The sequence below is a fragment of the Siphateles boraxobius genome, unplaced genomic scaffold (genome assembly GCF_051911475.1).
Source record: "Siphateles boraxobius isolate OS27281-9 unplaced genomic scaffold, OSU_SipBor_1 5, whole genome shotgun sequence".
In the NCBI taxonomy this organism is placed as follows: Eukaryota; Metazoa; Chordata; class Actinopteri; order Cypriniformes; family Leuciscidae; genus Siphateles; species Siphateles boraxobius.
Genome location: NW_027509141.1, coordinates 2,706 through 74,794, shown reverse-complemented (window position 1 = coordinate 74,794; position 72,089 = coordinate 2,706). Strand labels below are relative to the sequence as shown.

At 46.5% G+C, this 72,089-nt stretch overlaps 3 protein-coding genes across 4 annotated transcripts in view; all 3 read right to left on the bottom strand.

Annotated features, from left to right (window-relative positions):
• alas1 (aminolevulinate, delta-, synthase 1) overlaps nt 1-6,000 on the bottom strand; it is a 12,946-nt gene extending 6,946 nt beyond the window's left edge. Inside the window, exons 1-5 of one of the 2 annotated variants that reach the window (XR_013195014.1) lie at nt 5,809-5,978; nt 4,967-5,164; nt 4,208-4,369; nt 3,388-3,498; nt 1-3 (exon numbers count right to left, since the gene is read on the bottom strand). The exon at nt 1-3 is cut by the window's left edge and continues 220 nt beyond it. Coding sequence is in view for 1 of the 2 variants with exons in the window: in XM_077204352.1 (XP_077060467.1) it covers nt 1-3; nt 3,388-3,498; nt 4,208-4,369; nt 4,967-5,147 (457 nt within the window). In the remaining variant the exon portion in view is untranslated. Of the gene's footprint in view, nt 4-3,387; nt 3,499-4,207; nt 4,370-4,966; nt 5,165-5,808 lie in introns of both variants that reach the window. The other variant, XM_077204352.1, reaches the window with a different exon arrangement.
• A 14,312-nt stretch (nt 6,001-20,312) lies between these two features.
• On the bottom strand, nt 20,313-22,465 carry npffl (neuropeptide FF-amide peptide precursor like). The gene is made up of 3 exons (XM_077204225.1): nt 22,018-22,465; nt 21,116-21,237; nt 20,313-20,553 (listed from the first exon to the last, which is right to left on the bottom strand). Exons 1-3 carry the CDS (start codon nt 22,165-22,167, stop codon nt 20,433-20,435), a joined length of 393 nt encoding a protein of 130 aa, XP_077060340.1. The 5' UTR covers nt 22,168-22,465; the 3' UTR covers nt 20,313-20,432.
• An 8,505-nt stretch (nt 22,466-30,970) lies between these two features.
• Nucleotides 30,971-65,713, bottom strand: slc11a2 (solute carrier family 11 member 2). The gene is made up of 15 exons (XM_077204351.1): nt 65,581-65,713; nt 62,808-62,920; nt 58,073-58,192; nt 57,329-57,448; nt 56,685-56,791; nt 52,916-52,986; nt 52,765-52,832; nt 52,525-52,680; nt 51,479-51,637; nt 51,299-51,385; nt 50,101-50,220; nt 49,842-49,991; nt 43,665-43,738; nt 38,912-39,065; nt 30,971-32,205 (listed from the first exon to the last, which is right to left on the bottom strand). The coding sequence occupies exons 1-15, from the start codon at nt 65,612-65,614 to the stop codon at nt 32,098-32,100; spliced, it is 1,641 nt and encodes a 546-aa protein (XP_077060466.1). The 5' UTR covers nt 65,615-65,713; the 3' UTR covers nt 30,971-32,097.
• Between the last annotated feature and the right edge of the window lie 6,376 nt (nt 65,714-72,089).

The window sequence follows — 72,089 nt, the reverse complement described above, 5'->3', positions numbered from 1 at the left end:
CGGCTGAAAGAGAAGAGGACTGCGTTTCAGAACAGGTTTACAGCGCAGCGGTCGTCACTGCGGTTTACAGCGCAGCGGTCGTCACTGTGGTTTACAGTGCAGTGGTCGTCACTGTGGTTTACAGTGCAGTGGTCGTCACTGCGGTTTACAGTGCAGTGGTCGTCACTGCGGTTTACAGTGCAGTGGTCGTCACTGTGGTTTACAGTGCAGTGGTCGTCACTGGTTTACAGTGCAGTGGTCGTCACTGTGGTTTACAGTGCAGTGGTCGTCACTGTGGTTTACAGTGCAGTGGTCGTCACTGGTTTACAGCGCAGCGGTCGTCACTGGTTTACAGCGCAGCGGTCGTCACTGCGGTTTACAGCGCAGTGGTCGTCACTGCGGTTTACAGTGCAGCGGTCGTCACTGCGGTTTACAGCGCAGCGGTCGTCACTGTGGTTTACAGCGCAGCGGTCGTCACTGTGGTTTACAGTGCAGTGGTCGTCACTGTGGTTTACAGTGCAGTGGTCGTCACTGTGGTTTACAGTGCAGTGGTCGTCACTGGTTTACAGTGCAGTGGTCGTCACTGCGGTTTACAGCGCAGCGGTCGTCACTGCGGTTTACAGCGCAGCGGTCGTCACTGTGGTTTACAGCGCAGCGGTCGTCACTGTGGTTTACAGCGCAGCGGTCGTCACTGCGGTTTACAGCGCAGCGGTCGTCACTGTGGTTTACAGCGCAGCAGTCGTCACTGTGGTTTACAGCGCAGCGGTCGTCACTGTGGTTTACAGCGCAGCGGTCGTCACTGTGGTTTACAGTGCAGTGGTCGGTCGTCACTGTGGTTTACAGCGCAGTGGTCGTCACTGGTTTACAGCGCAGCGGTCGTCACTGTGGTTTACAGCGCAGCGGTCGTCACTGTGGTTTACAGCGCAGCGGTCGTCACTGTGGTTTACAGCGCAGCGGTCGTCACTGTGGTTTACAGCGCAGTGGTCGTCACTGCGGTTTACAGTGCAGTGGTCGTCACTGTGGTTTACAGTGCAGTGGTCGTCACTGGTTTACAGTGCAGTGGTCGTCACTGTGGTTTACAGTGCAGTGGTCGTCACTGCGGTTTACAGTGCAGTGGTCGTCACTGTGGTTTACAGTGCAGTGGTCGTCACTGGTTTACAGTGCAGTGGTCGTCACTGTGGTTTACAGCGCAGTGGTCGTCACTGTGGTTTACAGCGCAGGGGTCGTCACTGTGGTTTACAGCGCAGCGGTCGTCACTGTGGTTTACAGCGCAGCGGTTGTCACTGTGGTTTACAGCGCAGTGGTCGTCACTGTGGTTTACAGCGCAGTGGTCGTCACTGTGGTTTACAGTGCAGTGGTCGTCACTGGTTTACAGCGCAGTGGTCGTCACTGCGGTTTACAGCGCAGCGGTCGTCACTGCGGTTTACAGCGCAGCGGTCGTCACTGTGGTTTACAGCGCAGCGGTCGTCACTGGTTTACAGCGCAGCGGTCGTCACTGTGGTTTACAGCGCAGGGGTCGTCACTGTGGTTTACAGCGCAGCGGTCGTCACTGTGGTTTACAGCGCAGCGGTCGTCACTGTGGTTTACAGCGCAGCGGTCGTCACTGTGGTTTACAGCGCAGCGGTCGTCACTGTGGTTTACAGCGCAGCGGTCGTCACTGTGGTTTACAGCGCAGCGGTCGTCACTGTGGTTTACAGCGCAGCGGTCGTCACTGTGGTTTACAGCGCAGCGGTCGTCACTGTGGTTTACAGCGCAGCGGTCGTCACTGTGGTTTACAGCGCAGCGGTCGTCACTGTGGTTTACAGCGCAGCGGTCGTCACTGTGGTTTACAGCGCAGCGGTCGTCACTGTGGTTTACAGTGCAGTGGTCGGTCGTCACTGTGGTTTACAGCGCAGTGGTCGTCACTGGTTTACAGCGCAGCGGTCGTCACTGTGGTTTACAGCGCAGCGGTCGTCACTGTGGTTTACAGCGCAGCGGTCGTCACTGTGGTTTACAGCGCAGCGGTCGTCACTGTGGTTTACAGCGCAGTGGTCGGTCGTCACTGTGGTTTACAGTGCAGTGGTCGGTCGTCACTGTGGTTTACAGCGCAGCGGTCGTCACTGTGGTTTACAGTGCAGTGGTCGGTCGTCACTGTGGTTTACAGCGCAGCGGTCGTCACTGTGGTTTACAGCGCAGCGGTCGTCACTGTGGTTTACAGCGCAGCGGTCGTCACTGTGGTTTACAGCGCAGCGGTCGTCACTGTGGTTTACAGCGCAGCGGTCGTCACTGTGGTTTACAGCGCAGCGGTCGTCACTGTGGTTTACAGCGCAGCGGTCGTCACTGTGGTTTACAGTGCAGTGGTCGTCACTGTGGTTTACAGTGCAGTGGTCGGTCGTCACTGTGGTTTACAGCGCAGCGGTCGTCACTGTGGTTTACAGCGCAGCGGTCGTCACTGTGGTTTACAGCGCAGCGGTCGTCACTGTGGTTTACAGTGCAGCGGTCGTCACTGTGGTTTACAGCGCAGCGGTCGTCACTGGTTTACAGCGCAGCGGTCGTCACTGTGGTTTACAGTGCAGTGGTCGTCACTGTGGTTTACAGTGCAGCGGTCGTCACTGGTTTACAGCGCAGCGGTCGTCACTGTGGTTTACAGTGCAGTGGTCGTCACTGTGGTTTACAGTGCAGTGGTCGTCACTGTGGTTTACAGTGCAGTGGTCGTCACTGTGGTTTACAGTGCAGTGGTCGTCACTGTGGTTTACAGTGCAGTGGTCGTCACTGTGGTTTACAGTGCAGTGGTCGTCACTGTGGTTTACAGTGCAGCGGTCGTCACTGTGATTTACAGTGCAGCGGTCGTCACTGTGGTTTACAGCGCAGCGGTCGTCACTGTGGTTTACAGCGCAGCGGTCGTTGCTGTGGTTTACAGTGCAGTGGTCGTCACTGTGGTTTACAGCGCAGCGGTCGTTGCTGTGGTTTACAGTGCAGTGGTCGTCACTGGTTTACAGCGCAGCGGTCGTCACTGTGGTTTACAGTGCAGTGGTCGTCACTGTGGTTTACAGCGCAGCGGTCGTTGCTGTGGTTTACAGTGCAGTGGTCGTCACTGTGGTTTACAGCGCAGCGGTCGTTGCTGTGGTTTACAGTGCAGTGGTCGTCACTGGTTTACAGCGCAGCGGTCGTCACTGTGGTTTACAGCGCAGCGGTCGTTGCTGTGGTTTACAGTGCAGTGGTCGTCACTGGTTTACAGCGCAGCGGTCGTCACTGTGGTTTACAGTGCAGTGGTCGTCACTGTGGTTTACAGTGCAGTGGTCGTCACTGTGGTTTACAGTGCAGTAGTCAGTCCAGTGGTTTAGAGCGGGACAGAAGCCTCATACAGGAAGTGGTTTACAGGAAGTGTTTACAGTACAGTGGTGGTCAGTATGGGACAGAAGCACGTACTCTTGGGCATGTTCTCCTGCAGCAGATGCGAGACTCGAGCTGGACGCTGCTTCATCAGCTTCTTCATGAGGTTTCCTCCCATCTCAGTGTTCAGCTCAGATGCAGAGACGTCTGTAAAAGAGTAACAGTCAGACCGGGAAACTGCTCGAACACAACGCATGGGACTCAGTCAGAGAGTTTAGAGTTTCAAAGGGTTAAAGGACTGTAAAAACCACGACTTATAGTATAACCGATACGATATATGGTATAATTATAAAAGTATAACCCTCACAATTCAAAATACTTGATCCATTAATACTAACACTCTTCTTATTCTATATCTATAATAAAAAATATGGCGTGACACTTCACATTTGATGAAATAACTGTTTCTCCATAGTTTTGTTCTAATCAGTTATGTACATTAGGCTTTTATGTTACATTTAATGTTGTTAAATTTATGTTGATTGCTTTTTATGAGTGGACTCATCTCCACTGTGATTGGTGGTTGTCAGTGTATTAAATTGGTACAAAACAGGTATTAGTACTTCAATAGGCAAGTAATTTAACCTTATATAAGATAATGAAAAAAATGTTTTACTATAAATTTAAGTCAAGTCTGTAAAACCTATAATGTTTCTACAGTATTTTCTAAATTTCTGACAACCACAGCCACCGTTTTGTTACCGTAAATTTAACGAATTTTTTTTTACAGTATATTACATTTGATCTTTGCATGGTCTGAACTAAAACGACAGACGAGCTGAATGAAAATGCACGTTCCCTCTCTGCCAGTAGGTGGCGCTTAAGGAAGAGCATGAAAACACACGTGCTCACGGACCTTTGCACACGGTGCGAACCTCAGACACGTCCTCCTGTAGAGCCAGGCTGGCCTGCCGCACCACTCCACTGCTGCCCTGCCCCATCTCTGCCGCCAGGAACGGGCACTTGGAGGAGGAGCCGGCGGGGGGGGCGGAGGGGCCCTCAGGGGCCGCGGTCACATCTAAAGCAGAGACAACACTCTTTAGCAAAACCACACACACAAACACACACACACACACTCTCACTCTCTCTCTCACACACAAACACACACACACACAGCTGGAGGTCGTGGACCCGAGTGAGCGCACCAGTGTCCTCGAGGCGAGGTCCATCATGATGGGACACTTCACTCACTCACACACTCTCACACACACACACACACACACTCTCACTCTCTGTCACACACACACACACACACACACACTCTCACTCACTCACACACACACTCTCACTCTCTCTCTCTCTCACACACACACACACACACACAGCTGGAGGTCGTGGACCCGAGTGAGCGCACCGGTGTCCTCGAGGCGAGGTCCATCATGATGGGACACTTCACTCACACACCCACACACCCACACACTCTCACACTCTCACACACACGCACACGCACACACACACACACACACACACACACACACTGACTGCTGGAGGTCGTGGACCCGAGTGAGCGCACCAGTGTCCTCGAGGCGAGGTCCATCATGACGGGACACTTCACTCACTCACACACACACTCTCACACACACACATCACACACACACCTCACACACACACACACCTGGGGTCGTGACCTTCTGGCCGCTGGAGGCCGTGGATCCGAGTGAGCGCACCGGTGTCCTCGAGGCGAGCTCCATCATGACGGGACACTTGACGGCGTACGCCACCAGGCTCTTGCGGGTCTGCTGCAGGAAGGCCTGGGGAACGCGGGACAGGAACGGGCAGCGCATGAGGGCGTCCATGGATGATCCTCCAGAGTCTGCAACACAAGAGGCTCGTTAGACCGGCACAGTCTCCGAGGTCCAGTGTGTGAGCGTGTTTCTGTAACATAATTGGCTCAGAGCCACGGTCTGAATCACATGATCACGGCTCACAGAGATCAAACCTCTGTAATGCTGAACTCCTACAGTAATCTGACCCCAAACACCAGTCTGTACAGGTGCTCAACACACACACACACACACACACACACACACACACACACACACACACAGTTGACCATTAAATCTGATGATGTCCTCATTCAGATCACTGTGATTCAGAGAAAAACCTGTCAGGTGACCCATGATGATCTCTGATCTGTGTGTGTCTGTCTCACCTCTCCAGTGTGAAAAGAGCTGTGTGTATATACATGTTTATAAATGTATAACAACCTAAAAATGCATGAATTCGAACTATGAATAGTATTTATTGAATGAACATGTCTTGTTCCCTATTGAACTCTCACTTCACGCGGGTTTCACACACATCATGAAATAACGTCTAGATTTGAAGATAATCTACCGCTAACGTTAAAGTAAAGACTTTGACAAGTATTTGGAGATTTAAAGCTCGTGTAGAAGCGCGACGCGACGCGTCCGTCAATGAAGCCGCGACTCTTTAATAAACAAGCCACTCACTCACCTCTCTGATGTCCGAGATTATTACTCCTTTCTATCGCTGAGAGTGTCGCGCTGTCGATGAACAGTGTTTTATCGCTTGTTTGTGTGTTTCTGTGTGCGATGAGCGCGTTGTGTCGTTATCCTGCACTGAGGACGAACGAGAGGGCGAGCGGCGCACAGGGATTATATCAAACCAACAAATATCGCGAGACTTGCGTAATACTGCGAGACGAATCACATAAAACCATCAAATATCGCGAGACTTGCGTCATACCACACGCCTATTTCCTTCCGCGTATTCACCATCTCATAAACTATTTACAGTATAACACTTTAGTATTTCCTTGTATAAAGATTACTCCTTTATTTGTGTCTCTAATGGTTTTTTTATGCTGTTAAATGGGAGTGTACAGGCAGAAAGTTGAGCAATACCAGATTTTTGACGATAGGCTACGCCCTTACAGGAATATTTCACATCGAAAATGAAAATTCAGACTTTAAAAGGCACGTAGCTATGACTCTTTCCTTCGCGGAACACAAGACAGAAATTCACGGTCATTGTGCCATTTGTTTTGTTGTATTCTTGTAAAGTGCTTTGAGAGGGAGTTTTGTAAACGTGCCGTAAAAAAAATAAGTTTATCATTATAGTTTATTATTACCGCGTTTCGAAATGCACATCGTTTCAAAGCAGCTTTACAAGAATTCATGATGTTACTATTTATGAAACTTAATTGTTCACATTATAGTTTATATATGATGACAACATTGTGATTTGCAATATTTATTACCATAAGGACGTGTAATAAATAAGCTATAGAAGTGAATAATGACACCCAAATTTGTGTTTAATATCTTGTGTTCCACGGAAGAAAAAAGTCATTGGAATGACATGAAGGCGAGGAATGGACAATTTTCATTATTGGATTAAAAATACATTTATTGAAGTGTTAATGAATGTAAGACATGTAGCCTATAACAAACATAGGCCTATAGGAAATATAGTTATTCAATCATGATAAATGAGTTGTTGAACATGTGCTGGAGGAGGATATATAAAATATCTGTAGACATTAAAGTCACCATGAAATCAAAATTGATAGTTCTTATTTTTTAAGGAAATATTGCACAATGATGCATACTGATGTTTTTTTGGATAAAGGACATTAAATGTATTACAAAATTAGCAAAATAGAGCGAGCTTTAGTGATTACAAACATTTAATTACTACATTACAAATTTCTCACTAGAAATGAAGTTGGACAAAAACGTACATTTACACACAAACTGACCATCGGCTGAGTGAATTGTTATTATAAGTTTTGATTTGAATTATGAATTGTAAGTATATGAATTGTTTATTATCTTAAGTCTGAGTGGATCAGTCTCATTTTCCTATTATATTCCTATTACAATTAAGTGTGCAAACTATAGGAGCAACACATTCATAGCAACTGCTGCATTTCCGTCTCCAGGCGAGCCGGTGTTCGATACACACAGGCACGGGTTCGAGGAACGCATGGACTGGTGAAATTATTACCTTGAATGCAAAGTCACTCTAGACCAAAGCATCTGCGTAAATGTAATGAAGTGTAAATCGTAGCAGTCAATATGTATATTTTGCTAATGATACTTTAGTTTGACTGAGTAACTGTGGGAAGTGTTTTCTTCATGTTGCAGGAATAAGACACAGAATTTCTTACACATTGTTTGAAGTCTGTTAAATTATTACCCAACAGCCAATCCAGCGCTGTGTGTGTGAGTGTGTGTGTGTGTGTGTGTGTGTGTGTGAGTGAGTGTGTGTGTGTGTGTGTGTGTGTGTGTGAGCGCCCTCTGCTGACAGCAGCAGGTCCAGCAGTGTGTGTGTGTGTGAGTGTGTGTGTGTGTGAGCGCCCTCTGCCGACAGCAGCAGGTCCAGCAGTGTGTGTGTGTGTGTGTGTGTGTGTGTGTGTGTGTGAGAGCGCAGGTCCAGCAGTGTGGCAGTGTGTGTGTGTGTCTGTGTGTGTGTGTGTGTGTGAGCGCAGGTCCAGCAGTGTGTGTGTGTGTGTGTGTGAGCGCAGGTCCAGCAGTGTGTGTGTGTGTGTGTGTGTGTGTGTAAGTGCCCTCAGCAGATGATCCTTTATTTTATAGTCATGAATCAAAATAAGTTCCTCTTGCAGCATCTCTTCTCTTCTGTGATGATGTGGGCGGGGCTATAACCTGTCACTCACATGAGATCTAGAGGCTTGTTCGACTTGAACCGGCGCTGCGCAGACCGATCGGTTGATGACATCAAAGTACCGCGAGAGCGATTAGAGAGCAGACGGCTCCTTATGCTTTTGAATCGCTCTCGCGGTACTTTGTAGTCATCAACCGATCGGTCTGCGCAGCGCCGGTTCAAGTCGAACAAGCCTAACAATTAGGCTTGTTTGAGATGAGCAAAATCTGCGCAGAACCGATCACCGGTGATCAGCGCGCAATGCATGCCGGTTAGAAATGTGTCCGGCGGTCCGCCTTGCGCTGATGTCATGCTGACGTGTGTCAAAAAACTCTCGCGAGCGCAAGGCGCACGTGTCGGATTCTGCAGTCGCGCGCAGTTGCTCTCCACCGACTGCGCTGATCAAAAGCATGATGGGAAACGACTTGCTGACGACACAGCTTAATGCTCATTGGTTTAAACAACCGTGATGTATTGTTCTCTTTTAAAATGTTTGATTTTAAAACTCGAATATCATGTTTTATGTGTATGTTATGTGTGAATATTCCCAAACTCTCGGACAGTGCGATCTATATGGGTTATGCAATGTCATTTTATTATAAAAAGAAAAACACACACACAAAAATATATATTAAAGAAAAATTATTGATAAACACTTATTTGGAATGGAGTTTAACAGCAAGTACTTTGGGTGTCTTGTTCATTATATTTATTTTCATATAAAAGCAACAGAACTTAAATTACATCCCGAGCGTGAATCCCGCGATATCCATCATTGATCTCGCATGATTCAGATCCACTGCGAGAAGCGAGAACTGTCCTAACCCTAACCCTTTCTTCACTCCTCCTCTCACTGCAGCCGCTACTCTCGACTACACTACAGGCGAGGCAAGGCAAATCTCAAACAAGCCTAATATCACGTTCCCACGAGTTTACTGTATATGTTGTGGCCATGAAGCCCCGCCCTCATGTTCTTGTTCCTGAAGCGTTTCACTCGATATACGACATTATAGAGTGGATCAGGTATGACATCACTATGGCATATCAGGTATGACATCATTATGATGGATCAGATGTGGCATCATTCTGACGGATCAGGTGTGACATCATTATGATGGATCAGGTATGACATCACTATGACGGATCAGGTGTGACATCATTATGACGGATCAGGTATGACATCATTATGACGGATCAGGTATGACATCATTATGACGGATCAGGTATGACATCACTATGGCGGATCAGGTGTGACATCATTATGGCGGATCAGGTATGACATCACTATGGCGGATCAGGTATGACATCATTATGACGGATCAGGTATGACATCACTATGGCGGATCAGGTGTGACATCATTATGGCGGATCAGGTATGACATCATTATGGCGGATCAGGTATGACATCACTATGGCGGATCAGGTGTGACATCATTATGGCGGATCAGGTAGGACATCACTATGGCGGATCAGGTGTGCCATCATTATGACGGATCAGGTATGACATCACTATGGCGGATCAGGTATGACATCACTATGGCGGATCAGGTGTGACATCATTATGGCGGATCAGGTATGACATCATTCTGACGGATCATGTATGACATCATTATGACGGATCAGGTATGACATCACTATGGCGGATCAGGTGTGCCATCATTATGACGGATCAGGTATGACATCACTATGGCGGATCAGGTGTGACATCATTATGACGGATCAGGTATGACATCATTATGACGGATCAGGTATGACATCACTATGGCGGATCAGGTGTGACATCATTATGACGGATCAGGTATGACATCACTATGGCGGATCAGGTATGACATCATTATGACGGATCAGGTATGACATCACTATGGCGGATCAGGTGTGACATCATTATGACGGATCAGGTATGACATCACTATGGCGGATCAGGTATGACATCATTATGACGGATCAGGTATGACATCACTATGGCGGATCAGGTGTGACATCATTATGGCGGATCAGGTATGACATCATTATGGCGGATCAGGTATGACATCATTATGACGGATCAGGTATGACATCACTATGGCGGATCAGGTGTGACATCATTATGGCGGATCAGGTATGACATCATTCTGACGGATCATGTATGACATCATTATGAAGGATCAGGTATGACATCACTATGGCGGATTAGGTATGACATCATTATGACGGATCAGGTATGACATCACTATGGCGGATCAGGTATGACATCACTATGGCGGATCAGGTGTGACATCATTATGGCGGATCAGGTATGACATCATTCTGACGGATCATGTATGACATCATTATGACGGATCAGGTATGACATCACTATGGCGGATCAGGTGTGCCATCATTATGACGGATCAGGTATGACATCATTATGACGGATCAGGTATGACATCATTATGACGGATCAGGTGTGACATCATTATGATGGATCAGGTGTGACATCACTATGGCGGATCAGGTGTGACATCACTATGACGGATCAGGTATGACATCACTATGACGGATCAGGTATGACATCACTATGGCGGATCAGGTGTGACATCATTATGGCGGATCAGGTATGACATCACTATGGCGGATCAGGTATGACATCACTATGGCGGATCAGGTGTGACATCACTATGACGGATCAGGTATGACATCATTATGACGGATCAGGTGTGACATCACTATGACGGATCAGGTATGACATCATTATGGCGGATCAGGTGTGACATCATTATGGCGGATCAGGTATGACATCACTATGGCGGATCAGGTGTGACATCATTATGGCGGATCAGGTAGGACATCACTATGGCGGATCAGGTATGACATCACTATGGCGGATCAGGTGTGACATCACTATGACGGATCAGGTATGACATCATTATGACGGATCAGGTATGACATCACTATGGCAGATCAGGTGTGACATCATTATGACAGATCAGGTGTGACATCACTATGACGGATCAGGTATGACATCACTATGACGGATCAGGTATGACATCACTATGGCGGATCAGGTGTGACATCATTATGGCGGATCAGGTATGACATCACTATGGCGGATCAGGTATGACATCACTATGGCGGATCAGGTGTGACATCACTATGACGGATCAGGTATGACATCATTATGACGGATCAGGTATGACATCACTATGGCGGATCAGGTGTGACATCACTATGGCGGATCAGGTGTGACATCACTATGACGGATCAGGTATGACATCATTATGACGGATCAGGTGTGACATCACTATGACGGATCAGGTATGACATCATTATGGCGGATCAGGTGTGACATCATTATGGCGGATCAGGTATGACATCACTATGGCGGATCAGGTGTGACATCATTATGGCGGATCAGGTAGGACATCACTATGGCGGATCAGGTATGACATCACTATGGCGGATCAGGTGTGACATCACTATGACGGATCAGGTATGACATCATTATGACGGATCAGGTATGACATCACTATGGCAGATCAGGTGTGACATCATTATGGCGGATCAGGTATGACATCACTATGGCGGATCAGGTGTGACATCATTATGGCGGATCAGGTATGACATCATTCTGACGGATCATGTATGACATCATTATGACGGATCAGGTATGACATCATTATGACGGATCAGGTATGACATCATTATGACGGATCAGGTATGACATCATTATGACGGATCAGGTATGACATCACTATGGCGGATCAGGTATGACATCATTCTGACGGATCCTGTATGACATCATTATGACGGATCAGGTGTGACATCACTATGACGGATCAGGTATGACATCATTATGACTGATCAGGTATGACATCATTATGACGGATCAGGTATGACATCACTCTTAGGCCGAGTTGTATTTTAGCTCTTCCGGTCCCATCGTCCTGAAGTCAGTGGGTTTTCTGAATGGGGTTTTGGGTAAATGGCTGAAATAAGGTCTGTGATGAACACAAGCTCAAGACACTTTCACCTTTTATTCTACGACATAAAACACATCAGTATTACCCACTCGGGATTATTTGAAGCTGTTACATGTCTTGTAAAAGACAAGTATCATAAACCCTTGTTGATCACACAGCTTGTTTTTTAGCAACTATCCAAAAGCCTCTGGGAAAATCCTGTTGAGTGTTTGTCGAGGGAACCGGAGCGATGGGAACTGATGATTGGCCTATCGTGACTCTACAGGGAAGAAAAGACCAGCTGTAACGTCCGGGTAGTAGTTGAAATCACAAGACGAAGATGCGTGTTAAACACAAACGTGAAGCTCAAGCAGGACAGACACAACCACAACAACATCAACGAGAACCGACAAGGGACTGAACGAACAGGGAGTATAAATACACAGGATGAAATGAGTACACTAACCAGACACAGGTGGAGGAAGATAAACTAGTCAGGGACTAACCAGAACAGATGCAGACTGGACAGAACGTAATTGTGACACCAACGCAACTTGCATTTCATAACAAATTTAAATGGTTAACATGGATGAATTGATCATTTAATTTACAGCCTTTCATTAGTGCTTTAATCAGTGGTTTATTTAGCTTTCACTCCATAATTCGTTTTAGCTAATCAGCATTCACTCTTAAAAATAATGGTTTCCAAAATAAAGGGTTTTCGCAGTGATGCCATTTTCCCCCCAACGAACCTTAAGCAGCAGACACACCGGTGACTCACACACCTGTAAGATGAGAACAGCAAACTGAGACTACAGTTCACACACACACACACACACACACACACACACACACACACACACACACACACACACACACACACACACACACACACACACGCACGCACGCACGCACGCACACACACACACGCGCGCACGCACGCACGCACGCACACACACACACACACGCGCGCACACACACACACGCACGCACGCACGCACGCACGCAAACACACACACACACACGCGCGCACGCACGCACACACACGCGCGCACGCACGCACACACACGCACGCACACACACACGCGCGCGCACGCACGCACGCAAGCACACACACACACACACACACCAGAGCCACTCCTGTCACCTGAGCACAGGGAACTAAGGCTATAATTCACACGGCTCACAGAAACTGGACAACAGAAGATTGGAAGAACTGGTCGGATGAGTCTGGATTTCTGCTGCAACATTCAGATGAAGGGTCAGAATCTGGAGTGAACATCACGAAGCGTGGATCATCTTTCCTTGTGTCAGTGGTTCAGGCTTCTGCTGGTGTAATGGTGTTTTCTTGGCTAACTTTAGGCCTCTTTACCAGACCATCACCTGACCATCACCTTCCCTTTATGACCACAGTGCACCATCAAGCTCAAATCATCTCAAACTGGTTTCTTGAACATGGGCGGCGCTGGAGGGGCTAGCAGTGCTTCAGCAGCCCCAAGAAAGACCAAAGCACCCATATAGCACACCCAAAAATCATTTCTGGCAGCAATTATATTCAAGCCGTATTCTATGGAAGCCCTGAACTACATGGGGAAGAAAAAAAAACTTGTTATTTTAAGATATTAAGTCATTATTTCGACATAATATCTAGTTATTTCGACATCATATCTCGTTATTTCGCCATAATAACGGCTGGGACATTCCAATCTGCATTAAGCCAAGCGTTCTTATAATGGTTTTCTATGGGAAAATGCTTAATGTGTGTAATTAAAGCATTGCGTATTCTGGGCTCATCTGATTTTTTGTACATAGTATAGCCTACTTTATTATGATTTTAGTATCATGATTAATGAATGCACGCAGAATAAACAAACTTGATAAATGTTGCAGATATGTTTTACTATGCACAAAAAATGCCTTTCAACTTATGTGTGCAAAATTCAGAATTAAATGAATGTGCAGAAATTTGTACAAATAAAGAGTCTGTAGGCCTACTATATGTGTTGTAGCCATTCAATAAGAGCATTTAGTTTCATATTTTTAAAAATATTGTAAAAAAAAATCCATCTATGTTAATTATGAAAAGTGACCAGCATGAGTAAGATAGGATGTGCAATATATCGGGAGACATGAAGTGGGTCAAACATGATTTTGACCACTTCAATAAGTGTTGTTTTGTAGAAAGCTTTTCTTAAAAATGAATTTCATTTTGTATAAATTGTATCTTAATTTTAATAAATTTTTCATCAACCAATTGCTTGGATTTAATAAATAAGAAGCAAATATATCAGACAATATAATCATGACATGGAGGCGCGGGCGCGGTAACTTGCATTGCACGTGAACTGGAGCGCGTCTCATCATAAATTGACCGAAATCTCTTTAAACAAAACAATTCAAAACAAAAAGAAATAGGTTCTCTGATTATGTAATCCATTATGTGCTTTTCTCTCCCTAGGCGCGTTCACTATGGAGATGGCATCGTCAACTTCATCTTTGCAGTCGACACTGACACAGAAAACACTTGATTATTAATAAAAATCAATGCACGTTTGTCACCGTACGTGCTCGTACACATGTCGAAATAACAAGATATTTTGTTGAAATAACATCAATGATAATAAATCTTTAAGAATATTTGATAGAATGCTGAATGTTGTGCTTGTTCAATTGAGTGAAATTAAAACTTTAATTGTGATAATTAAAATAATTGAATATTAAATATTGAGTGGCCAAGTTTTGCTCATTTATTAATAATATTTATACATAATATATAGGCTATATAATTGCTCAGCTCCCCCTTTCAATGATCTAGCACCCCCTCAGCACCTGCGTTAAAAATTCTCTGGCGCCGCCCCTGTTCTTGAACATGACAGTGAGTTCACTAAACTCAAACGTCTCCACGCTCTGCAGATCTCTTGGGATGTGGAGGAATGGGAGATTCGCATCATCGATGTGCAGCTGATAAATCTGCAGCAAATGATGATATCATGACAATATGGACCAGAATCTCAGAGGAATGTTTCCAGTAGCTTGTTGAATCTCTGCCAGGAAGAATTAAGGCAGTCTGACCCGCTACTAGCAGTGTGTACCTAATAAAAGTGGCCAGTGAGTGTAAACACTTTTGGTTTCCAAAGTAACATGGACTGAGATCATTGCCACCCCTGAATCTCTATGGCCTTCAGCGAAGTTTGATGACGAGATATGCAGCTTTCCGTTAGAGAAACGCCCAGAGCGTTACTGACAGACTGGGAAGAGAGGGGCTGCAACAATGATATAATGAATAATCAACATTCAAGCAGAAAAACCTGTTCTAGTAGAGCCTGAAACAACATCACGACTTTGTAAAAAGGCAAAATATGATATGGTGGTATAAATATGGGTGGTGATGGCGCAGTGGATAAGACACATGCCTTTGGTGTGAGAGACCCGGGTTCGAATCAACTGTGAGACACCAATGTGTCCCTGAGCAAGACACTTAACCCTTAGTTGCTCCAGAGGCGTGCGACCTCTGAAATATAGCAATTGTAAGTCGCTTTGGATAAAAGCGTCAGCTAAATTTAAAATATGAAAATATATGGCCTCTTTAAAATAATACAGAAACAGCAAGATTGAGATGTAATAGAGTAACTAATTGTTATTGTCCACAATCACTGTAAAATATTACAGTATATTATTAGAGTAAGAATCTAATCTCATCAGATTCATCTAATAATGATTTTAATTTACAAGTGTGAGAAGAATAAATGTGGAGCATTCATTCACATTAACAACAAAATATACCAGTTAATAATATGTTGCATGAGTCTTTGATGCAGGAGTGTATTAATATATGTTTTGATGTGAATTTGCTTGTGGGTGTGTAAATTATATTCATTTATTTAAAAGTTTTAATATAGGTCTTACACTCGTTTCAGAAGTAACTTTAAGATAAAACTTAATTTGCATGTATAGTTCATGAAAAATTATTTGAAGATTGAAGATATCATTTGAAGTATTGAAGATTAAATGTAAAAAAAAACTTGAATAACCTATTATATTTCTCTTGCATAACATTCCTTGTTACATTCAACCATGCACACGACCACAACACATGATGTAGTCAGCCGTATCCGGGCCGTATCCAGATCAGATGGTGGACCTGCGCCTAGACACGCCCACAACACGTGATGTAGTCAGCCGGATCCGGGCCGTATCCAGATCAGATGGTGGACCTGCGCCTAGACACGAACACAACGTATGATGTAGTCAGCCGGATCCGGGCCGTATCCAGATCAGATGGTGGACCTGTGCCTAGACACGCCCACAACACATGATGTAGTCAGCCGTATCCGGGCCGTATCCAGATCAGATGGTGGACCTGTGCCTAGACACGCCCACAACACATGATGTAGTCAGCCGGATCCGGGCCGTATCCAGATCAGATGGTGGACCTGCGCCTAAACACGCCCACAACACATGATGTAGTCAGCTGTATCCGGGCCGTATCCAGATCAGATGGTGGACCTGTGCCTAGACACGCCCACAACACATGATGTAGTCAGCTGTATCCGGGCCGTATCCAGATCAGATGGTGGACCTGCACCTAGACACGAACACAACACATGATGTAGTCAGCCGGATCCGGGCCGTATCCAGATCAGATGGTGGACCTGCGCCTAGACACGAACACAACGTATGATGTAGTCAGCCGGATCCGGGCCGTATCCAGATCAGATGGTGGACCTGTGCCTAGACACGCCCACAACACATGATGTAGTCAGCCGTATCCGGGCCGTATCCAGATCAGATGGTGGACCTGTGCCTAGACACGCCCACAACACATGATGTAGTCAGCCGGATCCGGGCCGTATCCAGATCAGATGGTGGACCTGCGCCTAGACACGCCCACAACACATGATGTAGTCAGCCGTATCCGGGCGGTATCCAGATCAGATGGTGGACCTGTGCCTAGACACGCCCACAACACATGATGTAGTCAGCCGGATCCGGGCCGTATCTAGATCAGATGGTGGACCTGCGCCTAGACACGCCCACAACACATGATGTAGTCAGCTGTATCCGGGCCGTATCCAGATCAGATGGTGGACCTGTGCCTAGACACGCCCACAACACATGATGTAGTCAGCTGTATCCGGGCCGTATCCAGATCAGATGGTGGACCTGCACCTAGACACGAACACAACACATGATGTAGTCAGCCGGATCCGGGCCGTATCCAGATCAGATGGTGGACCTGCGCCTAGACACGAACACAAAATATGATGTAGTCTGCCGGATCCGGGCCGTATCCAATTCAGATGGTGGACCTGTGCCTAGACACGCCCACAACACATGATGTAGTCAGCCGGATCCGGGCCGTATCCAGATCAGATGGTGGACCTGTGCCTAGACACGCCCACAACACATGATGTAGTCAGCCGGATCCGGGCCGTATCCAATTCAGATGGTGGACCTGTGCCTAGACACGCCCACAACACATGATGTAGTCAGCCGGATCCGGGCCGTATCCAGATCAGATGGTGGACCTGTGCCTAGACACGCCCACAACACATGATGTAGTCAGCCGGATCCGGGCCGTATCCAGATCAGATGGTGGACCTGCGCCTAGACACGAACACAACGTATGATGTAGTCAGCCGTATCCGGGCCGTATCCAGATCAGATGGTTGACCTGCTCTAGACAAGACCACAACGCATGATGTAGTCAGCAGGATTTGGGCCGTATCCAGATTGTAGCATCCAGTCAATATTGAGAAGGCCAGAACTAATGGTTAAATGACCTTTATTGCTTTCCTTGTCATCAACCAACGTAAGAGCTGTGTGAAACACAAATAAACCATCCATTACCATCACATTTCGAACATTACACAGCTCATTACATTAGTTTCAATACGATAGCATCACCAAATTATACATTTTACGATAAACATTTCAAGTAGGCTAGCTCAAATATATTTCTCATTAACTCTACAAACCTTGTTCCCCAATTGACCGAAGCTAAACCTTGTAGTTTTAACAGTTTTTAACCGTGAACCTTTTGAGACTTTCCTTTCGTCCTTTCCGCCGTTTGCCAGATTCATTTACGTCACTACACTTCCGGTTCCTTTGGTTATCAAAATAAAAGCCCGATACCGTAATAATAAACCCTTATAGCGTAGCTGTAATCAAAATAGTGCGTAACTACTCTGTTGGCTTTTACACAGATCATGTATGACGTGACGTGTGATACTCGGAATTTTTCCTCTGCGTTTAAACCATCCAAGTTAGTGCACACACATTAGGAGAAGAGTAGTGAATGGTGAAAACACACACACACACACTGCAAACCGTTACACACACACCCGGAGCAGTGGGCAGCCTTTATGCTGTGGTGCCCAAGGAGCGATTGGGGGTTAGGTGCCTTGCTCAAGAGCACTTCAGTCATTTCCTACCGTTACTGCAATCAAACGAGCAACCTTTGGGTTACCAGTCTGACTCGTTAATACACGACTGCCCGAAGATCAGATGGTGGACCTGCGCCTAGACACGACCACAATGTATAATGTAGTCAGCCGGACCCGGGCCGTATCCAGATGAGATGGAGGACCTGTGCCTAGACACGACCACAATGCATGATGTAGTCAGCCGGATCCATGCCGTATCCAGATCAGATGATGGACCTGCGCCTGGACACGACCACAATGCATGATGTAATCAGCCGGATCCGGGCCGTGTCCAGATCAGATGGAGGACCTGTTCTCAGACACGACCACAACGCATGATCTAATCAGCCGGATCCGGGCCGTATCCAGATCAGATGTAAGACCTGTTCTCAGACACGACCACAACGCATGATATAATCAGCCGGATCCGGGCCGTATCCAGATCAGATGGAGGACCTGTTCTCAGACACGACCACAACGCATGATATAATCAGCCGGATCCGGGCCGTATCCAGATCAGATGGAGGACCTGTTCTCAGACACGACCACAACGCATGATATAATCAGCCGGATCCGGGCCGTATCCAGATCAGATGGAAGACCTGTTCTCAGACACGACCACAACGCATGATATAATCAGCCGGATCCGGGCCGTATCCAGATCAGATGGAGGACCTTTTCTCAGACACTACCACAACGTATGATGTAATCAGCCGGATCTGGTCCGTATCCAGATCGGATGGTGGACCTGCCCCTAGACACGACCACAACGCATGATGTAATCAGCCGGATCTGGGCCGTATCCAGATCAGATGGTGGACCTGCGCCTAGACACGACCACAATGTATGATGTAATCAGCCGGATCTGGGCCGTATCCAGATCAGATGGAGGACCTGTTCTCAGACACGACCACATCCCTGAAGTGTCAGCAGAGATTGTGCCAACTAGACTCTCCCCTGTGAAGGCCTCATCGACACGACAGCCATCGGCACTGATCCTCAACAAACCATCTTCCATCCCGGCATGACTCTGATCTTCAACCAGATGAACTGGATAATATTCTGAATGTGTCGATCCAATCTGACTTATGACTTGTAATGCTGCCTGAATCATAATCATACGCTGTTGGTTCGTTGGCCAGAGGAGAACTGAGAGACTGAGTCTGGTTTCTCACTAGGTTTTTTTCTCCATTCTGTCACTGATGGAGTTTTAGTTCTTGCCACTGTCGCCTTTGGCTTTTGGCTTGTTTAGTTGGGGACATTTAATATTCAACAATATTATTGATCTGCCTGCAATGACACCATTATATGAGAACTGAACTGAGCTGGACGATGACATCACTGTTTTCTCCATAGCAGCTATATACATAAATTAAATAAATTAATAACTTTTTTTACAACAAAAAATAACCATAACTGATCTAACTTAAGCTGGACCATGACGGCATTTTCTTCGAGAGCTGCTGTACAGCAGAAACAAACTGTTGCATTGTTTTCCTTTTATCTCTGTAAAGCTGCTTTGAAACAATCTGTATTATAAAAAGCGCTATATAAATAAAGGTGACTTGACTTACGTTTCAGAAAGATCATGTGGATTCTACATGTGCACCAGACTAAATGGTTATCTTGTCTCGAATCACAGATGAAATAGAGCTTGATCTATTCCTTCTCCTTTGTGATTACAATTACCTGCATTGCCTAAAAATAAAATAAAATAAATAAAAAGCTCAACCAATACTGTTGACAATGTCAAGAACAACAACCACCGGAAATGTCTCTCAACAAGACGAGCTGATCATTTATTTATACACAGAAAATACACTACACAACACATTCAAAGATTATAAAGTACAATGGATTAAAAATCAGAACATGCGCTCACACTCATACAGAACTTATTAAACTACACTTAAATATTATTGTTTTGATGTGTTATAATCACTATCACATATTTCATGAAATGCAAAGAAGAGCTGACTGTTTATTTTGGAGTGTAGTGGAGACAGAAATGAATGAAATGCTTTCAGATGTTTCTGATCAAATAATTCACCTCTCTATTTATGTATGCAATACTCTGAAGACATCACTCAATTTTTATAATGGCTTGATGTTATTTTTTGCCAAATCTTTGTGGCACAGCCATGTTCCATAGCTGTCCGGGAACCGTCTCCCAGTCCCGAGACTGTATCCTTTCCTCTGTGGACAAGCCACTCTGAGCCCCCCGACCAAACCTGGAGAGCAGAAGAATAATGCCAGCGTTGACTCAAAGTGAATTTTTTTGTCTCTTTAATGCCAGAGAATATTATGTACCACAATCTTCGACAATCACTGATATGTTAAAACTGGTGTACAATATTAAACAGCTGAATAAGCGATGCACTTATGCTGTCTCTGCGGTGAGAGGTGCCTACGCCGCGTTATCTAACCGCTGGGGTTTCTTCAGGGTTCGGTTTTGGGCCCCTTCCTCTTCTACCACCGCAACATCAATACAGCGGTTGCATCAGTGTTGCATTGATGCATTTGTCATGTTATTGCTTCTTTTTGAATCACTAATACTGTGGCACTATTACTGTGGTCTAGCCTAGAAAAACAATCTAAATATTTGTAGTAATAATACATATATGATGACTGTTTGTGTAAAAACATATAGTATTATTCAAGACTTGACCAGTATGACAAGAATAGAATGTTTCACAAACTCATGACTTTTTACCTGGTTGACATTCATCATTATAATTTAAGATGGTTACTTTAAAGATTATAATGTGCTGTGGCTGGTTGTAATATACGCACCGCTGGGGCTCGTGCAGCACTAAAGGGTTGCGTTCATATCTCTGAGAGTCGTGGAGTAAAGACCGCAACATCTCTACCAGAAGACGATCCTCCAGTAGATGCTCCATCTGCTCCTCAGTGGCCTGATGCACATCAATAACACAGTCATCATCACCATCTCTGTTTCTTCACAAACACTGATGTTACACAGTATTTCAGGTTGAGCAGGTGCTCTTTTACTTGAATGTCGGTTAAATATGCTACAACTGTGTACAGAAACGAGCTGTGGTGAACGCCCTTTTAATTTTGAAAACGTTCCAAGCCACATTTCATAGCCATAAGAATCTATCGGCTGCTTCTGATGATTCAAACAGTATTAGATTAGGATTGTTAAGAGTTCATGAAATGAATTTTACCACCCAACAAGAAACAAGATGTCTTGGTAATTTTATTGGTTTAATAGGTACTATATATTGTGGCAAAAGGGAATGATATTTCTTTAATTCACAGAAACACATTGAACCGTTCATGAGTAGGATACATTACTGATTACAAGTTATTTTGTCTTTTTAAAATAATAAAGTCAATATAATACTAATGATTTACAATAATATAACATTAAAATGTAAAAAAGTGCGCTTTGTAATAGTCAAAATTAAATTTTACTTTCAAGTCCATTTTTAATCATTGTTTTATTTTTGTGTTGACTAACATACTAAAGCATATGTAAAGTACTTGATTATGATTTTGACTGTAGTGTATTTAATATTATATATAAATTTATTATATTACTAAACTTCATCATTACAAATGTCCATTCAAGACTTCTTTGTTTGAGTTACTGCCCTAAAAATACCAGTTCTAAACTTTTACAGCAGGATTAGATGAACAGATCATTACTGAATGTTATGCGTGTCTTTTACCCCTCGAATCTCCAGCATGTTCTCGTCGGAGTCCTCGCGTGAATCCAGCGGGTGTTTGCTCTGCTCCAGCACGTCGTCATTTGGGATGGACTGGCTCATATCAGTCATCACCAGCAGTACGCCTATCACCAACAACACTCCTGCATCCATCACTGCAGTTTGACTAGTTCAGGCTCTGCTCACGTGGATCTGAACTAGTTTTATGGTGTACGTGGAGCCGATCTGGCCAAGCTTTCAAACGGCCATGGCAACTGTCCTTATATACAGTGAGCGTGCGACTCCAGAGACCAATGAGTGACTGACGGTCCATCTGTTATGTTGGGGATTTGGTGATGGTCTGTATTATGGATCCCACAGGAACTCAGGGATGAACATACTTATTAAATCTAGACCAGCAAACACACCCCCAATACATTGGCCAGCTTTTTCTTTGCTCATATCAATCAATGCACTCTGATGACATGGAAAAATCAGTTAGTCATTAAAGACATTAGAGAGTAATAATATACCGTAGTAATTACTATTCTACTACTATCGTAATAAGATACTCATGTGAAGATATATCTGATATGATTGAGGTCCTGTCATCAACATTTATTCTCAATGACAGCTGAATGACTGATGCTGGAGAATATAATTTTAATATAATATTTTTGTTTTAAATGCATACAAAAATGTTACTTTAGTGGAATACACACCTTTGTAACCCACCCACACCCTAACCCACCCTTTTGAATGGCTATTAATGGGAAAAAAACTAAGGACTTAAATACTCAAGGAAAGATCATTAACAGAATAGGGAACAGTAGGGATTGGGAATTGTAACTCAATTAGAAACCATAGCAACTAACAATGAACGAGAACTCAGGCAAACAGGAACATCCCATGCCGTAATGAGGAGGTTTCGTAGGAGGACACGGATCTGGAGAGATCATGGCAGAGGAGAGGCTAGCAGAGGAAAACCCCGCGGAGGAGACAAAGGAGGGAGGAGATGTTGGAACATGACGACCCAGAGCACAGCCAGGACGAAAGGCCCATGACGGAACCAATGGAGGGAGAAGCCTAGGTGGAGCCAGGAATCAGACCAACAGCGGTGGAGCTAGGGGGAGACGAAGAGATAGGCCACTCGTGCCTATCTCGAGCCAGGGTGACGAGTGGCCGAGGTGGAGCCAGGGTGACGTGTGGCCGAGGTGGAGCCAGGGAGACGAGTGGTTGAGGTGGAGCCAGGGTGACGTGTGGCCGAGGTGGAGCCAGGGAGACTAGTGGCCGAGGTGGAGCCAGGGTGACGTGTGGCCGAGGTGGAGCCAGGGTGACGTGTGGCCGAGGTGGAGCCAGGGAGACGAGTGGTTGAGGTGGAGCCAGGGTGACGTGTGGCCGAGGTTGAGCCAGGGAGACTAGTGGCCGAGGTGGAGCCAGGGTGACGTGTGGCCGAGGTGGAGCCAGGGAGACGAGTGGTTGAGGTGGAGCCAGGGTGACGTGTGGACGAGGTGGAGCCAGGGAGACGAGTGGCCAAAGTGGAGCCAGGGTGACGAGTGGCCGAGGTGGAGCCAGGGGACGAGTGGTTGAGGTGGAGCCAGGGTGACGTGTGGCCGAGGTGGAGCCAGGGTGACATGTGGGCGAGGTGGAGCCAGGGTGACGTGTGGCTGAGGTGGAGCCAGGGAGACGAGTGGCCGAGGTGGAGCCAGGGAAACGAGTGGTTGAGGAGGAGCCAGGGTGACGAGTGGTTGAGGTGGAGCCAGGGTGACGAGTGGCCGAGGTGGAGCCAGGGTGACGAGTGGCCGAGGTGGAGCCAGGGTGACGAGTGGTCGAGGTGAAGCCAGGGTGACGAGTGGTTGAGGTGGAGCCAGGGTGACGAGTGGTTGAGGTGGAGCCAGGGTGACGAGTGGTTGAGGTGGAGCCAGGGTGACGTGTGGCCGAGGTGCAGCCAGGGAGACGTGTGGCCGAGGTGGAGCCAGGGAGACGAGTGGCCGAGGTGGCCGAGGTGGAGCCAGGGTGACGTGTGGCCGAGTTGGAGCCAGGGAGACGAGTGGCCGAGGTGGAGCCAGGGTGACGAGTGGTGGAGGTGGAGCCAGGGTGATGAGTGGCCGAGGTGAAGCCAGGGTACGAGTGGTTGAGGTGGAGCCAGGGAGACGAGTGGTGGAGGTGGAGCCAGGGAGACGAGTGGTGGAGTTGGAGCCAGGGTGACGTGTGGCCGAGGTGGAGCCAGGGTGACGAGTGGCCGAGGTGGAGCCAGGGTGACGAGTGGCCGAGGTGGAGCCAGGGTGACGAGTGGCCGAGGTGGAGCCAGGGAGACGAGTGGTTGAGGTGGAGCCAGGGTGACGTGTGGCCGAGGTGGAGCCAGGGAGACGAGTGGCCGAGGTGGAGCCAGGGAAACGAGTGGTTGAGGAGGAGCCAGGGTGACGAGTGGTTGAGGTGGAGCCAGGGTGACGAGTGGCCGAGGTGGAGCCAGGGTGACGAGTGGCCGAGGTGGAGCCAGGGTGACGAGTGGTCGAGGTGAAGCCAGGGTGACGAGTGGTTGAGGTGGAGCCAGGGTGACGAGTGGTTGAGGTGGAGCCAGGGTGACGAGTGGTTGAGGTGGAGCCAGGGTGACGTGTGGCCGAGGTGCAGCCAGGGAGACGTGTGGCCGAGGTGGAGCCAGGGAGACGAGTGGCCGAGGTGGCCGAGGTGGAGCCAGGGTGACGTGTGGCCGAGTTGGAGCCAGGGAGACGAGTGGCCGAGGTGGAGCCAGGGTGACGAGTGGTTGAGGTGGAGCCAGGGTGATGAGTGGCCGAGGTGAAGCCAGGGTACGAGTGGTTGAGGTGGAGCCAGGGAGACGAGTGGTGGAGGTGGAGCCAGGGAGACGAGTGGTGGAGTTGGAGCCAGGGTGACGTGTGGCCGAGGTGGAGCCAGGGTGACGAGTGGCCGAGGTGGAGCCAGGGTGACGAGTGGCCGAGGTGGAGCCAGGGAGATGAGTGGTTGAGGTGGAGCCAGGGAGACGAGTGGTTGAGGTGAAGCCAGGGAGACGAGTGGTTGAGGTGGAGCCAGGGTGACGTGTGGCCGAGGTGGAGCCAGGGAGACGAGTGGCCGAGGTGGAGCCAGGGTTTTGAGTGGCCGAGTTGAAGCCAGGGTGACGAGTGGTTGAGGTGGAGCCAGGGAGACGAGTGGTGGAGTTGGAGCCAGGGTGACGAGTGGTTGAGTTGGAGCCAGGGTGACGTGTGGCCGAGGTGGAGCCAGGGTGACGAGTGGCCGTGGTGGAGCCAGGGAGATGAGTGGTCGAGGTGAAGCCAGGGAGACGAGTGGTGGAGGTGGAGCCAGGGAGACGAGTGGTGGAGGTGGAGCCAGGGAGACGAGTGGTGGAGTTGGAGCCAGGGTGACGTGTGGCCGAGGTGGAGCCAGGGTGACGAGTGGCCGAGGTGGAGCCAGGGTGACGAGTGGCCGAGGTGGAGCCAGGGAGATGAGTGGTTGAGGTGGAGCCAGGGAGACGAGTGGTTGAGGTGAAGCCAGGGAGACGAGTGGTTGAGGTGGAGCCAGGGTGACGTGTGGCCGAGGTGGAGCCAGGGAGACGAGTGGCCGAGGTGGAGCCAGGGTGTTGAGTGGCCGAGTTGAAGCCAGGGTGACGAGTGGTTGAGGTGGAGCCAGGGAGACGAGTGGTGGAGTTGGAGCCAGGGTGACGTGTGGCCGAGGTGGAGCCAGGGTGACGAGTGGCCGTGGTGGAGCCAGGGAGATGAGTGGTCGAGGTGGAGCCAGGGAGACGAGTGGCCAGGGTGACGAGTGGTTGAGTTGGAGCCAGGGTGACGAGTGGCCAGGGTGATGAGTGGTTGAGTTGGAGCCAGGGTGACGAGTGGCCAGGGTGACGAGTGGTTGAGTTGGAGCCAGGGTGACGAGTGGCCAGGGTGCAGCCAGGGTGACGAGGAGGGGTGTCAAATGTCATCTTAAAAATATTGATCTTAATCAGTTTTCATGTATGATCAATGAGAGTCCTGCAGGTAATACTGTTGATCACTATAACTTAATTTTATCATCAACTCAGGATGTACTCGCCCCCAGGACGGAACGTGTCGTTTCATTTTCGAAATCACCACCCTGGTTTACTATTGAGCTCAGGGCTCTTAAAGCAAAGAACAGGCAGTTGGAACCACAATATAAAAAATCAGGGCTCACTGTTCATAAACTTATGTATGATGAACATTTGGTTCGGTACAGCGATGCCCTCAAAATAGCAAAACCAAACAAGATGTTTAAAGGAATCAACAAACTCCTTAAACCTACCAATTCACTTATTTGTTCCACTGTGCAGCAGTGCAATAAGTTTCTGATATTCTTTGCTGATAAAATTGAGAATATTTGTGTGCACCTCCTGAGATACAGCCTGTAAATTGTCCAATTACCCGGTTTTCTAGTTTTCAAACGGTCACCATTGATTACATATCCAAATTAATTATGACGATGAGTTCCACTACCTGTACCCTGGATCCTATTCCAACTCATGTTCTCACGGAGTGTCTGTCATCTATCAGTCCTCTAGTTTTTAATTTTTCTTCAATTTGGGGGGGGGGGGGGGGGGGGGGGGGGCATAAAAGACATTTGGGGGGGCATTGCCTCCTAATGCCCCCCCATACCGCCGGCACTGTCAAGGAGTGTCTGTCATCTATCAGTCCTCTCATTCTGAACATTGTTAATGCTTCTCTTACTACTGGACTTGTTCTCCAAGCCCTTAAGGTTGCTTCCATCACACCCGTTCTTAAAAAGCCTGGGTGTGATGTAGAGGTCTTCACGGGTCCAAAAATTCATACCCGAACCGGAAGAGACCCGTAATGTGCTACACCGAACCGACCCGGACCCGTCTATTATTTCAAAAGTTGGACCCGGACCCGGTCAGATCCGAGAAATGCCATAAATGTACTGCCCGGACCCGACCTGGACCCGTCTATTATTTGAAAACTGGACCCGAACCCGGCGGGAAGACACAAACCCGACTGGACCCGATTGTCACATATTATTTCATACAAGTTGCGAAAAATAAAACTTTTTGTCTTACCTAATTTTAGTAGCCGTCGTCCCACTTCCTTGTAACGTTACCTGACTGACTGTGATGCATTACAATCCACCGACAAGAAAGTTCTATCAATGTTATTTCTCTCGTTATTCCAAGCTTAATCCACTCATTATTTCAGCTTTAAAAGTCCATTTGATGTCACAGTGATGGATGACAAATGCAACTTTGCACATGTACATTCTGACTCGAGTTAACTCGCATAATAACTTTAACTGTTTGCCCTTTTGAACTATAATAACGATTGCTCGTTCAGTGCCATGGCCGCTGACGTTATTTATTTGCTATCATATCTGTGCTCTGCATTGAGTCTGAATCTGTCCACCAAAACTTTAAGATTAAACAAGACGGTTCATTTATATTATTATAAAAATGGGAGAAAATGTAAAGCGCGGTTTGGCGGAAGCTCTGGTTGCCATAGAAACATGACACGTGCTTGAGACTGCACATGCGCGCTAGCTGGATGGATCAACCTAAAATATGTTTTTTAACACAATTTGAGCGGCATAGAAAACATTTATGTGACAGTTCACCTCAGATTTTGTTGCTGATTTGAATATTATCAATGTATTACACATGTTAAACAGACCCGGGACCCGAAGTAATAGATTCGGACCCGACCCGGACCCGGCTGATCATTTAAAATATAGACCCGAACCCGTACGGGTCCCGGGTCGATGGGTCTCGGGTGCACTGTGAAGACCTCTAGTGTTATGTGTCTGATCTGTCTAATTACAGGCCAGTATCTAATCTTCATATCTAATATGTCATGGTGTTCCTCAGGGGGCTGTCCTTGGCCCAACACTTTTTAATATTTACATGCTTCCTTAAGGGCAGATTATTAGAAGGCATGGTCTGGGGTTCCACTTCTATGCTGATGATACTCAGATTTATATTAGCACAAAAACTAATATCACGGGTATACCAGCAACCCTTTCTGACTGTCTGCAGGAAATTAAATTATGGATATACCACAATTTTCTTAAATTAAATGGTACAAAGTCAGAGGTTCTTTTAGTTGGTACCCCTGCAGCTACCTGTAATTTGGACATTGAAGATAATGTACTATCTGCATCACCTCAAGTTCGCAACCTTGGTGTAATTTTTGATTCTCACTTAACACTTGAAGCACATATCAAGAGCATATCAAAATCTGCATTCTTACATTTAAGGAATATTGCCAGGATCAGGCCTTTTCTTTCATTACCTGATGCTGAAAGGCTTGTCCATGCACTTGTGACCTCTAGGCTTGATTACTGTAATGCCCTTTATCTGGGCCTACCTGCAAAGTCCATTAAGCGACTGCAACACATACAGAACTCATCTGCACGTGTTCTTACACATACTCCTTCTCGTCAGCATATCTCTAGTGTGCTTAGGAACCTGCATTGGCTTCCGGTACATGCCCGTATTGATTTTAAAACTCTTATTTTAACATATAAAGCTGTACATGGAACTGCACCATCATACATATGTGATTTAATTAAGGGCTTTAATTAAGGGATTTAAGGGCTTTCTCTGTGGCAGCCCCCAGGTTGTGGAATGCACTTCCTTTAACTGTTAGGGATGCTAAAACATTAACAAGTTTTAAGAAACTGTTAAAAACCCATCTTTTTAAAGGTGTTAGTGTCATAATTGGTGTATGTTAATGTATCTTAATTGTTAATGTATTTACTTTGGTACTATACTTGTAGCGCTTTGGGTACAAGAAAAGCGTGAAGAAAAATGTATTATTATTATTATTATTATTACTCAGGTGGAAATAAAGATACTAGGGTTTAAAAAGACTTCTGTAGAAGTTGAAGTATCAACTAATGCCATTAAGGACAAAAGCTTAGGCTGCGCCTCTATAGTGCACTACCCCACCTCCTCAAAAAAACTTTTTCTAAAGGCCAAAGTGACTATAATGTTATATTAATATGTTAATGTTGAAAGATTTGGGATGCACTAGGCTACCTGTTTCAGCCGCATAAATGTCCATTAAAAAGAATGCATTTCAGTACAATGCAAATACCTTAAAGAACCATATATGTGTCCAACATGTGCGATGGATCGCGTACAAACCAATAGGGTGTCGGAATGGTGGGTTCAATAGGTTCTCATCCAACCACAATCAAATTCACTCTATCCGGATAGGTTTTTGTTTTTTTTAACGATGACATGCCGGAATAATAACAGGCCGAAATGAAATAGGAGTAACGAGGCTATTTTTAAAATGTAAGGAGTAGAAAGTACAGATAATTGCGTTGAAATGTAAGGACTAGAAGTAAAAGGTCGGCTGAAAAATAGTTACTCCAGTAAAGTATAGATTTCGTCTTAAATAAGGTAACAAAGTATTTGTACTGATTTGGTAACGAGTAACGTTCAAAACGTCCAGTTTTTGTAGATGTTTTAAAAACGTTTTCCCTTGGTTATGTGAACGTTATGGCATTCCATTGTATCATTCTTCACACATTATGGGAATGTTGCTTTTGAATGTTCTCTGAACGTTCTGAAACAAGTAGCAACATTTAAAAAACTTTACATCAACGTCCAACTACACATTTCAGAAAAAAAATGTCCATGAACAGTTTAAATAATGTTTTTGTGCTAACGTTTTGAGAAGTACTATGGAAGTACATTTGTTCATAACTATGAAAGAATCTTGCCAGAAGGTTAAACTAAATTACTGAGAATGTTCCTTTTAGCTGTGAAACAAGCTTCCATAATAAGTTTCCATACTAGCTGAACCAACCAGCTGAAGCCTGAAACACACACACACACACACACACACACACACACACACACACACACACACACACACACACACACACACACACACACACACACACACACACACACACACACACACACACAAAACACAAATCTGCCATTAAAGTGCTGGTCATGTCATCAGGGACGAACCTACGCAACACATCCATTAACCACCATGACAACGAATAGGCTTACAGACTAAAGCACTGATGTGTATTTGAGGTGAATAAGATACTGTTTCTGTCTTTTTACAGCTTAATTCACATGTCCAGTGATGATTCACAGCAAAATTACTAAAATATCACACAACAGACAATGGCCATGCCGGAATTCTCGATCAAGTACAAACTGCAGAGTCGAGTGTGAAATGCTCTGTGGATACTGAGGTTAGCGTTCTTCTGGACATCATGAATGAAACTGATGCAGTTTAAAGTAAGCGACGCTGAAAGTGTAAGACCTTTAAGATAAAAGCATCTGCCAAACGTGTGTGAATGAGTGAAAACGATGGAGGTTAAACAGGTCCTGCCTGAAGCCGAGGTGTCTGGGGAACCGCTGGTGTTCGGGAGATTAGCTGTACACCAGACCCGACTAGTTCATCACTTACTGAACTACTGACTTCTAGACTCCAGCGAGGCTTCTAGCACCACCCTTGTGGAAAAGAAGTGCACTTAACTATTAAATGAGCACTTCCAACCTGTTTCTTAAACTGTCAGGGCTCTCAAGTGTCACGCATTTCGGTCTTTTGTCCCGCAGTCCCGCCACACATTGCATTTCTCACGCGGAAAAACTATTTATAATATATTTAATGTTCATTACTGTCTCTAAACACACTCAGGTACACCTTTCAAATGTCGAATTAAATTAAGTTTTACTCTGAAGTACATTTTAGATCATGTCTTGATAATCTTTTGTAGTGCTTTAAAGAAGAGCACGTGTTTCGATGTGTTGACTCAAGCACATGTACAGTACTTGTGTTGATGAGTATCTGCGGTACTAAACTACAGGTTTATTTATGGCATAAACATGATGTGAAGTGATTGATGCGTTTGACAGGCATTACCTGAAGTCCGTCTAACTCACTCTCGTCTCCGTGCCACAGATTCACACAGTTCTGCCTCAATTGTTGTTGGTTTCTGTAGCAATCAAACATCTGACATAAAACTTGAAGCTGGTGACATTTTGGACTTTTATTTGTTTGTCAGCATGTACAGTTGAATAACGTTCATCAGGTTCATCAGGGCATATTGATCCTGTCTAGCAAATATAAATAAATCTCAGCCATTCTTCATGTTTCACAGCATGGAATGTGTTTAAAACAAACAACAGAACGAAACACGGGTTACGCCACAATAACTCACATCTGTTATTAAGAGAAACACTAACAGTGAATTAGAGTCATCCCGACTGGCATTTCAGAGCACAAACATGAATGAGACGAAACTTCGGAAGATGTAGAATATGACATGGAAAGAAACAGTTTGTCGAATTGATTTAAAGGCACTTTTGTGGCTTCTTGAAAGGTTTTTGAAAAGCTGCATCTAATCGTAACTATACGTCAGTCAGAATCCCGTTTTGTTCTCAAACGCCTCACTGGTATTATATTGTCAAATCAAGGCGGAAAATCTGTTGACCAAACAGATGAAGGTTTGAAGTATTCCTGCACAATAACAGAATCTTAAAAAATGGAAAAAATCAGCATGGATGTGAAATGATTAAATGAAAATGATGATGGATGAAAGATTTATTGACGTAAAGGAGAACCAGAACGTTTGCTTTCCGCCCAGATAAAGACTGTTGGACGATAGGATTCATGAGCTGACGGGCGTCTGGTGCCGCTCCTTCAATAAAATAAATACTCATTCTTCTTTGATTCAGCTATTTCCTTAAAACACATGTTTAAGTGTGAAAATATTACTACAGGTCATAAAAAACAACAAATATGTAAAAACCTTTAAATTACTGTTGAAATCATCCAGTCTGCCGTTCATCAGCAAACGAGTCATTAGTAAGTTAGTGTGTCATAAACTGACTTCGTACGGTTGAATTGTCTTCACAGACTGTTCTTTTGTCATTTTAGTAATGAATAATTTTAAAGGCATATTTCTGCAGCTGTTGCTGTAAAGAACTTATTTCAGTAGATCTACTCTATCAGTTCTGCCAGACCTACAAAAGTAGATTTATAAAACGTGGTAAAGGAAAATAAACAAATATTTGGATTGTACTGTTTCTCACAGTATGGACGTTCCTCACATTAGAAGAAAAAACGTAACTTTGGATGCGATCATGCGTTTGGTTCAGGAATCGAACTCTGGCTGTTCATCGATGAGAACGGCTGGTGGAAACTGATCCGATCCTCTGAAGTCCAGCCGAGAGACGCCGAGAGCGATCAGACAGATCCAGACCTGAGGACAGGAGAAACAGCACATCACACACTCTCACACACTAATAACTGATCATCCATACACACAGGGAACCTGAGATTCCCACCTGACTCACAACATGCACGTATGCAAAAAAAACAAGCCTAGAGCGCCATCTGCTGTTAAAAACTAGCCTAGAGCGCCTAAATACTAGCTTAGAGCGCCATCTAATGTTAAAAACTAGCCTAGAGCGCCTAAATACTAGCTTAGAGCGCCATCTAATGTTAAAAACTAGCCTAGAGCGCCATCTGCTGTTAAAAACTAGCCTAGAGCGCCTAAATACTAGCTTAGAGCGCCATCTGCTGTTAAAAACTAGCCTAGAGCGCCATCTGCTGTTAAAAACTAGCCTAGAGCGCCATCTGCTGTTAAAAACTAGCCTAGAGCGCCTAAATACTAGCTTAGAGCGCCATCTGCTGTTAAGAACTAGCCTAGAGCGCCATCTGCTGTTAAAAACTAGCCTAAAGTGCCTAAATACTAGCTTAGAGCGCCATCTGCTGTTAAAAACTAGCCTAGAGCGTCTAAATACTAGCTTAGAGCGCCATCTGCTGTTACAAACTAGCCTAGAGCGCCTAAATACTAGCTTAGAGCGCCATCTGCTGTTAAAAACTAGCCTAGAGCGCCTCCTGCTGTTAAATACTAGCCTAGAGCGCCTAAATAGTAGCTTAGAGCGCCATCTCCTGTTAAAAACTAGCCTAGAGCGCCTAAATACTAGCTTAGAGCGCCATCTGCTGTTACAAACTAGCCTAGAGCGCCTCCTGCTGTTAAATACTAGCCTAGAGCGCCTAAATAGTAGCTTAGAGCGCCATCTGCTGTTAAAAACTAGCCTAGAGCGCCTAAATAGTAGCCTAGAGTGCCTCCTGCTGTTAAAAACTAGCCTAGAGCGTCTAAATACTAGCTTAGAGCGCCATCTGCTGTTAAAAACTAGCCTAGAGCGCCTCCTGCTGTTAAACACTAGCCTAGAGCGCCTAAATAGTAGCTTAGAGCGCCATCTGCTGTTAAAAACTAGCCTAGAGCGCCTAAATACTAGCTTAGAGCGCCATCTGCTGTTAAAAACTAGCCTAGAGCGCCTAAATACTAGCTTAGAGCGCCATCTGCTGTTAAAAACTAGCCTAGAGCGCCTCCTGCTGTTAAATACTAGCCTAGAGCGCCTAAATAGTAGCTTAGAGCGCCATCTGCTGTTAAATACTAGCCTAGAGCGCCTAAATAGTAGCTTAGAGCGCCATCTGCTGTTAAAAACTAGCCTAGAACGTCATCTGCTTTTAAAAACTAGCCTAGAGCGCCTCCTGCTGTTAAATACTAGCCTAGAGCGCCTAAATAGTAGCTTAGAGAGCCATCTGCTGTTAAAAACTAGCCTAGAACGCCTAAATACTAGCTTAGAGCGTCATCTGCTGTTAAATACTAGCCTAGAGCGCCTAAATAGTAGCTTAGAGCGCCATCTGCTGTTAAAAACTAGCCTAGAGCGCCTAAATACTAGCTTAGAGCGCCATCTGCTGTTAAATACTAGCCTAGAGCGCCTAAATAGTAGCTTAGAGCGCCATCTGCTGTTAAAAACTAGCCTAGAGCGCCTAAATAGTAGCTTAGAGCGCCATCTGCTGTTACAAACTAGCCTAGAGCGCCTAAATACTAGCTTAGAGCGCCTAAATACTAGCTTAAGGTGCGTTCACACCGCCGCCGACTTGAGCTTCCAAAGCGGCTGGAAGTCATTCATTTTCAATGGAAGCTGGCTTCTCTCAGCTAGCCTGGTAATACCAGACTCTGCTACTTCACTTTGCTTCGTACACAGAGTCTGGGATAGCATAATAGAGAAGTGTTTTCTCTCTCGCTAGGGGGCGCGTACTGAAGTTTAAAATCATTGGTTACCCGTAAGCCAATCAGATAAGTTTGTTTATGACGTATGTTATGCGCCGACACAGCCGCATCGAACCACAGACATCATGCATCGAACTCAAATCTATGATCGAACTTCCACTGTAAACACTTGATGATGCGAGCGAAATACCCGAGTGAACATGGCTGTAAACGACTTTTTTGATCTGTGAGTGATGTAATAGAATGACTGCTGCGCTTGACAGGGCACAAACGAGCAGAGAGAGAGAGAGAGAGAGCCCCGGCCGCGCGCGCGCACTCCCACGTCTACAAACAACACGAGCGCTGTCTTGCTCTCTCTCCCTCGCGCATATTCATAAAAATCAATCGACAAGATAGTAAGAGGTCGGAAGACCGCGGTTTCACGTGGAGCATTTGGAGATTTTTAGAGATTATAGACTCTAGGAACAACATCTCAATGAACAACATCTCAACTATAAAGGCCTGTCTCATATAAGTTAGACGCCTATCTCAAGTACAAGCCGGTGCAGTTCGACGATTTGGGCAAATAAAAGCCCGGGCTATTATTTGAAGTTCTACGGTATTTAAGACCTGGAAAAGAAAAGAGACACTGACCTGTCAAAAGGCTCGCCAGTTTCTCGCTGACGATCGGTAATAGTTGATAAATTAAACTTTTCCCAAAGGGAGTAGGGCCACAACATCACCTCCATTCAAAATGTTTAACACACACTCTTCGTGTTCGGGCTTCAGTTTGCTAATGCCGGGAATATTCTCCACAACAGAGCGAATTGCATCCGCGTCTCCATATCAGCGGTCGTTTTCGATTTCCCTGACCTAATCTTAAACACGGCGCTTACCGACTACGTCACGGCTTTCAGCCCGCCCTCTGTTGGTTGATTGGCCAGGCTGTTTTCAGGCCGGTGGAAAACAGAAAGATAGGCTGCTATCTCAGACTGACTACAGGAGCGAAATGAAATTAGCGGAAGTAGGAAGTCTGACGTAGTCAGGCTATCTCTCAGCTGCAAGGAGCGTCAAATCCCTCGGCGTCGCGTTTTGGGCGTTTTGAGCGTTTTCAGCGTCAATCAGAAAGTTGAAAGAAGCTCAACTTTATGGTAATTAGCTATGACGCGGTTCAGCGGCAAGCAGCGGCAAAACGCCAGAAACCAATCAGAATAAAGACGTCCTTCACTCTGGCTGATTCCGGAGAAACATACGATGTGAACTTTCGTTCCTACCAAAACATTAGTTCCGAGAAAATGGAGGAGAAGCTGATAATCGCTGTTGCTGGGTTTCCTAACATATATGATATGACGTTGTTTGCTTACAGGGACCAGTTACAAAAGAACGAGGCATGGGAATGCAATTCATTTGCTCACGGTGACAAAGATTTGACCAATTGCACTAATGCAAATAATAGCCTAATGCAAATAATAATAATAATAATAGCTAATTATAATTTTTTTCCCCGACCAAAAGTGACCAAAACAGTTATAAAAATGCTGTCATTATAAAAGGTTTCTTCAATGTATTGCTTGTTTTTTTCTGTTTATTACATTTCATGTTGTGACACTTCTCTTCTCCCTGCTACGTCAGAGCGTCCAAAGCGTCAACGAGCTTCCCCGTGCTTTTTGACAAGCGTCCTTGACAGAGCGGCCAGAGCTTCTTTGACGCTCAAGTCGGCGGCGGTGTGAACGTACAGTTAGAGCGCCATCTGCTGTTAAAAACTAGCCTAGAGCGCCATCTGCTGTTAAATACTAGCCTAGAGCGCCTAAATACTAGCTTAGACCGCCATCTGCTGTTAAAAACTAGCCTAGACCGCTATTTGCTGTTAAATACTAGCCTAGAGCGCCTAAATACTAGCTTAGAGCACCATCTGCTGTTAAAAACTAGCCTAGAGCGCCATCTGCTGTTAAAAACTAGCCTAGAGCGCCATCTGCTGTTAAATACTACCCTAGAGACGCAATCTGCTGCTAAATACTAGCCTAGAGCGCCATCTGCTGTTAAATACTAGCCTTGAGCGTCATCTGCTGTTAAAAACTAGCCTAGAGCGTCATCTGCTGTTAAAAACTAGCCTTGAGCGTCATCTGCTGTTAAAAACTAGCCTAGATCGCCATCTGCTGTTAAATACTTGCCTAGAGCGCCTAAATACTAGCCTAAAGCGCCACTTGCTGTTAAAAACTAGCCTAGAGCGCCATCTGCTGTTGAAAACTAGCCTAGAGCGCCATCTACTGTTAAAAACTAGCTTAGAGCGCCATCTGCTGTTAAAAACTAGCCTAGATCACCATCTGCTGTTAAATACTAGCCTAGAGCGTCATCTGCTGTTAAAAACTAGCCTAGATCGTCATCTGCTGTTAAATAATAGCCTAGATCGCCATCTGCTGTTAAATACTAGCCTAGAGCGCCTAAATACTAGCCTAGAGCGCCACCTGCTGTTAAAATATAGCCTAGAGCGCAATCTGCTGTTAAATACTAGCCTAGAGCGCCTAAATACTAGCCTAGAGCGCCACCTGCTGTTAAAATATAGCCTAGAGCGCAATCTGCGATTAAATACTAGCCTACTAGCCTATCTGCTGTTCAAAACTAGCCTAGAGCGCCATCTGCTTTCAAAAACTAGCCTAGAGCGCCATCTGCGATTAAATACTAGCCTAGATCGCCATCTGCTGTTAAAAACTAGCCTAGATCGCCATCTGCGATTAAATACTAGCCTAGATCGCCATCTGCGATTAAATACTAGCCTAGAGCGCCATCTGCTGTTAAAACTAGCCTAGATCGCCATCTGCTGTTAAAACTAGCCTAGAGCGCCATCCGCTTTCAAAAACTAGCCTAGAGCGCCATCTGCGATTAAATACTAGCCTAGATCGCCATCTGCTGTTAAAAACTAGCCTAGAGCGCCATCTGCTGTTAAATACTAGCCCTAGAGCGCCATCTGCTGTTAAAAACTAGCCTAGAGCGCCATCTGCTTTCAACAACTAGCCTAGAGCGCCATCTGCGATTAAATACTAGCCTATAGCGCCATCTGCGATTAAATACTAGCCTAGAGCGCCATCTGCTGTTAAAAACTAGCCTAGAGCGCCATCTGCTTTCAACAACTAGCCTAGAGCGCCATCTGCGATTAAATACTAGCCTATAGCGCCATCTGCGATTAAATACTAGCCTATAGCGCCATCTGCTGTTAAAAACTAGCCTAGAGCGCCATCTGCTGTTAAAAACTAGCCTAGAGCGCCATCTGCTGTTAAAATCTAGCCTAGAGCGCCATCTGCTGTTAAAAAAAGCTAGAGCGCCTAAATACTAGCCTAGAGCGCCACCTGCTGTTAAAAATATAGCCTAGAGCGCCATCTGCTTTTAAATACTAGCCTAGAGTGCCATCTGCCGTTCAAAACTAGCCTAGAGCGCCATCTGTGATTAAATACTAGCCTAGAGCGCCATCCGCTTTCAAAAACTAGCCTAGAGCGCCATCTGCGATTAAATACTAGCCTAGAGTACCATCTGCTTTCAAAAACTAGCCTAGAGCGCCATCTGCGATTAAATACTAGCCTAGATCGCCATCTGCTGTTAAATACTAGCCTAGATCGCCATCTGCTGTTAAAAACTAGCCTAGAGCGCCATCTGCTTTCAAAAACTAGCCTAGAGCGCCATCTGCTGTTCAAAACTAGCCTAGAGCGCCATCTGCGATTAAATACTAGCCTAGAGCGCCATCTGCTGTTCAAAACTAGCCTAGAGCGCCATCTGCTTTAAAAAACTAGCCTAGAGCGCCATCTGCGATTAAATACTAGCCTAGAGCGCCATCTGCTGTTAAAAACTAGCCTAGAGCGCCATCTACTGTTAAATACTAGCCTAGAGCGCCATCTGCTGCTAAATACTAGCCTAGAGCGCCATCTGCGATTAAATACTAGCCTAGAGCGCCATCTGCTGTTAAAAACTAGCCTAGAGCGCCATCAGCTTTCAAAAACTAGCCTAGAGCGCCATCTGCGATTAAATACTAGCCTAGATCGCCATCTGCTGTTAAAAACTAGCCTAGAGCGCCATCTACTGTTAAATACTAGCCCTAGAGCGCCATCTGCTGTTAAAAACTAGCCTAGAGCGCCATCTACTGTTAAATACTAGCCCTAGAGCGCCATCTGCTGTTAAATACTAGCCCTAGAGCGCCATCTGCTGTTAAAAACTAGCCTAGAGCGCCATCTGCTGTTAAATACTAGCCCTAGAGCGCCATCTACTGTTAAATACTAGCCCTAGAGCGCCATCTGCTGTTAAAAACTAGCCTAGAGCGCCATCTGCTGTTAAATACTAGCCCTAGAGCGCCATCCGCTGTTAAAAACTAGCCTAGAGCGCCATCTGCTTTCAAAAACTAGCCTTGAGCGCCATCTGCGATTAAATACTAGCCTATAGCGCCATCTGCTGTTAAATACTAGCCTAGAGCGCCATCTGCTGTTATCTGCTGTTAAAACTAGCCTAGAGCGCCATCTGCTGTTAAAAACTAGCCTAGAGCGTCATCTGCTGTTAAATACTAGCCTAGAGCGCCATCTGCTGTTAAATACTAGCCTAGAGCGCCATCTGCTGTTAAAAACTAAGCTCATAATCTATTCGATGCATTCGGAAAAAATTGGAATCGATCCACGAATCGCGATGCATCGATATACTGTCCCAGCCCTATTAAATACAGACTGTCACTAGCAGCTGATCACGCGTGTTATAAAGAGAAACCTCGTAGCTCCAGCTGTTCTTACTCTGTCACTGGATATGATGGAATATTGATGTCTAAAACTTTATCTGACGAACTGCTGACCTGCAGGATCCGCACAACTGAGCCATTCCAATGAAGGATGCTTTGAGTCTAGAGTTCAGATACTGCACATGATCTCACCAGATAGATGACGAAGCTCAGATACGCGATGGAGAGGAGGGCAGAGAAGACGTAGAGGACGGTGCTGTTGAGAGCCGTCACGTACACCACCACGAAGTACATGTTGATGGCACACACCAGCAGGATGAGCACACCACCGCTGATCTTCCACACGCTGCAAACACAGAACAATCCTCAGTACACAGGAAAACAACAGGACTGGAGCTGTTGATCAGATCTATACTGCAACTCCACCTACTGAAACAGCTGACTGATTGGATGAAGTTTATCTCACTGATCGCTATTTTCCTCTGTGATTCATAGTTTTCACGTGTCATTTTTCACATTTCACATACACGCTCTTCGTGCTAGTGTAAAGTGGCAGAGGGAATCGATACACAAAAGCGAGTAATAAAAAAATGCGCTCACTATTTCAGGGTTCCCAAACCTTGGTTGACTTTAATTTCAAGTACCTTTCTTTTTTTTAATTCTTTTTTTCAGTCAGCAAGACAGAAGTACAGAATAAAAGTAGTAATAGTATCTGTCCATTTGCTGTTGTTTTTCTTCATTCTTTTTTTTTCAGAACAGTACATACACCTAACTCTGAACAAGAGAGAATATGGAGGAAGACGGAACAGTAAAACACAGGATCATTAATTCAGCCTATTTCAACCCTCTTTAGGAATAACAGAGATGACTGCTTCCCTCCAGGTGTGAGACATCTTTGAATCTTTAAGAACAGTATTGCAGGCCCTATGAAGGCTAGGTAACAGCTCAGTTCGAAATGCTTTATACCAATCCGAAGGGAAGCCATCTGGGCCAGGTGACTTAGTTCGATTTCAGTTATTGCAGCAGTCAAAATTGTATTATGTTCTTCTGGGACAGTTGGTAAGTTAAGAGATTTAAGAAAGGCTTCAATTTGTTGTTCATTCTCCAACGGTGGTTGTGAGTACAGAATTTTGTAGTATTTCTCAAAGGAATTTTGTAGCTCTTCTTGTTTATACTGTAAAATATTGGAAGTTGGATGCTTTATTTTGTATATGGTATTATCTGCTCTTTGTTTTCGTAACCTCCTTGCAAGAATTTTAGCCGATCTAGGTCCGGATTCATAGTATTTTTGTTTAGCAAAAATCATATTTTTTTCTATTTCTTGGGTATATAATAAGTCAATTTCATTTCTGATTTTCTTAATTTTGGTCAGCAAATTAGAGGTTGGTGCCCTTTTGTGTTGCACTTCAAGGATTTTTAATTCTTTGTTAAGATCAGTAAGTCTTAATTGTTTGTTTCTTCTATTGTAGGCACTCCAAGATATAATTTTCCCACGAATAACTGCTTTTAAAGCATCCCACACTATTACCGCATCAACCTCTCCCTTATCGTTTTCCTCCAGAAACTGTTTTATTTCCTTTCTCATCAGAGCCACAAATTGTGGATTATTTAAAGCACTTGTGTTCAATCTCCACAATGTTTTTCGTGGATTATCACTGATATGGACCCCACAAGAAACAGATGCATGATCAGACAAATCCGTAGAGCCGATGTCACAAGAACTTATTTTGGAGCGATCTCTCTTAAACACAAAAAAGTAATCTATTCTAGAGTATGTATTATGGGGGAATGAATAAAAAGTGTAGTCACGTCTAAGTGGATTGAAGTCTCTCCAAAGGTCTAGTATACCCAATTCCACCATGAGATTGCTAACTTTCTTATGTAATGATTTAGTAGGTACATTTTTGGATGCATCTAATTCCGGGTTGAGGCGAAGATTCCAGTCACCTCCGCAGATTACCAGTCCTGTTGCTTTCACCATTAAATCAAACATGATCCTATACAGACCAAAACTGCTTCCAGGAGGAACATAAACATTACATATTGTAATTATTGCATTATTTATCTTTCCAGTAACCATTATTTACCTCCCCTCCTTATCAGAAATCTCTGATATATACTCAAAAGGTATTTTTTGTGAGATTAAAATTATTACCCCTCTTCTTCGACCAGATTTATAGGATGAATAATACGCCCTTGTGTACCCCATTCTTCTCATTTTTTCATGTTCTGTTAAAGACAGATGTGTCTCTTGTAAGAGAACAATCTGAGCCTTTTCCCGCTTCATTTTTGATAAAATTTTACTTCTCTTGACTGGGTTTGAAATGCCCTTCACATATACTATCTTAACGTCTTGTATATTCATACTTTTCTTATCTGATGAACCCCTATAAGGCACAGATATGCACCATATCTAGTTTTATAAAGCTTATGCACCAACAAAATCTCTCCCATAGAACATGTATTAAACAAAAACGGACAAAGAAAACAATGACATCATTATCATGATGAAACCAAAATAAAACCTATGTTTCCAAGGTTGAGGCTCGTATCAAGAGAGCCTTGCAAGGCCGTGAATGGTCATGGTCCCAATAGGGAGACGTCCCACCTCGTCGCAGAGACGGGGCCCTATATATTGTCCACACACTAGCAAGATTTTGTATTGCAAAAAACATAAACATACACAAAATTTGGTTGTCCCGACCCATAATTATATTAACTAAAAAATAAAAGAAGTAGGAACCCTTTAAATGGAGTAACTGAAAAATTAACAGTAGCCCTACTCAATTGTTATAATTGTAAAAATAAATCGAAAGGGACAAGTAACTCATTCCTCTAGCAAAAATGAACGACCTTTGTGAGGTGACCTTACAGCATCAATAATCCTCAATAGAAGATAGTCTTCTGAATCCCTGGAGCTTTTCCTTGAATCGTGCATGATGGCTTTTCTGTGTATTTTCCCTCGTTGCACCGCCGCTCCGCGCATGTCGTCGTCTTCTCATCATCTGCCTCGAAGACAAGAGTTGAATCTCCTCATGATCCGGGACTGCTGCGGGCAGTACGGTGACGACAGGAAACCCGCGAGCAGCCATGTCTCTCGTCGCTTCCGATGCGTCCTGGTAGAGACGGGTGCCATCCTCATAAAACACCCGCATCTTTGCTGGATATGGGGTCTGAAAACTGATGCGTTCATTTTTCAGTATTTTTTTAGCATCCGCGTACTAGTTGCGTTTTTTAAGCACTTCAACTGGAAAGTCATGGTCAACAAAGAAACGCGTTTCATCACAGAATACTTCTTTTTTCTGCCATGCTTTCCGGAGAACCTATTCTTTTGTACGGTAACTCCCAAACTTTACCACGATAGAGCGGGGCTTCCACTGCACGCTGTCCGGCTTTCGAGACAGTGCTCGATGTGCTCGTTCAATCCTCCGATCCCGGTCGTCAGGAAGGTCTAGCGCTTTTTTAAACAAATTATCCAGAAAAGGAACCATATCGGCCCCTTCCTTATCTTCAGGTATCCCGTAGATCCTCAGATTCTCCCTATGTGCACGACCCTCCTGCTCTATCAGCCTAGATTCCAGCTTAGCTTGACGTTGGGATAGCCTCTTAATTAGCGTCGATGCCGCTTGTAGCACCGTCTCTGTTTCCTCCTTATTCTTCTTTCCGCTTCATCCAGTCTGTCGTTCACGCCTTGTAATTCTTGTTTAATGTCCGCCAGCTGCACGTTATTATCTTTTCTAAATTCACGTAGTTCGTCCAGGATACGTTGCATGCTAGGCTCAGGTGTATCGCCGCCCTGAATGCTTAGCTCCTCGGTCACCATGGCTCGAAGTGGTCTCGTCCTCAACCAAATTTGCAGTTTTCCTACTTCTGGTAGAAACCCCCTTTTCCATCTTGACAAAAATTCCCAGGTATTAACAAAAGGAGTAACTTAGGGGTATATTTTTAAGACACCGGCGTCGGGAGCTATCAAATTAGGCTGGCATCCTCTCGCTAGCGGAACCGGAAAACTTCAAGGACCTTTCAAGCACTTTCCAGGTCCAATACCCTCAAATTCAAGGACTTAATGGGATACATTTCAAGTGAGAGCATGGTCACGTCGTGTTACCTTGTTTTCCGTGTTACACGAAAAAAGCATTTTTTTGCATTTATTTTTTACCATATGACAGAGATCTGATATTCTATTTGTCGTATTTATGTTTTGCATAAAACTGAAGAATATTCAGTACATCCTTTACTGTATTCTAAAATGATCTGATATTAACTTTTGCATGGATTTTATTCCTGGGATTTTTAATGACTACACGGGGTCAGGACCTCGGTTTAATGTCTCATCCAAAGGACGGTGCTCTTTGATAGTATAGTGTCCCGTCACTATACTGGGGCGTTAGGACCCACACAGGGTGAGCGCCCCCTGCTGGCCTCACTAACACCTCTTCCAGCAGCAACCTGGTTTTCCCAGGAGTCTCCCATCCAGACACTGTCCAGCCTCAGCCCTGCGTAGCTTCAGTGGGCAACCAGTCTTGGGCTACAGGGTTATATGGCTGCTGGGCCAAAGTAGCCTAGTGTTTATTAGTTCTAAATGCTCCTGTAGTTTACTGTGTTCAGACTTAAGTTTTGTTTGACTACATTCACGAAGTATACTTACTTGGAAAAAATGTAATAAAATGTTCATATATCTGACTGCTTGTATCAATTGACAAAAATGAAGCCATGTGCAGTGATATTGCAACGCATCATGATGCATTGTGATATTTATTCGAATCAAAACGTTGACACAATCGTAATGGAATTGAATCATGAGACCCCCTAACAGGGATATTAAAAGACCAAATTCATTATACAGCTTACTGAAAAAGTATATACAGGCGAACAGATGAACACAGAATATAAACATAGCCCGTAGTTTCTCGAGTTTGCACTAAAGTAAGGTATAGATACTCACAGTCCGTTAGCGAAATCGTTCATTAGTGACGTCAGACTGGTGAAGGTCAGGATGGGGATCAGAGCAAACGGCAGCTGTTGGAAACAGAGCAGAAGATCAGAAGAGCTGGAGTGTCTACGGCGTCAGGAGTGTCTACGGCGTCAGGAGTGTCTACGGCGCCAGGAGTGTCAACGGCGTCAGGAGTGTCTACGGCGTCAAGAGTGTCTACGGCGTCAGGAGTGTCTTTGGCGACTAGTGTCTCTACGGCGACAGGAGTGTCTACGGCGTCAGGAGTGTCTACGGCGTCAGGAGTGTCTATGGCGACTAGTGTCTCTACGGCGACAGGAGTGTCTACGGCGTCAGGAGTGTCTACGGCGTCAGGAGTGTCTACGGCGTCAGGAGTGTCTACGGCGTCAGGAGTGTCTACGGCGTCAGGAGTGTCTACGGCGTCAGGAGTGTCTACGGCGTCAGGAGTGTCTACTGCGTCAGGAGTGTCTACGGCGTCAGGAGTGTCTACGGCGTCAGGCGTCAGGAGTGTCTATGGCGTCAGGAGTGTCTACGGCGTCAGGAGTGTCTACGGCGTCAGGAGTGTCTCTACGGCGACTAGTGTCTCTATGGCGACAGGAGTGTCTACGGCGTCAGGAGGGTCTACGGCGTCAGGAATGTCTACGGCGTCAGGAGTGTCTACGGCGTCAGGAGTGTCTACGGCGTCAGGAGTGTCTACGGCGTCAGGAGTGTCTACGGCGTCAGGAGTGTCTACTCATCAGGAGTGTCTTTGGCGTCAGGAGTGTCTACGGCGTCAGGAGTGTCTACGGCGACAGGAGTGTCTACGGCGACAGGAGCGTTTACACACGAGTATCTACGGCGTCAGAAGTGTCTACGGCGTCAGGAGTGTCTACGGCGTCAGGAGTGTCTATGGCGACTAGTGTCTCTACGGCGACAGGAGTGTCTACGGCGTCAGGAGTGTCTACGGCGTCAGGAGTGTCTATGGCGTCAGGAGTGTCTACGGCGCCAGGAGTGTCTACGGCGTCAGGTGTGTCTACGGCGTCAGGAGTGTCTACGGCGTCAGGAGTGTCTACGGCGTCAGGAGTGTCTACGGCGTCAGGAGTGTCTACTCATCAGGAGTGTCTATGGCGTCAGGAGTGTCTATGGCGTCAGGAGTGTCTACGGCGACAGGAGTGTTTACACACGAGTGTCTACGGCGTCAGAAGTGTCTACGGCGTCAAGAGTGTCTACGGCGTCAAGAGTGTCTACGGCGTCAAGAGTGTCTACGGCGTCAAGAGTGTCTACGGCGTCAAGAGGGTCTACGGCATCAAGAGCGTCTACGGCGTCAAGAGCGTCTACGGCGTCAAGAGCGTCTACGGCGTCAAGAGCGTCTACGGCGACAGGAGTGTCTACGGCGTCAGGAGTGTCTACGGCGACAGGAGTGTCTACGGCAACAGGAGTGTCTAGGGCGTCAGGAGTGTCTACGGCAACAGGAGTGTCTACGGCGTCAGGAGTGTCTACGGCGTCAGGAGTGTCTACTCATCAGGAGTGTCTATGGCGTCAGGAGTGTCTATGGCGTCAGGAGTGTCTATGGCGTCAGGACTGTCTACGGCGTCAGGAGTGTCTACGGCGTCAGGAGTGTCTACGGCGTCAGGAGCGTTTACACACGAGTGTCTACGGCGTCAGAAGTGTCTACGGCGTCAAGAGTGTCTACGGCGTCAAGAGTGTCTACGGCGTCAAGAGTGTCTACGGCGTCAAGAGCGTCTACGGCGTCAAGAGCGTCTACGGCGACAGGAGTGTCTACGGCATCAGGAGTGTCTACGGCATCAGGAGTGTCTACGGCGTCAGGAGTGTCTACGGCGTTAGGAGTGTCTACAGCGACAGGAGTGTCTACGGCGACAGGAGTGTCTACGGCGACAGGATTGTCTAGGGCGTCAGGAGTGTCTACTCATCAGGAGTGTCTACGGCGACAGGAGTGTCAACGGCGCCAGGAGTGTCTACGGCGTCAGGAGTGTCAACGGCGTCAGGAGTGTCCACGGCGCCAGGAGTGTCTTTGGCGACTAGTGTCTCTGCGGCGACAGGAGTGTCTACGGCGTCAGGAGTGTCTAAGGCGACAGGAGTGTCTACGGCGACAGGAGTGTCTACGGCGACAGGAGTGTCTACGGCGTCAGGAGTGTCTACGGCGTCAGGAGTGTCTACGGCGTCAGGAGTGTCTACGGCGACAGGAGTGTCTACGGCGACAGGAGTGTCTACGGCGACAGGAGTGTCTACGGCGACAGGAGTGTCTACGGCAACAGGATTGTCTACGGCAACAGGATTGTCTAGGGCGTCAGGAGTGTCTACTCATGAGGAGTGTCTACGGCGACAGGAGTGTCAACGGCGCCAGGAGTGTCTACGGCGTCAGGAGTGTCAACGGCGTCAGGAGTGTCTACGGCGCCAGGAGTGTCTACGGCGCCAGGAGTGTCTATGGCGTCAGGAGTGTCTACGGCGTCAAGAGTGTCTACGGCGACTAGTGTCTCTACGGCGACAGGAGTGTCTACTCATCAGGAGTGTCTATGGCGTCAGGAGTGTCTATGGCGTCAGGAGTGTCTACGGCGACAGGAGTGTCTACGGCGACAGGAGTGTTTACACACGAGTGTCTACGGCGTCAGAAGTGTCTACGGCGTCAAGAGTGTCTACGGCGTCAAGAGTGTCTACGGCATCAAGAGTGTCTACGACGTCAAGAGTGTCTACGACGTCAAGAGTGTCTACGGCGTCAAGAGAGTCTACGGCGTCAAGAGCGTCTACGGCGTCAGGAGTGTCTACGGCGTCAGGAGTGTCTACGGCGTCAGGAGTGTCTACGGCGTCAGGAGTGTCTACGGCGTCAGGAGTGTCTACAGCGACAGGAGTGTCTACGGCAACAGGAGTGTCTAGGGCGTCAGGAGTGTCTACGGCAACAGGAGTGTCTAGGGCGTCAGGAGTGTCTACTCATCAGGAGGGTCTACGGCGACAGGAGTGTCTACGGCGACAGGAGGGTCTACGGTATCAGGAGTGTCTACGGCGACAGGAGTGTACGGCGACAGGAGTGTACGGCGACAGGAGTCTACGGCGACAGGAGTCTACGGCGACAGGAGTGTTTACACACGAGTGTCTACGGCGTCAGAAGTGTCTACGGCGACAGGAGTGTCTACGGCGACATGAGTGTTTACACACGAGTGTCTACGGCGTCAGAAGTGTCTACGGCGACAGGAGTGTCTACTCATCAGGGGTGTCTACGGCGACAGGAGCGTCTACGGTATCAGGAGTGTCTACGGCGACAGGAGTCTACGGCGACAGGAGTCTACGGCGACAGGAGTGTTTAAACACGAGTGTCTACGGCGTCAGAAGTGTCAACGGCGACAGGAGTGTCTACGGCGACATGAGTGTTTACACACGAGTGTCTACGGCGTCAGAAGTGTCTACGGCGTCAAGAGTGTCGTCAAGAGTGTCTACGGCGTCAAGAGTGTCTAGGCCGACAGGAGTGTCTACGGCGACAGGAGTGTCTACGGCGACAGAAGTGTCTACGGCGTCAGAAGTGTATACGGCGTCAGGAGTGTCTACTCATCAGGAGTGTCTACGGCGACAAGAGTGTCTACGGCGTCAAGAGTGTCTACGGCGTCAAGAGTGTCTACTCATCAGGAGTGTCTACTCATCAGGAGTGTCTACTCATCAGGAGTGTCTACTCATCAGGAGTGTCTAAACATCAGGAGTCTCTAAACATCAGGAGTGTCTACGGTGTCAGGAGTGTCTACGGCGATACGAGTGTCTACGGCGTCGGGAGTGTCTACTCATCAGGAGTGTCTACTGCGTCCGGAGTGTCTACACACGAGTGTCTACGGCAACAGGAGTGTCTACGGCGACAGGAGCGTTTACACACGAGTGTCTACGGCGTCAGAAGTGTCTACGGCGTCAAGAGTGTCTACGGCGTCAAGAGTGTCTACGACGTCAAGAGCGTCTACGGCGTCAAGAGCGTCTACGGCGACAGGAGTGTCTACGGCATCAGGAGTGTCTACGGCGTCAGGAGTGTCTACGGCGTCAGGAGTGTCTACGGCGACAGGAGTGTCTACGGCGACAGGAGTGTCTACGGCAACAGGATTGTCTAGGGCGTCAGGAGTGTCTGCTCATCAGGAGTGTCTACGGCGACAGGAGTGTCAACGGCGCCAGGAGTGTCTACGGCGTCAGGAGTGTCAACGGCGTCAGGAGTGTCTACGGCGCCAGGAGTGTCTATGGCGTCAGGAGTGTCTACGGCGTCAAGAGTGTCTACGTCGTCAGGAGTGTCTTTGGCGACTAGTGTCTCTACGGCGACAGGAGTGTCTAAGGCGACAAGAGTGTCTAAGGCGACAGGAGTGTCTACGGCGCCAGGAGTGTCTACGGCGTCAGGAGTGTCTACGGCGTCAGGAGTGTCTACGGCGTCAGGAGTGTCTACGCGACAGGAGTGTCAACGGCGCCAGGAGTGTCTACGGCGTCAGGAGTGTCTACGGCGTCAGGAGTGTCTACGGCGTCAGGAGTGTCTTCGGTGCCAGGAGTGTCTATGGCGTCAGGAGTGTCTACGGCGCCAGGAGTGTCTACGGCGCCAGGAGTGTCTACGGCGTCAGGAGTGTCTAAGGCGTCAGGAGTGTCTACGGCGCCAGGAGTGTCTACGGCGTCAGGAGTGTCTACGGCGACTAGTGTCTCTACGGCGACAGGAGTGTCTACGGCGTCAGGAGTGTCTACGGCGTCAGGAGTGTCTACGGCGTCAGGAGTGTCTACGGCGTCAGGAGTGTCTATGGCGTCAGGAGTGTCTACGGCGACAGGAGTGTCTACGGCGACAGGAGTGTTTACACACGAGTGTCTACGGCGTCAGAAGTGTCTACGGCGTCAAGAGTGTCTACGGCGTCAAGAGTGTCTACGACGTCAAGAGTGTCTACGGCGTCAAGAGAGTATACGGCGTCAAGAGCGTCTACGGCGTCAAGAGCGTCTACGGCGTCAAGAGCGTCTACGGCGACAGGAGTGTCTACGGCGTCAGGAGTGTCTACGGCGTCAGGAGTGTCTACGGCGTCAGGAGTGTCTACAGCGACAGGAGTGTCTACAGCGACAGGAGTGTCTACGGCAACAGGAGTGTCTAGGGCGTCAGGAGTGTCTACGGCAACAGGAGTGTCTAGGGCGTCAGGAGTGTCTACTCATCAGGAGTGTCTACGGCGACAGGAGTGTCTACGGCGACAGGAGGGTCTATGGTATCAGGAGTGTCTACGGCGACAGGAGTGTACGGCAACAGGAGTCTACGGCGACAGGAGTCTACGGCGACAGGAGTCTACGGCGACAGGAGTGTTTACACACGAGTGTCTACGGCGTCAGAAGTGTCTACGGCGACAGGAGTGTCTACGGCGACATGAGTCTTTACACACGAGTGTCTACGGCGTCAGAAGTGTCTACGGCGACAGGAGTGTCTACGGCGACATGAGTGTCTACGGCGACAGGAGCGTCTACGGTATCAGGAGTGTCCACGGCGACAGGAGTCAACGGCGACAGGACTCTACGGCGACAGGACTCTACGGCGACAGGAGTCTACGGCGACAGGAGTGTTTACACACGAGTGTCTACGGCGTCAGAAGTGTCTACGGCGACAGGAGTGTCTACGGCGACAGGAGTGTTTACACACGAGTGTCTACGGCGTCAGGAGTGTCTACGGCGTCAAGAGTGTCTACGGCGTCAAGAGTGTCTACGGCGTCAAGAGTGTCTAGGCCGACAGGAGTGTCTACGGCGACAGGAGTGTCTACGGCGTCAGAAGTGTCTACGGCGTCAGAAGTGTATACGGCGTCAGGAGTGTCTACTCATCAGGAGTGTCTACGGCCACAGGAGTGTCTACGGCGTCAAGTGTCTACGGCGTCAAGAGTGTCTACGGCGTCAAGAGTGTCTACGGCGACATGAGTGTCTACTCATCAGGAGTGTCTACTCATCAGGAGTGTCTACTCATCAGGAGTGTCTACTCATCAGGAGTGTCTACTCATCAGGAGTGTCTACTCATCAGGAGTGTCTACTCATCAGGAGTGTCTACTCATCAGGAGTGTCTACGGTGTCAGGAGTGTCTACGGCGATACGAGTGTCTACGGCGTCGGGAGTGTCTACTCATCAGGAGTGTCTACTGCGTCCGGAGTGTCTACACACGAGTGTCTACGGCAACAGGAGTGTCTACGGCGTCATGTTTCACTCGTGTACCTGCATGCTCTGCAACACGTTGAGGAAGTCGTTCATGCCTGTGAGATGCCGCACATCCTGAAAGACAGCCACCAGGAGAGTGGGGAATATGGCGATGGAGCGCGTCAGCAACACGCGAGCGAAGCGAGACCAGCGCAGGTTCAGGAAACCCTGCGAGAAAAAGCAGCTCGTACAGATGCACATTCCCAAATGCAATGCCATTACATGAACACATACAAAGGAATAAAGCTGAAACATGCAGATCTGTAGCTTAACATACCTCCATCACAAACTGACCAGAGTAGGTTCCCGTCATAGTTGAACTCTGTCCTGCCGCAAGGATCCCAATCGCCCAAATATAAAGCGCAGCGGGGCCAAAAAAACAGCCCAAGACCACACCCTTCAATCACAGGAAGACAAAAGAAACCATTCATTCATAAACCCACAAACCTTACATGAACCACGTCAGTATTGGACTGAATATAAAATTGCAGTGATTATTTTAATTAAAGTGGAAAACTACAGGCAAAACAATTTTTTCATGCACTTATAAGATTTTAGCTGTTTCTAAAATGACTATTGGAAAGAAAACATTCAAGAGACACATTTAAGTGAAATCTACAGACGCAAATATATAAAGTGCAATAAAATGAATCTTTAAAGGCAGTGAGTTTGAGTCAGAAATCTCTACTTCAGCAGCTTTACAAACACCAAACTTTTATTCATAGCTATATTCTGAAGGTTTGTTCAGATATAATTCACCTGATTTAGGCAACATTTTACTTTCATTTGAATATTCCATAAAACTTGTCATACAAAAATTTCTGTAATTCTTAAATATAAATCAATTAACTAGGAAAGTATGGTGATATCTATTAGTTTAATTGTTTTCTATTCAGCTGTCTTGAGCTATTAAGCATGAACTCTTGACCAACAGGTGGCGCCATCACCAAACTCCTCAGCTCATATCAAGTTATGAAGATGCTGATCCTCAAGGTCTGTTCACCGTCTGATGCAGCTCACGAGAAGGGCAAGGTTATCAGATTGCGTAGTTGTGCTCGTTTTCTTTGTGATAATAATGCAATGAAACATGAAAAATTGTGCAACATCATTTTTGGCCCCATGCAAAAGCAAGAGAGAACCAACCAAATATTAATAACTGAATATGTTGTTGTCAATGTGGGCTTTTTCCCCATCAGCCTTTTTTTCCCTGTGCATTTTAATTGCATAGTAAAATAATACCTAGCTGTAGTTTGCCTTTTTTGTCACTAATTTTGTCAGATAAACACTTTAACCAAGATTAGTGTTTTGTTCTTCCCTCATATTTAACATGTTTAATAAATATGAAATATTTTCCTCTTATTTTGATGGTTTAATCAAACTTGTAGTGTCATTAAAAACTAATCTCCCTCCGGCTGTGACTTTTGGACACTAGTGTATTCATTGTGAAATTATTCCAATGATTTTTCCTGCCATACCCCTTTGTAGATGTCGACTTCCAGCGTCTCGTTGTTGGCTGGGAAGAGATCGCTGTGAGGACTTCCAGACGCATTACACTGCTGGCCCTGAAGGGAACATGTCAACCAAGAGTTCAGATGAAGCGCACTCAAACACACCGATATAAGAGTCTGTAACAGGAGGCAGATATAAGTCCTCACCACTTCCATGTTTGTCTTGCCATAAAAGGCCTCAGCAAAGACGGCCACCACAAAAACATTGATGAGGAAGGAGACGAAGAGCGCGATGGTGGACTCGATGAAGTAGTACTTGTTGGCCTCCTTCAACTCCTTCTTGTTGCCTCGATCGACGTCTCGTGACTGGAGCAAAGATAAACACCAATCAGCCAAATATGTCAGATTAAACATCAGATGGATTCAGCGCAGGTGTAAAACCAATTATTGTATTAACACAAATGTTTTTATTGATTTATTCACTTATTTTACCAAAATTATGTAGTATAAAACATATATAAGTATGAAATTACATTGTGTTTTTTGTTTAATTGGATTGTCTTTGTAAAAAATACCCTTTTTGAATAAACTTCTACTTTTCTGCTATAAAGCGTCTCTTAATGTCCTGTTTTTACTCGCGTCTGAACCTCGACCGACTGAACAGAAGAAATGAACCGGAGAAGATTTACACCTTAAAAGGAGGCGGAGCCTAAGAGACACCTACCCATTACATCATCACCACTGACCAATGGGAGTGCGAAGGTGTTTACGAGCCGGAGCGACCTGTTTCGAACTCTCGAAACAAACTCCAAATGAACTTCATTTTTGCCTGATTTTGTTAGAAATGTTTCACAGCAGTTCTTCACTTTTGCTTGAAGTATATTGTTGCCTTTAATGTCAAATTTATGCCGAAATACAGAAAATGCTGTTTGAAAACTCTGAGATGGAGTTTAGCTTGTCTGGCCATGGGACATCAGCTAACTCTGCACTGATTCTTGTCTGTCTGTCTGCTAACAGCACAAAGTTATATGACCTATGCCTTCAAACTAATGTATGTGAGATGATCAGGTCTGGTGCTCTTAGGTTTGTGGTTGGGTCTAACACTGATCAGATCTGGTGGTGTTAGGTTTGTGGTTGGGTCTAACGCTAACCCTAACCCTAACTCTGATTAGCTCTGGTGGTGTTATTTTTGTGGTTGGGTCTAACACTAACCCTTACTCTAACTCTGATCAGATCTGGTGCAGTTCACCAACCTTAACGAGAGCAGAATGCAGATAGATGTTGTGAGGCATTATTACGGCTCCCACGATCCCGACGGCCTGCTTGAGCTGCTCGGATCCACAGCCGCTGCAATACGGCACAAACATGCCCTTCAGAACCTCCGCCTGGTCCGGAGCCACTCGCACATACTGCAAACACACACACACACTCAAACACTGCAGAGAGTTGTCTACCTCACAGAGCCAGTCTACAGAGAACGTGCTTTACTGAACCTCGTAGCCGAAGCTGATAGCCATGATGGTGATGAGGAACCCAAAGAAAGCCTCCAGCTTCCTCAGACCTGACCAAAACAAACCAGACATGCTCATCAGATCGAGATACGAGCCGCTCTCTTCACTCTCACTGTCTTCAGTGCTGACCTACCGTACTTGTCCAGAAACAGGAACACAAACGTGTCGATGATGGTTATCAGCACTCCAGCCCACAAAGGAATCCTGCAGGAGAACAAACACAAGCTTCCTCAAGATCAACTCTAATAAACTCAAACAGCAAACATTAAAACCCTCAAAACAAAAAATGTAATTCAGTTAGGAGCTAGTTATTTATCAGATTCCCAATTTCAATTGTCTTCAGAGGAAAAAATGGGTTTGCTTAACTCTCTTTATGATAGTGATAGACAAGAAACTAAGAGAGAGTTGCTGAGAGTATCAGTGATATATTTCACATATCTGATATGACATTATATCGAGAAAACCCACTGAACTGATGCCACAAATGTTTAAATTATTGTTCGCCACAGCCCTAAAGACTGACCTCCTAAAGACTGACCTCCTAAAGACTGACCTCCTACAGACTGACCTCCTACAGACTGACCTCCTTAAGACTGACCTCCTAAAGACTGACCTCCTAAAGACTGACCTCCTAAAGACTGACCTCCTACAGACTGATTTCCTACACAGTGATCTCCTACAGACTGACCCTAAAGACTGATCTACTACTGACTGATCCTACAGACTGACCTCCTACAGACTGACCTCCTACAGACTGACCTCCTACAGACTGACCTCCTACAGACTGACCTCCTACAGACTGACCTCCTACAGACTGATCTCCTACAGACTGATCTCCTACAGACTGATCTCCTACACAGTGATCTCCTACAGACTGACCCTAAAGACTGATCTCCTACAGACTGATCTCCTACAGACTGATCTCCTACAGACTGACCCTAAATACTGATCTCCTACAGACTGACCCTAAAGACTGATCTCCTACACACTGAACTCCTACAGACTGAACTCCTACAGACTGAACTCCTACAGACTGAACTCCTACAGACTGAACTCCTACAGACTGAACTCCTACAGACTGAACTCCTACAGACTGATCTCCTAAAGACTGACCTCCTACAGACTGACCTCCTACAGACTGATCTCCTACAGACTGATCTCCTACAGACTGATCTCCTACAGACTGATCTCCTACACAGTGATCTCCTACAGACTGATCCTAAAGACTGATCCTAAAGACTGATCTCCTACAGACTGATCTCCTACAGACTGACCTCCTACAGACTGAACTCCTACAGACTGATCTCCTACACAGTGATCTCCTACAGACTGACCCTAAAGACTGATCTCCTACAGACTGATCCTAAAGACTGATCTCCTACAGACTGACCTCCTACAGACTGAACTCCTACAGACTGATCTCCTACACAGTGATCTCCTACAGACTGACCCTAAAGACTGATCTCCTACAGACTGACCTCCTACAGACTGATCTCCTACAGACTGATCTCCTACAGACTGATCTCCTACAGACTGATCTCCTACAGACTGATCTCCTACAGACTGACCTCCTACAGACTGACCTCCTACAGACTGAACTCCTACAGACTGAACTCCTACAGACTGAACTCCTACAGACTGATCTCCTACACAGTGATCTCCTACAGACTGACCCTAAAGACTGATCTCCTACAGACTGATCCTAAAGACTGATCTCCTACAGACTGATCTCCTACAGACTGATCTCCTACAGACTGACCTCCTACAGACTGACCTCCTACAGACTGAACTCCTACAGACTGATCTCCTACACAGTGATCTCCTACAGACTGACCCTAAAGACTGAACTCCTACAGACTGACCTCCTACAGACTGAACTCCTACAGACTGAACTCCTACAGACTTATCTCCTACAGACTGATCTCCTACAGACTGACCTCCTACAGACTGACCTCCTACAGACTGATCTCCTACACACTGATCTCCTACAGACTGACCTTCTACAGACTGACCTCCTACAGACTGACCTCCTACAGACTGATCTCCTACACACTGATCTCCTACAGACTGATCTCCTACAGACTGACCTCCTACAGACTGACCTTCTACAGACTGATCTCCTACACACTGATCTCCTACAGACTGATCTCCTACACACTGATCTCCTACAGACTGACCTCCTACAGACTGACCTCCTACACACTGATCTCCTACAGACTGACCTCCTAAAGACTGATCTCCTACACACTGACCTCCTACAGACTGACCTCCTACAGACTGACCTCCTACAGACTGACCTCCTACAGACTGATCTACTACCAAATGACCTCCTAGAGACTGACCTCCTACAGACTGATCTCCTACAGACTGACCTCCTAAAGACTGATCTCCTACAGACTGACCCTAAAGACTGATCTCCTACAGACTGATCTCCTACAGACTGACCCTAAAGACTGATCTCCTACAGACTGACCCTAAAGACTGATCTACTACTGACTGATCCTAAAGAAATGACCTCCTACAGACTGACCTCCTACAGACTGACCTCCTACAGACTGACCTCCTACAGACTGACCTCCTACAGACTGATCTGCTACACAGTGATCTCCTACAGACTGAACTCCTACAGACTGAACTCCTACAGACTGAACTCCTACAGACTGAACTCCTACAGACTGATCTCCTACAGACTGACCTCCTACAGACTGATCTCCTACAGACTGATCTCCTACAGACTGATCTCCTAAAGACTGATCTCCTACACCGTGATCTCCTACAGACTGACCCTAAAGACTGACCTCCTACAGACTGATCTCCTACAGACTGACCTCCAACAGACTGACCTCCAACAGACTGACCTCCTACAGACTGACCTCCTACAGACTGATTTCCTACACAGTGATCTCCTACAGACTGACCCTAAAGACTGACCTTCTACAGACTGACCTCCTACACAGTGACCTCCTACAGACTGACCTCCTACAGACTTATCTCCTACACACTGACCTCCTAAAGACTGATCTCCTACAGAATGATCTCCTACAGACTGATCTCCTACAGACTGATCTCCTACAGACTGATCTCCTACACACTGATCTCCTACACACTGATCTCCTACACACTGACCTCCTAAAGACTGATCTCCTACAGACTGATCTCCTACAGACTGATCTCCTACAGACTGATCTCCTACAGACTGATCTCCTACAGACTGATCTCCTACAGACTGATCTCCTACAGACTGATCTCCTACAGACTGATCTCCTACAGACTGATCTCCTACACAGTGATCTCCTACAGACTGACCCTACAGACTGACCTCCTACAGACTGACCCTAAAGGGCGGCGGTGGCTCAGTGGTTCATGTAGGTTATCTACAAACCGAAAGGTTGGTGGTTCAATCCCCGGTTCCACCTGACCAAGTGTCGAGGTGTCCATGAGCAAGACACCTAACCCCAACTGCTCCCGACGAGCTGGGTGGCGCCTTGCATGGCTGATACCGCCGTCGGTGTATGAATGTGTGTATGAATGGGTGAATGTGAGGCAACTATGTAAAGCGCTTTGGTGGCCATTCGGTCTGTGAAAGCGCTATATAAATGCAGTCCATTTACCATTTAAAGACTGATCTCCTACAGACTGATCTCCTAAAGACTGATCTCCTACAGACTGATCTCCTACAGACTGACCCTAAAGACGGATCTCCTACAGACTGATCTCCTAAAGACTGATCTCCTACAGACTGACCCTAAAAACTGATCTCCTACAGACTGACCCTAAAGACTGATCTCCTACAGACTGATCTCCTAAAGACTGACCCTAAAAACTGATCCAACACACTGACCTCCTACACACTGATCTCCTACACACACTTAGAGGAACAGTGTTTGATCATGGTGATGTACCTGCCGACCGACAGCAGATTGAAGGCAATGGCACAGCCGATGACCTCCTGCATGTCAGAGCCGATGATGGCCAACTCCACCATCAGCCACAGGATGATCCGAGGCACCTACACAGAACAGGAAACGCTTCAGCACAGAACAGGAAACACTTCAGCAAGGGAACAGGAAACACTTCATCACAGGAACAGGAAACATTTCAGCACAGAACTGGAAACACTGCAGCAAGGGAACAGGAAATACTTCAGCACAGAACAGGAAACACTTCAGCACAGAACAGGAAACACTTCAGCACGGTAAAAGGAAACACTTCAGCACGGGAACAGGAAACACTTCAGCACAGAACAGGAAACACTTCAGCACAGGAACAGGAAACACTTCAGAACAGGAAACACTTCAGCACAGAACAGGAAACACTTCAGCACAGCAAACACTTCAGCACAGGAACAGGAAACACTTCAGCACAGGAACAGGAAACTTCTTTTTGCAGCATCTCTTCTCTTCTCTGATGACGAGGGCGGGGCAACCTGTCACTCACATGAGGATCCACCAATAACAAACCACAACCATCCAATGAATTCCCCATGGACACATTCAAGCCCCGCCTACTACTTTCTCCAGGCTGTTGGTCTCGCTCAGGAACGTACCGTGGGATAGTGGCGGTTGCAGACCTCGGCGAGATGCATTCCGGTGACGACCCCGAGCCGAGCGGCCAAACGCTGCAGCAGGAGCCCGATGATGGTGGAGCCCAGGAGCACCCAGAGCAGCTGCAGGACACACACACACACACACAGGTTACACAGGTCACACACACAGGTTACACAGGTCACACACACACAGGTTACACAGGTCACACACACAGGTTACACAGGTCACCCACACACACAGGTTATACAGGTCACACACACAGGTTACACAGGTCACCCACACACACAGGTTATACAGGTCACACACACACACACACACACAGGTTACACAGGTCACACACACAGGTTACACAGGTCACACACACACACACACACACACACAGGTTACACAGGTTACACACAGGTTACACAGGTGTCACACACACACACACACACACACACACACACACACAGGTTACACACACACACACAGGTTACACACACACACACACACACACACACACACACACAGGTTACACAGGTCACACACAGGTTACACAGGTCACACACACACACAGGTTACACAGGTCACACAGGTCACACACACAGGTTACACAGGTCACACACACACACACACACAGGTTACACAGGTCACACACACACACATATTACACAGGTCACACACACACACATATTACACAAGTCACACACACACACACACACACACCTCACGTAATAGACAAGTGCAGACGAACCCTTACTCACCTTAAACCCTGCTTTAGCGCCGGACTGCAGGTCCGACTCGATGTTCCCCGGGTCCAGATAGGCGATGCTCATCAGGAAACCCGGGCCGGTGAAAGCCCACAGTTTCCGGAAGCTGAACATCTAAAGAGAGGAAGAGCAGCGAGAGTCAACACATTTATCCAATAAGCAGACATGCACATAAACAACGATGGAAAGACATTTACTAAATAAACCCCTCAAACCCTCATGTGAGGCTGTGATTGGATAACTGGAGTAGCCAGTGGACCAATGGCATTGCAGCATCTCTAATGGCCGGATGTGTGAGCAGAATGATTGGGTTTAATTCCCTCCAGAAGCGTCTCACACACACACACACACACACGAGTGTGCTCCCGAACACCAGCATCCGAACGCCAGAGAACATGACAGCGTTTATTGTGTTTCGTCTGACGCTCGACACACACCCGTTTATGATGGAGGGAAAAACAGACACTTTGAAGAAACTTACAGTTTATTACTGATATTTTGAGTTGATTTCACAGGAAGTGAAGATTTAGTTCTCTAAAACACATGGGATGGAAACAATGCTTTATTCACAAATGTTATATGCATTATCCAGTTTTGTGCAGACGTTAATTTCACAGCTTTGGATGGAAACACAGCTAGCGAGAGTCTGACGGTGTGTATACGCGTTGAGTCCCTGTGCTCTGCTTTCACTTCTCCGATCCTGATCCGGGCCAGAAGGTCAAAGGTCGCTGTTGCTCGAGCACAGGCTGATCGTGTCGGATCTCGACAACACATGACGAGTCTACATTACGCTGTTTTCACAACTTCCCTTTTGTCTTTATTTTTCCACTCGAGTCTGTTCCTCTTGCTTGAGCTTGAAGAAATCAAGATTCATGATGTTTTCAGACTAATTCATGAGGAAGAATGTAATAATTATTAACATCACAATCTGACAAAGCCCTGTGTTCTTTCCCATGACCCTTCACACACTCGAGACTGATAATGACAGATGTGTGTGTTTAATGTGTGTGACAGATGAACCGATCACCTCTTCCTCTTTACTAGGAGTTAATAAACATCAATGAACATCAAAGGAACGTTGAAAGTGTAAGACTGGAAAACTAGTTGAGGAACATTTGAACCTCGTGCACTATCGAGACGAAGACTCTCCTCCCTCTTCCTAATCTGCATTTCTCCCCCTCATTCTTCACTCTTGCAGAGATTACCCAAACTCACACAAGAATCTAAATGGTTTAATGTGAATGATTATCATCGAGTTTTATACATGTTCGTTATTATTTGGAATGTCTCAGTGCGACTGGTACAAATGTCTCATTCCCAAAGAAGTAAAACAAAAGGTAATAAGGTTTTTAAGAGTTTAGAGATAGCATGGACACAAAGGAGGGTGGGATGGTTAAGCCCTCCTGTTCTCAAAAGGTGTTACCTCTGAATGCAAATATAACGGAACGCAGCGAGAGCTCGTGGCCTTTTCTGTATCTGAGATCGGCCCGTGAGCTCGAGAGTCGAGTCTAATGTCGGGTAAACATTTTTCCTCTTTGCTCTAGACTGAGCATTAGATGTTTTGCATTGATTATCTTTGAATTGATTATGAAATTGTAATGATACATTTACCTGACATAATAAATTGTTATATTTGATTACTCTAATTGACTTTGACATTATATTCATTCAAGAGTTTAAAAAGAATAGTAAAACATTCACTCCCACTTAATGATGCACGATGTCAGATGAAATAACGAGTGAATACATATGACAAAATGTATTGCATTTAACCAAAAATACTTTGCCGCGAGAAAAGACAACAACACGCAGAGCCCTTCCATGCTGTCGGATGCCAGACTTTGGGCCGATCGAGCGCGACATTACAAAAGATACAGTACAACTTCCTGAAATCAATCATGTCTCATGTAATCCATCAATCAGTGTTTCAACCGTCAATAAAACAGCTGGAGAACAACAACGTCACATTTACCTCAGAAAAGCCTTTCAGTGACTATAAACTCTAGAGAGGAGCGTTTAATTAAATAATTAAATATTAAAATAAATCCATTTACATCCACCATTTAATGTTTAATTTGGAGTTATTATATTAATTAACATTAAAGAGCACCTATTATGCCCCTTTTCACAAGATGTAAAATAAGTCTCTGATGTCCTCAAAGCGTGTATGGGAAGTTTTAGCTCAAGATACTCAACGGATAGTTTTTTACAGCATATTTAAATTGTCACTTTTTGGGGCTCATAAAAAAAGGGCGTTTTAGTGTGTTTCCCTTCAAATGCAAATGAGCTGCTGCTGCCAGCACAGGGGGCGGAGCTTCACGAGCTTGCGCTCCGTCACCACAATCTCATCTCACGGAATAATATCAAACCAATAGTAGTGTTCATTTCGACCCGGAGTCGGACAATGATGCCTACAGAGTCCGAGAATATACGCTGTATGAAGATAGAACGGCTATAGTTTAGTTTAATTACGGTTATAACACACATTTATGTTCAAACGTCATGTAAAAGTGAATTTTGCATAATAGGTGCCTTTTAAGTTAAATATGCCTTTTAATGTTTTAATGAGTGTTGATTATTGTATCTAAAAAATAAATAGCAACTGAATTTGGCAGGATTTTTGTACTTTACAGCTTAAGTTCAGAGAGATTTTATTTATGAAGAATAACTGACATTAATGTGTTTGGCAACAGTATCAAGTGCGCAGACTGACAGAGAAGACAGTGGATAATAACGCTGTCATACAATTATTTTGTATGAATTTGTTTTAAATAAAATATTGTTAAACACCCAAAACGAATAGAGAAAAGTTGGCATACTTAAAAAGAATTAAGGCCTTCTAGGGTCCATACGGTAAAAGCTATTTTATCTAAAACTACCCGAAACCCGACCCCTGACCCCGAGGGCAGTTCTGAGGGCGATCGGCTCGGGGCGAGTTCAGTGGGGTCGGGTCTCGGGTTCGGTCGGGTCTCGGGGCGAGTTCAGTGGGGTCGGGTCTCGGGGTCGGTCGGGTCTCGGGGTCGGTCGGTCGGTCGGGTCTCGGGGTCGGTCGGGTTTGGTCATGGGTTCGGTTGGGTCTTGGGTTCGGTCGGGTCTCGAGTTCGGTCGGGTCTCGGGGTTGGGTCAGTTCTCGGTTGGGTCGGCTCTCGGTTGGGTCGGGGCTCGGGTTCGGTTGGGTCGGGGCTCGGGTTCGGTTGGGTCGTGTCTGGGGTCGGTCGGGTCTCGGGTTCGGTCAGGTCGGGGCTCGGCTTCGGTTGGGTCGTGTCTGGGGTCGGTCGGGTCTCGGGTTCGGTCGGGTCTTGGGGTCAGGTCTGGGGTCGGTCGGGACTCGGTTCGGTCGGGTCTCGGTTCGGGTCTGGGTTCGGGTCTTGGGGTCGGTCGGGTCTCGGGTTCGGTCGGGTCTCGGGTTCGGTCAGGTCTTGAGGTCGGGTCTGGGGTCGGTTGGGTCTCGGTTCGGTCGGGTCTTGGGTTCGGTCGGGTCTCGGGGTCGGTCGGGTCTCGGGGTCGGTCGGGTCGGGTCTTGGGTTCTGTCGGGTCTCGAGTTCGGTCGGGTCTCGGGGTTGGGTCTCGGTTGGGTCGGATCTCGGTTGGGTCGGCTCTCGGGTTCGGTTGGGTCGGGTCGGGTCTTGGGTTCGGTCGGGTCTCGGGGTCGGTCGGGTCAGGTCTTGGGTTCTGTCGGGTCTCGAGTTCGGTCGGGTCTCGGTTGGGTCGGCTCTGGGTTGAGTCGGCTCTCGGGTTCGGTTGGGTCGGGTCTGTGGTCGGTCGGGTCTCGGGTTCGGTCGGGTCTTGGGGTCAGGTCTGGGGTCGGTCGGGTCTCGGTTCGGTCGGGTCTTGGGTTCGGTCGGGTCTTGGGGTCGGGTCTGGGGTCGGTCGGGTCTCGGTTCAGTCGGGTATTGGGGTCGGTCGGATCTCGGTTCGGTCGGGTCTCGGGTTCGGTCAGGTCTTGAGGTCGGGTCTGGGGTTGGTTGGGTCTGGGGTTGGTTGGGTCTCGGTTCGGTCGGGTCTTGGGTTCGGTCAGGTCAGGTCTCGAGTTTGGTCGGTTCTTGGTTCGGTCGGGTCTCGGTTCGGTCGGGTCTCGGTTCGGGTTTCAGTTGGATCTCGGTTCGGTCGGGTCTCGGGGTCGTGTCTGGGGTCGGTTCGGTCGTGTCTTGGGGTCGGTCGGGTCTCGGTTCGGTCGGGTCTCGGGTTCGGTCGGGTCTTGAGGTCGGGTCTGGGGCTGGTTGGGGCTGGTTGGGTCTGGGGTTGGTTGGGTCTCGGTTCGGTCGGGTCTTGGGTTCGGTCAGGTCAGGTCTCGGTTCGGTCGGGTCTCGGTTCGGGGTTCAGTTGGATCTCGGTTCGGTCGGGTCTCGGGGTCGTGTCTGGGGTCGGTTCGGTCGGGTCTCGGGGTCGTGTCTGGGGTCGGTTCGGTCGGGTCTCGGGGTCAGGTCTGGGTTCGGTCAGGTCTTGAGGTCGGGTCTGGGGCTGGTTGGGTCTCGGTTCGGTCGGGTCTTGGGTTCGGTCAGGTCAGGTCTCGGTTCGGTCGGGTCTCGGTTCGGGGTTCAGTTGGATCTCGGTTCGGTCGGGTCTCGGGGTCGTGTCTGGGGTCGGTTCGGTCGGGTCTCGGGGTCGTGTCTGGGGTCGGTTCGGTCGGGTCTCGGGGTCAGGTCTGGGTTCGGTCGGGTCTCGGGGTCGGGTCTGGGTTCGGTCGGGTCTCGGGGTCGGTCGGGTCTCGGTGTGGGATCTCCTCTACCTTCGCTCGGTCATCCTCCGGGATGGGGACCTTCTCCTCGAAGTATGTGGAGACCGGCTGATCCTGTGGGAGAGGAGACACGGGACTGTAGAGGTCCGGCTCCTGCGGGCTCTCTGGAACACAAACACACACACACACGAGAGAGGGATAAACGGGTCAGAACGACTGAACCTTGAGATGTGGCAGAAACTCTCACGCTTCAGTCACATGTCCCTCAACACAAACTCAAATTAAGACTCAAACATCCTGCAGTTAAAGATCCTCTTGACTATCCTCCGCATTTATGAGCCAGAGATATGATCTCGATCTCCTGTAATATAATCTCTCATTTCCTTCCACTGACATCATCAAACCCAAAACTGCCCAGAAAGCAAATAACATTTTAATGTTGGTGCTAACTCATGACAAGAGACGTACATTATGTAATCAGATTACTTGGTTGATGCAACATTAATGCATATACATTTATACATTATTATTCCAGTTCTTTTTAGAGTAATACACGTTACTTTTAGTTAATTTGCCTAAACAAAAAGAGTTGTACACTGTAATATAACCCGTAATGTTCAGAGATCTTTAATACAGCAACCATCGCTCTAGGGCTCATGAGATAATAATATTCTTAAGTATTTTTAAAAGAAAATGAAGGTGTATGTTTTATAGGCATTACTGCGTTAAAACACTTGCAAAAAAGAAAAACGCCTGGAAGAGATTGCAAACATAAAAACATTTCTTCACTTTCCATTAATTAATGTGGCTAGTTACTTTTTTAGAGAGTCACCATTATTGTAACGCATTACTTTTAGTACGTTTTGTACGTTTTGAAACAGCAGAGCAAACCGAGTCACTGAGTTCAGAAGAGAATGACTCCATAAACCTGGACATCACGAGAGCAACATTCACCATAAACATGAGGAAACTACCCTGATTACTTACTCTCGGTTACGACAGCCATTCATAAAACTCACTACACACACAGCAATAATACATCTGCAAATCACACACTCTTCTCACAGACACTGTAAGTCCATCAGATATTCAGAGATCCAGGCCAGACTCTGTTTTAAACCAGTTTAATCTTCTTTAATAACAACATCTGATTAACTGGTCAACACTGGTTTTCCGTTGCTTGAATCATTGAGCTGCACTGAAACTCGTTCAGGAGTCACACGCGTGTGCTGATGGTCACGTGTGTCAGGAGTCACACGCGTGTGCTGATGGTCACGTGTGACAGGAGTCCCAAGCGTGTGCTGATGGTCACGTGTGTCAGGAGTCACACGCGTGTGCTGATGGTCACGTGTGTCAGGAGTCACACGCGTGTGCTGATGGTCACGTGTGTCAGGAGTCACACGCGTGTGCTGATGGTCACGTGTGTCAGGAGTCACACGCGTGTGCTGATGGTCACGTGTGTCAGGAGTCACACGCGTGTGCTGATGGTCACGTGTGTCAGGAGTCACACGCGTGTGCTGATGGTCACGTGTGTCAGGAGTCACACGCGTGTGCTGATGGTCACGTGTGTCAGGAGTCACACGCGTGTGCTGATGGTCACGTGTGTCAGGAGTCACACGCGTGTGCTGATGGTCACGTGTGTCAGGAGTCACACGCGTGTGCTGATGGTCACGTGTGTCAGGTGGTCACACGCGTGTGCTGATGGTCACGTGTGTCAGGTGGTCACACGCGTGTGCTGATGGTCACGTGTGACAGGAGTCCCAAGCGTGTTCTGATGGTCACGTGTGTCAGGAGTCACACGCGTGTGCTGATGGTCACGTGTGTCAAGAGTCAGACGCGTGTGCTGATGGTCACGTGTGTCAGGAGTCACACGCGTGTGCTGATGGTCACGTGTGTCAGGAGTCACACGCGTGTGCTGATGGTCACGTGTGTCAGGAGTCACACGCGTGTGCTGATGGTCACGTGTGTCAGGAGTCACACGCGTGTGCTGATGGTCACGTGTGTCAGGAGTCAAACGCGTGTGCTGATGGTCACGTGTGTCAGGAGTCACACGCGTGTGCTGATGGTCACGTGTGTCAGGAGTCACACGCGTGTGCTGATGGTCACGTGTGTCAGGAGTCACACGCGTGTGCTGATGGTCACGTGTGTCAGGAGTCACACGCGTGTGCTGATGTTCACGTGTGTCAGGAGTCAAACGCGTGTGCTGATCGTCACGTGTGTCAGGAAGTCACACGCGTGTGCTGATCGTCACGTGTGTCAGGAAGTCACACGCGTGTGCTGATCGTCACGTGTGTCAGGAGACAGGATGTGATGCGTGTGTCAGGAGACAGGATGTGATGCGTGTGTCAGGAGACAGGATGTGATGGGTGTGTCAGGAGACAGGATGTGATGCGTGTGTCAGGAGACAGGATGTGATGCGTGTGTCAAGAGACAGGATGTGATGCATGTGTCAAGAGACAGGATGTGATGCGTGTGTCAGGAGACAGGATGTGATGCGTGTGTCAGGAGACAGGATGTGATGCGTGTGTCAGGAGACAGGATGTGATGCGTGTCAGGAGACGCGTGCACTGATGGTCGCGTGTGTCTCCGCTGATGGTAACATGTGTCAGGAGACAGGATGTGATGCGTGTGTTAGGAGACAGGATGTGATGCGTGTGTCAGGAGACAGGATGTGATGCGTGTGTCAAGAGACAGGATGTGATGCGTGTGTCAAGAGACAGGATGTGATGCGTGTGTCAGGTGTCAGGAGACAGGATGTGATGCGTGTGTCAGGAGACAGGATGTGATGCGTGTGTCAGGAGACAGGATGTGATGCGTGTCTTACCTTCCAGCGAGTCCCCGTCCCGTTCAGTCTTCATGAGCTCCAGGAGTGTGGGTGTCAGACTGAAGGACAGAAAACACACGTGTCACACACAGACAACAGTTCTACTGCAGAAATAAGCTGCATTATACTAATTATAATAATAATAATGAGGCGTGTTGCATATGCTGTGGAGGAACGACAAACTGTGCTTCAGTTAAACCACAGATAAGGTTCAGCATTTTACTCCATTAAATAATACTTAATTACTTGAGTGAAACTATGCACATTTAATTGTACTGAAGTATTTTAAAGCAAACACTTTTCTTAGCCTTTTTTTTTAATTAAGATAAATAATTTTAAGATTCTCATTTCCTCTCAATTATTGAGAAAAGATGATCTATAAGATACATTTACAAACATTTAAGTCAACATAAAAGTGTAAAAATCCAACAGAACTCAAATCAAGCACAGATTCCCAAAACAGTGAAGTATAGAGTATTATTACTCAAATGCTTCACAACCGCTGCGTTAATAAACCCACTAACATCAAACTTCTGAAATAAAAACATTAATTATTGCATTTTTTTATGTATGATGTTTGTTTGTTTTAAGAGAAACTCCTGCGCAGAATAAAACACACACAAACTCGACTGAGATCCTTTAAGCTCAAAATCCCACAGGAGAAGCTTTTCCCATCAGAACCAGCAATTATAACAGTAACTGAAGCTCCTGGGAAAAACCCAGAGAACAGGGAATATTCTCTCACTTATCAACACGTTCTTGCAGTAACGTTAATAGAACGTTTGTTTAAAGTGATCTGGTCTTTAATAATGTTTCTTCCTGAAACATTTTAGTTGGATGTTTGTGAAACTTTTTTAAATATTGCTACTTATTTCAGAGCGTTCAGAGAACATTTAAAAGTAACATTCACATGTTTGAAGAATGGAATGTGTCCTTAACCTCTCTCCCCCTATTAAGTTTTTCTGCCAACAATATTCTGTATTATTTAAGCATTTTCATAAACTGAATTTGCCACAAGGTGGTGTGACAACTGACCAGCAGGACATCCGTCCTCATGTACTTTCCTTGTGCGGATCTCTACTGTGCTGACCTCTGACCTCTACTGTTCTGACCTCTACTGTGCTGACCTCTGACCTCTACTTTTCTGACCTCTACTGTTCTGCCCTATGACCTCTACTGTTCTGACCTCTGACCTCTAGTGTTCTGACCTCTACTGTTCTGACCTCTACTGTGCTGACCTCTGACCTCTACTGTGCTGACCTCTACTGTGCTGACCTCTACTGTGCTGACCTCTACTGTGCTGACCTCTACTGTGCTGACCTCTGACCTCTACTGTTCTGACCTCTGACCTCTAGTGTGCTGACCTCTACTGTGCCGACCTCTGACCTCTACTGTTCTGACCTCTACTGTGCTGACCTCTGACCTCTACTGTTCTGACCTCTACTGTTCTGACCTCTACTGTTCTGACCTCTACTGTTCTGACCTCTGACCTCTACTGTGCCGACCTCTGACCTCTACTGTGCCGACCTCTGACCTCTACTGTGCCGATATACATTAATTCATATACATTAATCAATTACTACTTGATAGGTCTATTAGAGCTGGTTTGGTTGCTGAAACAGCAATTAACGCGCAGTTTGATTTGTGACCGTGCTGTGCTTATTCCATTCATTCGAGTAGCCTGTCATATATTACAAGGCTTAAATCATTAAATATACATACAATAATATACAATATCATATCATAGAACATGTAGTAGCCTATTTGAGTTGATATTACTCCTGCAAAGCTCTGATTTCTGAGAGATGCACGCATAGACGGATTTGCGCTCGTTTCATTTTTACTCTCACCTATTCACTTCACACATTATTGCATAGAGATTTAAAAAAAAAGGCATTAGCCTTCGGGAACAGCACTAATCTACTCCAGTAAAAAACCCTGGAGGATGACCCACCCACATTTATTTTGCTTCCGACCCCTCTTAATAGAGACATTATTACAGTTGCACAAAAACACAGTTTGGACATTGGATTCCTCTCCTTGGATCAGGAAAAAGCTTCGACAGGGTGGACCATCTTTATTTGTTCAAGACCCCTGAAGCTTTTTGTACACATCTTATTCCTCTCGTCAAGCTACTGTGACATTTACAGTATGATGCGAATGAATGGGTCTTTAGCGAGGCCTTTCTCCGTGACCAAGGATGTCCGCTGTGTGGTCTTCTGTACTCCCACTGAACCTCTGCTAGTTCTGCTGAGAAACGCCTGTGTGTTACTGGTGTTACTGTGTGTTACTGGTGTGGTCTTCTGTACTCCCACTGAACCTCTGCTAGTTCTGCTGAGAAACGCCTGTGTGTTACTGGTGTTACTGTGTGTTACTGGTGTGGTCTTCTGTACTCCCACTGAACCTCTGCTAGTTCTGCTGAGAAACGCCTGTGTGTTACTGGTGTTACTGTGTGTTACTGGTGGCACTGGTGTGGTCTTCTGTACTCCCACTGAACCTCTGCTAGTTCTGCTGAGAAAGGCCTGTGTGTTACTGGTGTTAATGTGTGTTACTGGTGGCACTGGTGTGGTCTTCTGTACTCCCACTGAACCTCTGCTAGTTCTGCTCAAGTCAAGTCATCCTCATTTATATAGCGCTTTTAACAATGTAGATTGTTTCAAAGCAGCTTTACAGAGATAAACATATAATTTAAGGTAACAGAGAGTGGTTTGGTTTTATAGTGGTTCTTGAAAAATGCTTTTTCCAGCTAAAGTTAGTTTTGATTGATTCACTTCCGTCTAAATGATCATTTGTTATTAAATTAGGGGCCGCTAAGACGACACCGTTCTCTCTAAACAGACTTTAAACGTGAACCTGTGATAGACGCTGATGGCGTTCACATGCGCATTAAGAATTGATTCTATAGTTATGTGCGTTTGAATATATGTGCGCAGGTTTGTAATTCCTTACACACCATGCCTAAACAAACTACTTGTCTATAAATTTTGATGCAGAATTTTATTTTATCTTATCACTTTGGGTAGGTACTCAAACCGAAAAATTCCACAAGGCTTTATCTGTAGAGTGGTATAGGGATCCTCCATAGGGAGAGGCTAGTTGGCACTTCTGCTGAGGAAAGGCTGTGTGTTACTGGTTTTACTGGTGTCCCAGAAGCCACGGTGAAACTAACAGCATACGCAGATGACGTGACCATAATAATCAAGAGCACTGATGATGTTTCTAAACTAATTTCTAGTTTGATAAGTTTCAGAAAGCTCCATCTGCTCGTATGAACTGGGATAAATGGCCATCTGTGCTGTTGGGAGACTGGGTGGACATAGCCCACCTCGACTGCCACAACAGTGTAAATGGGTTCAAGATGGATTTAAAGGTCTTTGGGACAGCCCAACACACTGAAAAGAACTGGGAGGAGTGGCAGATCTGGTGATGGGCAGATTACAGAAGTGCCATGTGTTCTCCCACAGGATCATCAATAATCCAGCGCCTCGATGCGACGGCACTGAGAAACTGCTTTAAATCCTCCAGAGGAATTGCTTATTAACATTCAAAAGGTTTTTGTGGATTTTGTGGGGAATGGTCACCATCGGCTTATTCCTGTTATACTTTGCCTTCCTGAGGACTAATACATATAGAGTCAAACTTATTAGCAATGAGATTACACACATTACAGAGGCTTTAGTGTTGTGCTGCTCCTTTACGATGGGTTACATTTGGGTTGTCTGACAGATTTAGGTGGGATAGGCCTTGATAAACAGTCGTTTTAATGGAAAAGCCCTTTGAGGAAAAGGGACACGGTTTCTTCCCTAATTTTTACATGCGAGTATTTAAATCATGGAAATATTTAAACTTTATAAGAACAGAAGATGTGCACTATGGGATATATAAAACCCTTATAAAACTACCATCTCATTTGTTTTGTTCCACATTTTTTAAATGCTGGAGTCAGTAAAGTGTTGGATTTGACTGATTTGACTGATGCTGCACAGGTTAAATTAAGATCTCTGAGAACTGTGGATATGATAATCACGAGTATTAGGGATGGGTTAATATCCTTCATAAACTCATAAACTCCTGGCCAGTGTTTACTCAAGATGGAGGAGTGGGAATATAAACCACACTGTTGAAGGGATTTGGTTTTTCATAATGTGGCGAAGAAAACTCTTTATTATACGCGTGTTAAATCTGTGCATGTTGGACATTTGCAAGGAAGCACATATAGTGAATGGAGGGAAGATCTCTATGTGTGAAGAACATCAGTCGAGTATCGTATAAACCTCTCTAAGCGATGTGCAGATCTTCAGTGAAATAAATGTTTTTTGTTTAATTGTTTTGAAAATGTATTTGGTTTATAATTAGTTTTAAACCCTAAAATGTTTTAAATAAAAGGGGTTAAAAGTCAAAAAGTCTCTCTCTCACTCACACACATACACACACACACACACACACTGAGAGCTGGGTGTGTCTGTGCCGTTGGGTTTATCACAGAACTCTCTCGCTGCTCTTCACAGATTAAACAAACAGTGAGAGAGAGAGAGTGTGTGAGTGTGTGTGTGTGTGTGTGTGTGTGTGTGTGTGTGTGTGTGTGAGAGAGAGAGAGAGTGTGTGTGTGTAAGACTGGAGAAACTGGAAGAACTGGAAGATTGTTCTCTCAGAGAGTTGCACTAAGCAAATTAACATTTGAATTCCTCGTGTCATTCGAGACGCAAGTCTCCCCTCAGCAATCCTAATATACATCTACATCATCTACTTCTACATCTATTTCCCCCCGCTCTACATCTACATCTTTCCCCGCTCTACATCTACATCCTCTACATCTACATCTTTCCCCGCTCTACATCTACATCTTTCCCCGCTCTACAACTACATCCTCTACATCTACATCTTTCCCCCGCTCTACATCTACATCCTCTACATCTACATCTTCCCCCCGCTCTACATCTACATCTTCCCCCCGCTCTACATCTACATCTTCCCCCCGCTCTACATCTACATCCTCTACATCTACATCTTCCCCCCACTCTACATCTACATCCTCTACATCTACATCTTCCCCCCTCTCTACATCTACATCTTCCCCCCACTCTACATCTACATCTACATCTACATCTTTCCCCCCGCTCTACATCTACATCTTCCCCCCGCTCTACATCTACATCCTCTACATCTACATCTTCCCCCCACTCTACATCTACATCCTCTACATCTACATCTTCCCCCCTCTCTACATCTACATCTTCCCCCCACTCTACATCTACATCTACATCTACATCTTTCCCCCCGCTCTACATCTACATCTTCCCCCCGCTCTACATCTACATCCTCTACATCTACATCTTCCCCCCACTCTACATCTACATCCTCTACATCTACATCTTCCCCCCTCTCTACATCTACATCTTACCCCCACTCTACATCTACATCCTCTACATCTACATCTCCCCCCCACTCTACATCTACATCTTTCCCCCGCTCTACATCTACATCTTCCCCCCACTCTACATCTACATCTTCCCCCCACTCTACATCTACATCTACATCTACATCTTTCCCCCGCTCTACATCTACATCTTACCCCCACTCTACATCTACATCCTCTACATCTACATCTCCCCCCCACTCTACATCTACATCTTTCCCCCGCTCTACATCTACATCTTCCCCCCACTCTACATCTACATCATCTACATCTCTTCCCCCCACTCTACACCTACATCCTCTACATCTACATCTCCCCCCTCCACTTCTATATCATCTACATCTACATCTTTCCCCCGCTCTACATCTACATCTTTCCCCCGCTCTACATCTACATCTTCCCCCCACTCTACATCTACATCTACATCTACATCTACATCTTTCCCCCGCTCTACATCTACATCTTACCCCCACTCTACATCTACATCCTCTACATCTACATCTCCCCCCCACTCTACATCTACATCTTTCCCCCGCTCTACATCTACATCTTCCCCCCACTCTACATCTACATCATCTACATCTCTTCCCCCCACTCTACATCTACATCCTCTACATCTACATCTCCCCCCTCCACTTCTATATCATCTACATCTACATCTTTCCCCCGCTCTACATCTACATCTTCCCCCCGCTCTACATCTACATCTCCCCCCCGCTCTACATCTACATCTCCCCCCCGCTCTACATCTACATCTCCCCCCCGCTCTACATCTACATCTTTCCCCGCTCTACAACTACATCCTCTACATCTACATCTTTCCCCCGCTCTACATCTACATCTTTCCCCCGCTCTACATCTACATCTTCCCCCCGCTCTACATCTACATCTTCCCCCTGCTCTACATCTACATCTTCCCCCCGCTCTACATCTACATCCTCTACATCTACATCTTCCCCCCACTCTACATCTACATCCTCTACATCTACATCTTCCCCCCTCTCTACATCTACATCTACATCTTCCCCCACTCTACATCTACATCTTTCCCCCGCTCTACATCTACATCTTCCCCCCGCTCTACATCTACATC

Bases quoted from the DNA above. Each gene is read 5' to 3' on its own strand.
- npffl (XM_077204225.1), bottom strand. From the start codon at position 22,167: ATGGATGCAGGAGTGTTGTTGGTGATAGGCGTACTGCTGGTGATGACT. The intron at 21,238-22,017 runs GTAAAAGACACG...GATGTGCATCAG, and splicing joins ACATGCTGGAGATTCGAGGG to GCCACTGAGGAGCAGATGGA. The intron at 20,554-21,115 runs GTGCGTATATTA...TCTGCTCTCCAG, and splicing joins GTGCTGCACGAGCCCCAGCG to GTTTGGTCGGGGGGCTCAGA.
- slc11a2 (XM_077204351.1), bottom strand. From the start codon at position 65,614: ATGAAGACTGAACGGGACGGGGACTCGCTGGAAG. The intron at 58,193-62,807 runs GTAGAGGAGATC...TCCTCTCTTTAG, and splicing joins CGGAGGATGACCGAGCGAAG to ATGTTCAGCTTCCGGAAACT. The intron at 52,987-56,684 runs GTACATCACCAT...GTTCTCCTGCAG, and splicing joins AATCTGCTGTCGGTCGGCAG to GATTCCTTTGTGGGCTGGAG.